At 37.8% G+C, this 72,089-nt stretch overlaps 1 protein-coding gene across 1 annotated transcript; it reads right to left on the minus strand.

Moving 5' to 3' along the window:
• Positions 1-14,688: 14,688 nt before the first annotated feature.
• LOC149151831 (uncharacterized) lies at positions 14,689-59,734 on the minus strand. Its single transcript, XM_089443288.1, has 3 exons — positions 58,952-59,734; positions 58,494-58,624; positions 14,689-15,123 (listed from the first exon to the last, which is right to left on the minus strand). The coding sequence occupies exons 1-3, from the start codon at positions 59,607-59,609 to the stop codon at positions 14,689-14,691; spliced, it is 1,224 nt and encodes a 407-aa protein (XP_089299414.1). The 5' UTR covers positions 59,610-59,734.
• Positions 59,735-72,089: the final 12,355 nt, after the last annotated feature.

Below are 72,089 nucleotides of genomic sequence, written 5' to 3' on the forward strand. Positions count from 1 at the left end.
CATTGACAAAGTCAATGATGTTGGCCCAGAGCATTTCCTTCATATCTCCTAGTGGTCGTTGCAATGTCAAGTCCTTTTCAAGGACTTTTATCCTTTCTCCAATTCTTTAACTTTTCTGAGCTTCTTCCTTCTGTTGTATTTGTGCAAGTTCGCAATCAATTTCAAAACTTAACACTTTTTCTCTAAGCTTTTTAATCTCAGTAGCTTGGATGGTCATTTCCTCCATGGCTTTTACCAATTTAGCGGTCTTTTCTGTGGATGTCCCTGTGCTTGTAGATGTACCTGTGACTAGCATCACTATATCTGGTGGAACTGTTGGTGCTAAGGAAGCAGCCAATGTGGAGGGCACCGCTGTAGAGACTGTAGGAATGATAGTCTGTGGAGTGGTGGCCAACTCACTCTGTCTAGACTAAGTCAAATTATCGATCTCTTTCTCTATTTCTTTTAGTTGATCATTTAGCTTAAGGACTAAGTCAATAAGCTCTTCCTCCTTCTGAGTACTTCAGCTGTTTTTGGATGATGCAGAGGAGGAATTTTAAGTTATTTTTTCAATGCAGCTATGTCATCATTTTTCTTTTTAATTAGCTTTTCTACAGCCTTTACATCCTTGGGATCATGTCCCAGCTCTATGATTAAGTCCTCTAAGGACTCTATCCAGGTATCCTTGGCCTGTGAAGATGCCTTCTCTAACTGGAATTGCATTGATATATTATTCAGTGAATTTCGGAGTTGATGTGCTGCAATGTCCTTGCTGGTCAATGTAGAATAGACCATTTCCCTGCTCTGTTTGTGTAATTCTATTTGGTCAATAGGATGTATATCATTCGCCAACACCTCAAAATCTGTCTTCAGGTAATCTGCTATAGACCTAGGCTGTTGTGTGGTAGGCTTCATGAAAGTCATTTGCATTTTACCTTCTTTTACATCAAAGGCTGATATTAGCCTTGTTTGATTTGTGGGAGCCATTTTAAGGTATTGTGCATAACTTTGGGCCTTGAATTTCATTTCTGGCCTTCATTTCTTTGTATTTCTCTCTAATGTCCTGGTTCTGTTCTGTTGGAGCCCTGAAGGAGGGTACTTCCATGCTCTGTTGTCTCTCTAGCATTTGAGCCTGTGAAGTGGAAGGTTCTTGTGTACCTCTAGAGGGAGTGGTCTGCCTGCTTTCTGCTCTTTCTGTACCTGTGGTTCCAGCTGTTTCCTTTGTGAACTCTTGTTCTAAAAAAGGATTCAACCTTTGCCTCTTGACAAAGTCTGTGCAACAGGTGTGCTAGAAGGACTGGCCTCCTCTCTATCTCTTTTTGGATTCTTTTCCTCATTTAGAGGAGTCTGTATAATAGGAGGATTACTCATGATGTGTTCTGGCTGAGCCAACTCTTCTGATATGTCTAGTTGTTCTGATTCTTCTTGCTCTTGAGGTCCTTCTTCTGCTAGTTGCTCACTGTGTTCTTGTGTTTCCCTTTGGGATTGGGATTCTCCTGGAACTTGTACAAAGGAATCTTCATCAAGTCTTCTTTCTAGATCAATCAACACATTATTGACAAAAATTTCTGTGCTATCCCTATCTACTAGAGTGTTCTCCACCCATTCCAATTGATTTGCATATTGTTCTATTTCAGTAATTTGGTGGTGGATGTAGGGAGACAATTTACTTTTTTGTCTTTTGTTACAGATGACATCAAAGGGGTCATATCTCCAGATGAATCTTTGTTTGATTTTGAGCCCTTGAAGGATTTCCTCTGTAACTCTTCTAGCTTCTCTATTGTTACACACAACGGGGCCTAGCTGGTCTTCTATTTAGAGTTGTGCCTTTTTCTTGGCCTTCACAAAATGTACCTCGTCAGAGTTGATTATTTGCCTGTAGTACTCCAAGGCAAATAAGCTCATTAGGAGGTATCTTGGCAATTTTAAGGTGCCAATTCGCAGCCATATATTCTAATTTCAGTGCGATTTTGGTACAAGTACCAATCTCCCACTTTGTACTGTTTGGACAGCTATAGGACCCTCCTGATATCTGAACTGTTTCTTGGAGGAGGACTTCCTATGAGCATGGTTGCTACTGCATGCACAAATAGAACTATAAAATCTGTATAGTTGTATGGAGATTCATATTTCTGGATTAAAGGGGTCCAGAAGACTACTGATCTAGGATTGCCTCTGGTGTCAAGCTTCTAAAAAGTGAAGGGAAAATTATCAGCTTGATAATATAGAAAGAGGTGATACAACAGTGATGAGTACTTGAATACTCTCCCATTTTCCAATCGCATGAACTGATCATGCATTTTATCTGAGATGAATTTGGCATAGTCAAACAAGATGGCAGGGGGCTGCCAATGAGTGAAAATGGACATGTAGGTAAGAAAAATTTCATCTACATACTCACTATTGGTATAGCCTAGAACACTGGATATCATTGATATGATGTCTTTGCCAAGCTGAGAAAAAAAGGATGACATGTAAGGAGGGGGATCCTTTGGTATGTTTTTTTCTTCTATAATGAAAATCTGGAATAATTGAGCAATTTTGGAAAGGGGTATTTTATGGAATATTTCAAGCAATTCTCCAATAGAAAGGGGAGTAAGATTTTGACTAGGTTGCAACTGCAGCATTTCATTTATGAATTTAGCAGTGATGGTGAAAATTATTGTTTGGTCGGGGGACATCACCGCTCCTATGGTGGGATTGTAATTCGTATGATAATAGTGAACAATTGCAAGGAAGATATGGATGCCAAGGAATTGGTACTTGGGTAGGTTTAATTCCCAAAGACCTATTTTGTCTGCATGGTTCAAGTACTAGTGTTTGTACCTATAGCATAATTTCAATAGGGATTCTTCAACAGAGATATCTTTGATTTGAAAGTCTTTGTCTGCCAATGGGAGATGGTCTAAATCCCTATGGGGAGTAGAAATTGGTAGGACATTCAATCCAACTAGTGCATCCATCCTTGGTTCTTGTGGATTCAAGGATGGGGGTGAAAGGTTTTCTGTCAAATTGGGGGAAAATTGGTTCAATTCGGAATGGTTTGGAGTTGCTGGGAACTTGTTTTACTGAATCACTTAACAACTTAAAGCAATTGAGTAAAGGTTTGGGAATTAAACAGGGTTTCTTAGTGATTTTGGATAAATACATGGTTTTGACTCTGAACGGATTGATGGGCGACTGTGCACGGTTTGCAGGAAGTGCACGTGACTGAAGGATGGTCTGGAAGTTCAGCAGCTTCAGCAAGTTGGTAGTTGGACGTGGGTTGACGGTTGCACATACTCTAGTGCTTGCATGGAGGTATGAGTGGTCTTTTTCATGGTAAAATTGAAAAAAATGAGTTTTTTTAGTTTTATTTGCAAAGTCAACTGTTTTGGCGGGTACACGGGGAAAGGTACGTTTGGAGTTAAGTGGGGGATGAGATGTTTTTTCTTCTAGCAGGAGGCAGTAAGCGGGTTTATATCGCACCATTTTTGGGCTGGAGTGGTTTCAGGGGGAGGCTACCTGATGCCACTCATCAGGTGCCACGTAGCAGTGGGTGAATAGTGAAACCACCCATATCGGGCAAGTAAAGGTTGACCTTCGTAGGTTGCCTAATATGATCGTCAACCGTCAGATCAAATAGGACCTGATCGTACGGTGATCGGGGCGGGGATTAATCATAAGGTTTAATGGAGGGGTCCGAAGGAGATTTAAGAGTGATGGGATTTGATTAATCGCGGATTATGGCAGATTAAGGGCATCAGCGGTTATTTCATTAGTGGAGGTCAATTATTAATTAACCACAGATCGGTTAATTAATTCATTTTATTCGGCGGAGGGTTTTGGTTCTTAATTAGTCACTGATCAACTAATTAACCCATTAATTATTCATAATATTAATAAACTTTATGTTTCAAACTTTGGGACAGGATATTAATATTAAGGGGTTTTAATAAATACATAGGGGAAAAGGGTTATTTTCTCAGGAGTTAATATAAATAAAGTTACTAGTTAATATGAATGAAGGCAGAGAATGTTTTAGCGCTATGTATAAAATGAATTCTTTGCAATTTGTTTTTGCTTTTCACATAAAAAACATAAAAACTTAGGCTAAGTGTATATTTGTCGGTTTTTGTAAAAAGGGGTTTTTACATGGGAGGTAATCACTTTTCTAAGGTTTTGTCCTTAGAGAAAGGGATTTATTAGGGGAATGTAAGTTTATTTGGGAATATGAGTTAATTTGAAGGGGGGGTGAATGCTTATGAGAGAACCTTTAGTACTTAGGACCTATAAGTTATTGGGCCGAGGGTCTAGTCCCTCCAGAGGTTAGAGAAATTCTCTGAGCCCCTTTAACTTAAGATTTTAGGTACTTTAAGACTTTCCTTGGAAATTAGTTAAGTCAAAATGTAATGAATGAGGGAGGTTAATCAGTTGACTTTGTGTACTTTGGTAAATGCTCAATTTTCATCCATACTTAGAAATTTGATGATGAAGGTGAATGATATGATCTTATCTAATCAATCATCACAATTCTGTAACCATTCAACTACTTACCCATCTACTCATCCTACCATTTTTACTTCTCTTTATTAGGGTGCACTTAAGCTGGCAAACCCTTTATCAAAACTTTTTCTTTTCTTTTACGAAATTAACCTATCTAAGTCTAACCTTATTACATCCAAGGGCTCATATTAAACTGTTGAGCTCCTTTTATTTACTCTACCTATCTACTTATCTGCCAAGATTAAACAGTTTGGTCAGATTTTATTCTCTATCTCTAAGCATAAAATTGAAAACATGAAATAGCCAAGTTTAAACATTTTGACCATCCATGGATTGTGGAAAAGGTAACAAGTTGCACACAATCTTTTATTCTGCATCAAAAGTAAATAGTAGTGGAATTTTGTATTGCACACTTTCATGGTGTTTTTGTTTTTGGGGCTCATATTCTCATCTTTTTTACCCTTTTATTCTTTTTGTCCTTTTATTTTTCTGTTAGGACATACCCTCTTTACATTTTTTTATTTTTATTTTTATTTTTTTAATATGGAAAACATTTGCAGAAAGCAAAGATATGTACATATTATAGATTTAATCTCAGCCATTCAAAAATTATGACTCCTATTGGTATAGGAACCTAACAGTGGCTCCGCTTGGGGATGCCATTTCTTGGTGAAATGCCAAGAACTTGTAGATGAATGGCCTTCTAAATTACTGTGATTTTACTCTGCAACTTTTCCCTTTTACTTTGTTGCTTTATTGTTATTTATGACAGTGAAACTTTTGAAGCTTAGGGCCTTCTCTTCGGGCTTCAACTCCAAAATTACCATCCAATCAAAACCAAACTTTTTGAAGAATAAAATATGTACAGGTGATTAGTGAAATCAATGACTAGGATCTATATAGTGCTTAAACACTCGACGATTAACTGGTCCTCCTTCTACTTCTGAACCATCCAATTCTTTGAGGAAAAAAGCATTATTACCCCTAAAAGCATAAATGATGTAAGGGCCTTTCCATAGGAAGTCGAACTTCCAATATTTACCTTTATCCTCCCTCCTTGAGTCCCATTTTAAAACTTTATCTCCTAGGTAGAAATCTTTTGCCTTCGTCCTTTTGTCAAAAGCTTTCCTGATTTTCTCCTGCACAACTTGGGATCTGATATGCACTTCTTCCCTAGTCAGCAGTAAGTGAATTGTCTGGTTGATCCTCCTTTGAATATCATTTGGCTCAACCTGTGCTTCTTGGAGCAATTTCATCACTGGTGTTCCCAAGGAAGATGGGAAAACAACCTCCATTCCATAGACTAGCTGATAAGGACTGGTACCAATGGATTTCTTTGTGGTCAGCCTATCTGCCCACAAGGCATTTACTAGCTTCTTGTTCCAGGTTTTCTTGTTATCTTCCAACAATGTTTTGATGATATTCACTAAGCTCTTATTGGAAGACTCTGCTAGTCCATTTCCTTGGGGATAGTAGGCTGTGGAGTGACCCAGGGTTATATGATATTTGTTGCAGAAATCAATCATCCTCTTTGATTTAAAAGCTGTTGCATTGTCTGTGATGATTTTGGTTGGACAACCGAAGCTGGACATAATGTGAGCCTCAAGGAAACCTATTATGACAGTATCAATAGCTTGTCTTAAGGGTATGGCTTCTATCCACTTTGTAAAATAATCTATGACAGTCAAGATCCATCTATGTTGGGTAAAGGAAGGGGGATGAATTTCACCAATGAAGTCAAGAACCCACTATTGAAATGGTGCTTTAGTAGATATTGGTTTCAAAGGTAATGGTAATAGTTTTCTTTTTCCTTCAAAAATTTGACATTTGTGACATGAGGTTACAAATTTCTTTACATCAGAAAATAGAGTGGGATAGTAAAAACCAACTCTTAAGATCTTATCAGCTGTGGTCTTCTAGTAAAGATGTCCCCCACAATCACCTACATGAAACTCCTGTAATATTTTGTCAGATTCTTCCTTTAACAAACAATTAAGAAGGATGCCTTCGTGATTTTTCCAAAATAAAGCATTGTCAATTATGAAAAACTTCAAAGATTTCATTTTTAAGAACCTACTTTTAGTCCTGGATAACTCTGGAGGAGCTTGAAGATTTTGTAGAACGTATATAATGTTAGCATACCATGGTGATTCAGTAAAGGCCTAGCTGATCTGTGGAGTTGCCATCTCCTCTTCGTTATCTAATTCTGCAATGAAATTTATGTCTAGGGCCTGACAATTCGATTCAGCCATGAGCTTGGCTAAACCTTGGCCTTTGATCAATTTTGTAGGTTTAATTTCTAAGTCATATTCTAATATGGTAGCTATCCACTTCCCTCTCTTTCCATCTGGTCCATCCTGTGTTAGGATGTCTTTAACTACAGCATTGGGAACATAAGCTACTATATGAGAATACAAGATATAAACTCTGAAATCTTTAAGACCTTTAACTAGAGAAAAAGCTTACTTTTCCATTATATTATACTTTAAAGGCGGATCTATCAGGGCTTTACTAAAGAAGGCTATTGGTTGTTCAAAACCCTAATCATTTTTCTGCAGTAGGACTGCAACAATGGTATGTTATGAGGCAAAAGAAAATATGATGAAATCCCTATCAAACATTGGACTGATGAGAATTGGTGTTTGCGTTAAGGCTAGCTTTATATCTTCAAAAGACCTTTTAGCCTCTAGAGTCCATTTAATAGTCGAATCTTTCTTTAACATGTTGTTTAATAATCTAATTAGTTCAGCTAAGTTAGAGATAAATCTTCTCAAAAAGTTTATTTTACCTAAAAATGCTTGTAGTTCTCTAATGTTCCTAGGATGTGGTATCTCTAAAATGGCTTCAATTCTTGTTGGGTCAATTTGGATACCATCTTTGGAGATAATGTGGCCTAGTAATTTTCCCTCTTCCAACCCAAATAAAGATTTTTTAGGGTTCAGAGAAATTCCATACTTCCTACACTTGGTGAAGACCTACCTGAGATGATCCAGGTGTTGCTGATCTAATTTAGAGAATGTCATGATGTCATCTAGGTATATTACCAGGAAGTCATGGATTTCCTTAGCAAAGGCTATGTCCATTGCTCTTTGAAAGGTGGCCCTGCATTTTTTAACCCAAAAGGCATTTTCACATACATGAAAGTGCCCCATGGATTAGTGAATGCAGTTTGTGCCTGATCATCTTGGTGGACTAAAATCTGGTTGTAACCAGAAAACCCATCTAGCAATGAGATTCTGGTTGAACCTACTACCCTTTGTAATATGTGATCCATTTTAGGAAGAGGGTAGTTATCCTTGAGTGAAACTCTATTTATATTCCTTAGGTCAACACACACTCTAATTTCTCCAGTTTTCTTTGTTGTAGGTACCAAATTAGAAACCCAATCTCAGAATCTAATTGGTGCAATGATCTTAGCTTCATACATTCTTTTGATCTCTTTTTCAATAGAAGGCAATAGAATGAGGTTAATCCTTATAAGATTTTGTCTAAAAGGTTTCTGGTTTTCTTTTAAGGGAATGGTGTGTTGTATTATGCTGGTATCGTAGGACTTAAGGTCCTTATAATTCCAAGCAAAAACATCTTGGAATTCCTTTAACAGTTCTATGTATTTCACTTTTTCATTGGGAGGAAACACTTTGAAAGTTTTATCATTTTGGGATCTTCTTTAGAGGCTATGTTACACTCCTCAATGTCTAATTTTAAGGGTTCTATTTTCAGCTTTTTAGGGGCATCGTTTGAATCAAACAAGTCCTCCAAAGGAGTTAATCCTTTGGGCAAAAAATTATCTTTAAGATTGATGACTTCAGATTCGTAGTTGATTGCTTCATCAATTTCAATTTGTTTTAGGTTTTGAATATCTGATTTTGTAAACTTTGTGGGATGGAATCTATCTATCCTTTCATCTTCCACTTTGTTAATTTTTACTTTATTAGTGTAATCAAAATCTAATGTTATTTCTATGTCTATGTTGATATATACAAATTCATTATCTAAAGCTAGAAAATTGTTAATTTTTTGATCATTATTGAACACTTGCGAGTTCTTTAAGTTGTCAGGAATAGCAGGTCTATGCCTAACCTCAACAGTGTACTGATGGTTAGGCTAAAATGGAAACTTGCAAGTACTAGCAAACATAGCTAAATTGTGAGCTTGCATATTGTGTTTTCTTGGAATAACAATAAGCTTGGTTTCTGATAAGGTATTTAGTATTTCTACAACTGTTCCTTTATAAAATCCTAACCTAGGATCCCTAGTCATATAAACAGCGTTAATTTGTTATATTACCAACTCAAAATCTCCCATAATAGAGACTCTTATGGCCCTTAACCTTTTGACCAATTTGAGACCTAACAGAAACACTTCGTACTCAGCCATGTTGTTCGTACTTTTAAAGTTTAATATGTAAGCATGACCCTCTGAATGATCATTTTATAAGTTGTAAATCCATACTCTTGCTCCTGCACCTAATTTGTTTACTGATCCATCGAATTTAAGATGCCATAGAATTTCATGTTCATAATTCTTACTGTCTGGGGGTACAAAATCTTCTTTGACTAAGGTATCTAGGTCATCTTTATTATCTGAAATCTCTTGAATTTGGATATTTTGATTGTCTTCTGCTACTATAATTTCTTTTGGTTCTGCAATAATGTTGTTTGAAGTGTCTTCTTGGTTCGATTCAGCATTGTAAAGAATGAAAGAATCAATATTAGAATGCATTGAATATATAGGAAAGTTTTGAGGTCTCTCCTGGGTACTCACTACATACTTCATCAGAGTCTCTCTATACAGTTTTTTAGGATGTCCAAAGACTGATATGGTAGCATACGACATGTCAAGTTGTAGAGATCCCTAGAGTTTGGCACCCCACGATCTAGACAGTAGCATACCATATTTAGGTGGTATATCAGCAACAACTATGTCCATAAGAATGGTCTTAGCAGGGTACTGCACTATGGAAACACATAGGTCTTTTATAAGTCCTAAGCACTTAAATTGGCTTGAATAAAATGAAAACAAGTCATTATAAGGTCTAGTGATATCCAAGTTTAGTTTCTCCATAATAGATTTAGGCATAAGATGTGTGAAGCCCCAGAGTCTAGCATAGCATTATGTAGGATTTTATCGTGAATATTAAGGCTAATGTAGAAGGATGGTATCCCCCCTTCCACTGGTTTTCCATTAACATCAGGACTGAAAATTAACTCAGGTTGATCATCAAATAAGTTAACAGAGTCTTCATTCTCAACGAAGTTTAAAGATTTACTTATTTGAGATCTGTAAGTTTCATGTTTAACCAGTTCTGTTAAAGGAACCAAGATTTTGAGTTTTGCCACCTCTGCTCCCAAATTAAAAGGCAAAGGGGATTTGTTTGTTTGAACATTTGAAATATTAGCAACAAGGTTTGGAGTAGTTTGTTCTTCTTTTTCAATGTTTGGAGTCTTTTTAATTGGATTTTCTAATATAATTTCTAGAGACTGTTCCAATGTTTCCTTGAGGGGAACAGAAGTGGAAGGTTGCTCATTAGAAGGTTGGTCATTGGTTACATCTTCAATGGTGGGACTGGGAGGGTTCTGATTTGATCTAGAAAGGATTTGTAGAGTTTTTGTAACTGGAGCAACTTTCACTTTCTTAGGTTGATTAGGTACTGCTTTCTTGTTTTGGTCTGGAACATCAGTGTTCTTTTTGCTCCTTAAATTGTACTATTTATGCACTTCGAAGATAGCAGAGTCATACCCTTGCTTGTAGTTGAAAGATTCTCCAGTTTGGGTCTGTAACTGCTGAAGCATGTATAATTCTTGGTCATCCTGAGTCAGAAAGACCGTTTCCTCATCATCTAACCCCATTAAGTTAATTTGGGTGTCTAGCTGAGGGTCTTCTTGATGGGAAGTTATAGCGTAGTTCTCTTGTAAAGGAGGTCTAATGTTTTGATCAAGCCCATTTTTACAAGTATTTTGGTTCTAATTTTTCTTGAAGTTTTGATTCCTTATTGCAGGTGCCTGTTGGTTATCCCAGTGAGGTTTCCTTTCAATGATTTCTATCATATCCATCAATTTTTCCATTCCTTTAGCTAAAGCATCCATCTTTTGATCAAAGGGTGAATTTTCATCTTTCAGGGGTGCTCTCCCTTCATTTCTAACCCTAGCTCTCTTGGATAGCAGATTAGCTTCTACACTAACTGCTACACTTTACATATCTTCTAGTGTAGGGGGATTCCTTTCTCTAAGTTGAAAAGCCATGTCAGTGTCAAGCCCGTTTGGAAACTTTATCAGGGCTAAGCCAGGTGGAGGCCTTAGGTCAAGTGGTATTGCATTATATACATTGTTAAATCTAGTACAATAGTCCTGAACGGTTTTGTTTGGTCCCCTCTTGAGGTTTTCATATTCAGAAAGAATTTGAAGAGGGTTCCTTTTCTTCTCCCACCTATTTAAAAATTGCTGGTAAGAAACTTCTAAACTATCTATACTATTATTAGGCAGAGATCTAAACCATGTTCTCACTTCTCCAACTAGAGTTTGGGCAAAAATTCTCATTTGGACATCTCCTATGTCAATTTCATGTAGTTAAAAATAATCAGTCATTTTTCTTGTGTGTTGCTATGCTGTGTAAGATACAGTGCCATCAAATAGGACAATTTTACTCTAATAGTCTGGTGGCAAGACACCTTGAGTAGCGGGCATCACAAGAGGGGCATATCTGAGTGTCATAGCTCTAAGTTGGACAGGATTGAGAACAAGAGTTGGGGTAACAAGGGGACTTGAGACAACAGGGGGATTTGAGGTAACAGGGGTAATGGTTATCTAATGAGTAGTGATAGGTTGATCGGAAGCGAAGGTATGAATGGAGATGAGGAATGAACTTTAGAAATGTGAGGAAATGAGGGTGAACTAAAAGAAGTTGAAGTTGTTTCAGAAAGTTCATGGATTCTATCAGTAGTGAGGGATGATTGAGGGGAATTTAGAAGGTACTGATAAATTGACAAGTTTTCCCTTTGGACTTCAAGTTCTGCTGTAAATTCTGGATCTAGAACTGTGTCCTCAAGTGCATTCTCAGACTTGCTTCTAAATAGGGAAAGGTCGAAATACTCATCAAAAGCGAGGTCTTCTATGAATAACCACTCACTAGGGCAGGAATTGGATTTAAATAAAGGTCTTAGGCTTACTGAACTTTCTTGTCTTCTGATTATTCTCGAAATAAGGTTGGGATTGTCAAATACAAAGTGAGGATTTGGATCAGGGTTGGCCCTCGTATAGTGAGTTCTCCTTGAAGCCAGATTTCAAGATTTTTCTAATTATTTTCTTTTCTATGAATTTTTTGAAATAATTTCAAATAAACCATTTAAGAGGCTTGAAAATAAAAATTTGAATTTCTCAAAGGTTTACTAAGACTGGGGGTTTGATTCCCCGGTATGGTTGCCACCATGTTATCACTCAGAAGTCTTCCCTAGAAGTTATAAAAAAAGGAGTAATCCGAGGTAACCACAAACCTAATCTTTTAGACTCAGGTTCTAGCCAACCTAAGTCCAGAGAGGTCTCTCTCTTTATAATTTAACTTTGTTTTGAGTAGGATTTCCGGCTAGTTATTAGTGCTCATGATCTTTTGGTTTTGATTGGGTGGTGGACTTAAGAAAACAGATGGGCAAAACAAGTATTCAGGCAATTGGGCTATGGAGTCAATCAAAGAATGGCTTAACTGGATCAAATCAATTACTAAAGGAGGAGTTCACAGGGCAGGCTAGCATAGCAAAAAGAAAATCTGCAGGTTCAAATGGATGAGGTAGTCCTAACCAGGGTAAAAGGGAAATCAAGAATCCTTAAATGGGTTCAAGATGAAGAACAGAAGGAGATCAGTAAAGGGCAACTAAGAATCCTTTACTATGGACCTAAGGGGGGAAACTACGGAAGTAAGGGAACAATTAATAATTCCCAGACCAAGATAGTTTAGTAGAAAACAATGAGAAAGTAAATAGTCAAGATAGAGAGCATTAAAGCTAATTCTGAAATATCATTCCTTTTTTACTATTTAGATTTCATAGAGAAAACATGTGAATATTTATAACATGACTAGAAAACAATAATTAAACATGAAGAGATAATACTTATTTGGTTCCAACTGTGCACAAGAATCTAGTGAAATGTCTTTAGCTTTATTTCATGACCCAAAAAAACCAGTCCAGTCTTGATTACAATAGCTCCTTAGCTCGATATAAAATGTCTACATAAATGTATTTTAATCCACCCTAATTACTTCAAAATGTGAAGTATTTATACAAAAAATGTTACAAAATATCTCATAACAATATGAGAATTATTCTAGGAAACCAAAAATATCTTCAAGCATGAAGATAGAGATAGATGGAGAACTCCCTTCTTGCTGTCCCTTTTATTGTGATTGTGTTGGCTGTTGTAATTCAAATTTGGCTCTTTCAGTTTATTTATATCTGTGTGCTAGAATCACTCTATGTCTTCAATCTATTGATACTCTTTACCTGCTACACTTTGACTCTGTTTCATCTGTTTTACCTGGTTGCCATATAGATTTACTGCAGTAACTTTATAGTAAATCTATTAATTTCATCCACCATTCACCTTTAGGTAATTTCATCTTTAGCATTTTTCTATATATCTCATCAGCCTCGATGTACTTGGAAAAATTTGGCTTGTTGACGAACAGGTGCTTTATCTCATGTTCTAGAAAAAATAGATTTTCCAAATTATCATATAATACCTTTCCCGTGGGCAGAGCTTTTACCCTTGAAGTACTAGCTTGGCTACTAGCCAACTTGTTTAGTCTTTCAACATAATCATCTTGGGTCATAATCTTGTCGTGGATTACCATAGGACTGGGTAGTCCTTTCTCCCTTAAAATACCAAACTTTGTCATAAATCTATCAATATCAGCTTGGATGTTTTGGCATCTTTTCTCAAGATTGAGCATGAGGTTCCTTTTGGTTAGAATCTTGTTGATTTCTATGATGGTTCTTGTCCTATATTCTATGCCCAATTCATCCAGTTGATACCTATTTTTGCTGTTCAAGAGTTCTATCAATTGGTTGGCCTCTTTAGGCTTGTCTCCCAGTTCTTCTCTTGTCTTATGAATCGCTTCGTTGGCCACTTTTACTAGTTTAGTTTGTTCAAAAATTACTTGAATAGATGGCCAAACATCATTGACAGAGTCAATGATGTTGGCCCAAAGCATTTCCTTCATATCTCCTAGTTGTCGTTGCAATGTCAAGTCCTTTTCAAGGACTTTTATCCTTTCTCCCATTCTTTGATTTTTCTGAGCTTCTTCCTTCTGTTGTATTTGTGCAAGTTTGCAATCAGTTTCCAAACATGACACTTTTTCTCTAAGCTTTTTAAGCTCAGTAGCCTAGATGGTCATTTCCTCCATGGCTTTTACCAATTCAGCTACCTTTTTTGTCAATGTCCATGCGCTTGTAGATGTACCTGTGACTGACATAGTTGTAGCTGGTGGAATCGTTGGTGCTAAGGAAGCAGCCAATGTGGACGGCACTGCTATAGAGACTATAGGAATGACAGTCTGTGGAGTGGTGGCCAACTCACTCTGTCTAGACTGAATCAAATTATCCATCTCTTTCTTTATTTCTTTTAGTTGATCATTCAGCTTAAGGACTAAGTCCATAAGCTCTTCCTCCTTCTGAGTTTCTAATACTTCAGTTGTTTGTGGATGATGCGGAGGAGGAATTTTAAGCTATTTTTTCAATGCAACTATTTCATCATTTTTCTTTTTAATTAGCTTTTCTGCAGCCTTTACATCCTTGGGATCATGTCCCAACTCTATGATTAAGTCCTCTAAGGACTTTATCCAGGTATCCTTGGCCTATGAAGAGGCCTTCTCTAACTAGAATTGCACTGATATATTATTCAGCGAATTTTGGAGCTGATGTGCTGCAATGGCCTTGCTGGTGAATGTAGAATAGACCATTTCCCCAGTCTGTTTGTGTAATTCTATCTAATTGATAGGATGTATATCCTTCGCCAACACCTCAAAATCTATCTTCAGGTAATCTGCTATAGACCTGGGCTGCTGTGTGGTAGGCTTCGTCAAAGTCATCTGCATTTTACCTTCTTTTACATCAAAGGTTGACATTAGCCTTGTTTGATTTGTGGGAGCCATTTTAACGTATTGTGCATAACTTTGGGCCTTCAATCTTTCATTTCTGGCCTTTATTTCTTTGTATGTCTCTCTAATGTCCTAGTTCTATCCTGTTGGAGCCCTGAAGGAGGATACTTCCACGCTCTGTTGTCTCTCTGGCATTTGAGCTTGTGAAGTGGAAGGTTCTTGTGCACCTCTAGAGGGAGTGGTCTGCCTACTTTCTGCTCTTTCTATACCTGTGGTTCCAAATGTTTCCTTTGTGAACTCTTGTTCTAGAAAAGGATTCAACCTTTGCCTCTTGACATAAGTCTGTGCAACAGGTGTGCTAGAAGGACTGGCCTCCTCTCTATCTCTTTTGGGATTCTTCTCCTCATTTAGTGGAGTCTGTATAATAGGAGGATTACTCATGATGTGTTCTGGCTGAGCCAGCTCTTCTGATATGTCTGGTTGTTCTGATTCTTCTTGGTCTTGAGGTCCTGCTTCTGCTAGTTGCTCATTGTGTTCCTGTGTTTCCCTTTGGCATTGGGATTCTCCTGGCACCTGTACAAAGGAATCTTCATCAAGTCTTCTTTATAGATCAATCAACACATTATTGACAAAAATTTCTATGCTATCCCAGTCTACTAGAGCGTTCTCCACCCATTCCAGTTGATTTGCATATTTTTCTATTTCAGGAATTCGGTGGTGGATGTAGGGAGACAATTTGTTTTTGTCTTCTGTTATAGATGAGATCAAAGGGGTCATATCTCCAGATGAAGCTTTGTTTGAGTTTGAGCCCTTGAAGGATTTCCTCTGCAACTCTTCTAGCTTTTGTACAGTTACACACAAAGGGGCCTAGCTAGTATTTTATTCGGAGTTGTGCCTTTTTCTTGGCCTTCACAAAATGTACCTCGTCAAAGTTGATTATTTGCCTGTAGTACTCCAGGGCAAATAATCTGATTGGGAGGTATCTTGGCAATTTGTAAGGTGCCAATTCGCAGCCATATATTTTGATTTCAGTGTGATTTTGGTACAAGTACCAATCTCCCAATTTGTATTGTTTCAACAGTTGTAGGACCCTCCTGATATCTGCACTGATTGTTGGAGGAGGACTTCCTATCCACATGGTTGCTACTGGATGCACAAATAGATCTATCAAATTTGTATAGGTGTATGGAGATTCATATTTGTGGATTGAAGGGGTCCAAAAGACTACTGATCTAGGATTGCCTTTGGTGTCAAGCTTCTGAATAGTGAAGGGAAAATTCTCAGCGTGATAATATAGAAAGAGATGATACAACATTGATGAGTAGTTGAATACTCTCACATTTTCCAATCGCATGAACTGTTCATGCATTCTATCTGAGATGAATTTGGCATAGTCAAGCATGATGGCAGGTGTCTACCTAGGAGTGAAAATGGACATGTAGGCGAGAATAATTTCATCTACATACTCACTAGTAGTATAGCCTAGAACACTGGATATCATTGATATGATGTCTTTTCCAAGCTAAGAAAAAAAGGATGACATGTGAGGAGGGGGATCCTTTGGTATGTGTTTTTCTTCTACAATGTAAGTCTAGAGTAATTGAACAATTTTGGAAAGGGGGATTTTAGGGAATCTGTCAAGCAAGTCTCCAATAGAAAGGGGAGTAAGATTTTGACCAAGTTGCAACTGTAGCATTTCATTTATGGATTCAACGATGATGGTGAAAAGTATTGTCTGATCGAGGGACATCACCACTCTTAAGGTGGGATTATAATTCGCATGATAATAATGAATAATTTCGGGGAAGATATGGACGTTGGGGGATTGGTACTTGGGCAGGTTTGATTCCCAAAGACCTATTTTGTCTGCACGTTTCAAGTAGTGGTCTCTGTACCTGTAGCATAATTGCAATGAGGATTCTTCAACAAAGATATCTTTGATTTGAAAGTCTTTGCTTGCCAACGGGAGATGGTCTAAATCCCTGTGGGGAGTAGAAATTGGTAGGACATTCAATGCAACTGGCGCAGCCATCCTTGGTTCTTGTGGCTTCAAGGACAGGGGCGAAAGGTTTTTTGTCAAATTGGGGGCAAATTGGTTCAATTCGGAATGGTTTGGAGTTGTTGGGCACTTTTTTTATTGAATCACTTAACAACTTAAAGAAATTGAGTAAAGGTTTGGGAATTAAATAAGGTTTCTCAATGATTTTGGGTAAAATACCTGGTTTTGACTCTGAACGGATTGATGGGTGACTTTGAACGGTTTGCATGAAGAACATGTGACTGAAGGATGTTCTGGAAGTTCAGCAGCTTCAGTAGGTTGGCAGTTGGACATGGGTTGATAGTTGCACATCCTCTGGTGCTTGCATGGAGGTCTGAGAGGTCTTTTTCATGATAAAACTAAAAACAATGAGTTTTTTTAGTTTTACTTGCAAGGTAAATTATTTTGGTGGGTACACGGGGAAAGGTACTCTGGAGTTAAGTGGGAGATGAGACATTTTGTCATCTAGCAAGAGGTGGTAAGTGGGTTTAGATCGCACTTCTTTTGGACTGGAGTGGTTTCATGGGGAGGCCGCCCGATGCCACTCATCAGGCGCCACATAGCAGCGGGTTGAATAGTGAAAACAACCATATCGGGCGGGTAAAGGTTGACCTTCGGAGGCCACCTGATATGATCGTCAACCATCAGATCAAATAGGACCTGATCGTATGGTGATTGGGGCGGCGATTAGTCATGAGGTTTAATGGAGGGGTCCAGCTGAGACTTAAGAGTGATGGGATTTAATTAATCATAGATTATGGCAGATTAAGGGCGTGAGGGGTGATTTCATTGGCGGAGGTCAATTATTAATTAACCGTAGATCGGTTAATTAATTCATTTTATTTAGCGGAGGGTTTTGGTTCTTAATTAGTTGTAGATCAACTAATTAACCCATTAATTATTCATAATATTAATAAAGTTTATGTTTCAAACTTTGGGATGAGATATTAATATTAAGGGGTTTTAATAAATACATAGGGGAAAAGGGTTACTTTCTTGCGAGTTAATATAAATAAAGTTACCAGTTAATATGAACGAAGGCAGAGAATGTTTTAGTGCTAAGTATAAAATGAATTCTTTGCAATTTGTTTTTGCTTTTCAGGTAGAAAACATAAAAACTTAGGCTAAGTGTATATTTGTGGGTTTTTGTAAAAATTGGTTTTTACATGGGAGGTGATCACTTTTTTAAGGTTTTATCCTTAGAGAAAGGGGTTTATTAGGGGAAAGTAAGTTTATTTGGGAATATGAGTGAATATGAAGGGGGCTGAATGCTTATGAGGGAACCTTTAGTACTTAGGACCTATAAGTTATTGGGCCGAGGGTCCGGTCCCTCCAGAAGTTAGAGAAATGTTCTAAGCCCCTTTAACTTAAGAGTTTAGGTACTTTAAGACTTTCCTTGGAAATCAGTCAAGTCAAAAATGTAATGAATGAGGAAGGTTAATCAGTTGACTTTGTGTACTTTGGTAAATGCTCAATTTTCATCCATACCTAGAAATTTGATGATGAAGGTGAATGATATAATTTTATCTAATCAATCATCACAATTCTACAACCATTCAACTACTTACCCATCTACTCATCCTACCATTTTTACTTCTCTTTATTAGAGTGCATTTAAGCTGGCAAACCCTTTATCAAAAGTTTTTCTTTTCTTTTACAAAAGTAACCTATCTAAGTCTAACCTTATTACATCCAAGGGCTCAGATTAAAGAGTTGAGCTCCTTTTATTTACTCTACCTATATACTTATCTACCAAGATTAAACAGTTTGGTCATATTTTATTCTCTATCTCTAAGCATAAAATTGAAAACATGAAATAGCCAAGTTTAGACATGTTGACGATCCATGGATTGTGGCAAAGGTAATAAGCTGCACACAATCTTTTATTCTGCATCAAAACTAAATAGTAGTGGCATTCTGTCTTGCACACTTTCACAGTCTTTTTGTTTTTGGGGTTCAATTCTCCTCTTTTTGACCTTTTTATTGTTTTTTTCCTTTGATTTTTCTTTTAGGACATACCCTCTTTACATTTTTTAAATTTTTTTTTATTTTTTTTTAAGGTATGTATATATTACAGATTTAATCTTAGCCATTAAAAAATTATGACTCCTATTGGTATAGGAACCTAACACACTTAACATGTCACCATTCAGTCTCCCCCTCCTCCAACGGCAGAGAAAGCTCCAAGCAAGGAATAGGAAATTGTTCCTCTTGATAAGGGTTTAATCATGGACATATACAATTTGACTTACGATGAGCTTCAGAAGAAGATTGTACAAGCAAGGAAGAAAAAATTTCTGGACGATCTCACATCCCCTGCATTCATCAGAGAAAGGGTGATTGTGACAGACACTAGAAGGAATCCAAATTCCATTGCCGCAGCTAACTTGGCCTTCGTAGGAGCAACAAATTTAAACACATAGTATCTGATGGATGAGAACAAATAGATGGAAAAGAAATTACAAGCTGCGAGGCAAGAAGTTGAACAGATCCAAGCAATGATCCATAACACAACTCCTACACAAGTATATTTGGAAGAACTTAAGGCGGCCATACATCATGAAGTATCGACATTGAGACAAACCAGGCAGAGTCTTTATGAGGAGCTTATCACCATGCATAAAGTAGTTTTTTGCTTGCACGGCATGAAACAAATGTGTAAGGATAATGTTAAATCCCACAAGGCTGTACATACAACCATTGTTATCGTGCATGAGTGGTCAATGAAATACATAGGGGAATTATTTGAATTGGCAAATAAAACTAGGAAATAGGCAGAGTTGGAGACAGTACAAGTTTGGATGATCATTTAGAGTAAAAAACAACTCTCCTCATTCATTGTTGTTGGGATAAGGTCCCTAGGGTCAATTTTTGACACTTTTGTAATAGTTTTATAAAATAATGTAAAGTCTCCACGAAAAGAGGAAATGCAGTGCGAAGTTGTTAAAGGGTCATTAGTCCCTTGTATGGGTAGGTGATAGATCAGTTTTAAGACTCACCCATGGGTCGTGGGCCATGGTATTGTAATGAAAAGGCTATATATAGTTGAGTCATAGTGATTCTAAGAAAAGAACTATGGATAGAACATATTTGTAAGGGCAAGGTGTTAAGGAAGGAAGAGTTTGTTTCCTGTCCTTAGGAAAAAGGGGAAGGCTCCCGCAGTTGAGTGCATAGAGACCTTGGTAAGTCTGCAATTGAGTGCATGGGCCCCTACAGATGAGTGCGCAGGGCAGAAAGAGCTTGTAACTGAATGCTAAATCTAATAAAGATTGTTTTGATCAAATCCATTGCGTCTATGCCTTGTTCCTATTTCTGTTTAAGTTTATGCATCTTTGCTCAATGATATGATTTATATGACTTAATGCTTTATTTCTATGCAAAAAGGATAGATCTATAATGTTTATGCATAATAAGTATAATTAACCTCCTTCACGGAGATAGGAAATACGTAAGATAGATCTGTTGTAGTTTACTGTTCGAAAAGGGTAGATCTGCGCGAAGGCAGATCTACGTCATAAAGGCTTTAGAATATACAGTTCATTGCATGAAAGTAGTAAATCACCATATTTTTTGCATGATAAGTACAGTTAAGTACCTTCGCGAAGGTATGAAGGTCATTTAGATAGAGTTGTAGTAGTTGATAGCTAGAGGGAATAGATCGGCATGCAGGTAGATCTAAGCTATAAGAACTATAGGAATACCATCACACATGCCTCTAGATGCAGAAACCTCATTCTAGAATCCCCCAACACTTCTTCAAGTGAGACTGTAGCCTGTGCTATGCATCTTGTTGCCAAAAGGGCCAGCAGTTAGGGTTTTATTGGTTGGTGTTAATAACTATGAACTTGGGTCAGGCCCCCTTAAGCCAAAAAATGGTTCTGTCGACAGGACTGAGATCAATCTGAAGAATGTGTGATGTTGAATAAGTGGTTCCCTGCCATGAAGGAAATTGAGAAGTGTCTTAATTGCAAGCAACACACATTAGCAGCTCAAGAAAACAAAAATCCATGGTTATCCAAGGAGCAGTGGTTGAGTAGATACCTATACTCAGACGAAACCAAAAACTTTTTATGTTTCTTCCCTAGCGAATTGCACGAGTGGTTGTCTAGATTGGTGGACAGTCAGGGTACGTGGAGACTTGATGGCCCTATTGTGTGGACTCTAGATTTGGTGAGGCACTTGGAAGCTTCAGAAAACAACATCGCACAAGTCCTTGATCACTGGATTGATCAAAAACTCGGAGCATTTGTGACTGAGTTCACAATTGATACAACTGTCAGTTACAGTGAAGTAGAGTGCAGGCTCTTCAAGGGACCATGAAGTAAGTACTTACGATCTATGAAAACTTGGATTAAGATGTTTTTATATGAAAAACAAGTTATGCCATTACCTTTATGTTTGGGACTATGTGAAGTGGAAAACCTTTCAGAAGGGACACAAAATCAGGCTCTAAGTATAGTCAGTCGATCGGATCCCCATTGAGCGACGATGAAGGGACAATCCTAAGTACACCCCAGAGTACCATATAGTTGATTAGGCAGGGTATCCTACCAATACCTCATCCATCCACTCCACCTCCACTGGATACACCTACACATTCACCTCCACCTCCACCTCCACCATTCAACATGGCGAACTCAATGAAGATGCCGATTTTTAGAGGTGTAGGGAGTGAAGACCTTGAAAAATTCTGTTTCATTGCAGGTATTGTGTGGACAACACAACAGATTACAGATGATAACATTAAGAAAGTGTAGCTGGTCATGACCTTACAAGATAGAACATTGACATGGTAAATCAAGTGCCTAATGCGACGTTGGCAGAAACCCAGTAGGCGCTAAATAAAGAGTTTAGAAAGCATAATTCAAAGGTGCAGTTCGTAACTGAGTTCAAATAAATTCAAAAAAATGTAACTGATTCGTCCTAGGATTTCAATCAGAGGTTGAAATTCTTGATCAGGCGGGTCAATATGGTGATTATTGATTCCTAGCATCGGGGCTAGTATATCGTGTCACTCTTACCACACTTAAGATTTCCGCTATCACAACAAAAGATAACAACCCAAGCAGAGGTTGTAGAAATCATGATGAGGTTGGAAGCCTCACCAATATAGGATATAAACATTGGAGTACAGCAGATTCACTCGCAGCTAGAAATCCTGCACTTGGAGTTGTAGAGCCTAAAGAAGGGAAAGGAAGCCTAGCCTGAGGTGTGCGTGAAAGTTTGGTGCTTGAAATGCAAGGGCCATGGTCATGATAAGGACCATTTTCCGGTTTATCAAAATTATCTTATCAGGGGGGGGGGGGGGACTATCCCCTTAAAGCCAAAAAATACTATTGGGCCGAGCATAGGAGCAACACAATGGTGTGATATATGTCAAGTTACAGGATAGCACACAACAAACAATTTCCATTTGCTCCAGAATTTTGTACAGACCCCTCAACAATTATTTTGTGATTTCTACAAGTATGTAGGCCATGATGAGAGGCATTATCAAAGTTATGAATTCATGATGGATAGGACCCCTACCTACTGAATGCAGGCAGAAAATCAGCCTCAAGAGTAGGGCGCGGGTGCAACATGTGGAGGATTGCAAGCTCATGGAAGAGGAAGAGGAGGAGGGGATGGCAGAGGATGCAGACAAGTTATTTTCTATAATTGTGGTGAAGCTGGACATTTCACGTGCAACTGTCAGAACTCTACGCATCCATCATGTCAATATTGCAAATAGGTCGACCATGTGATAGAATATTTCCCTATCCTCATAGAAAATATGCAAGAAAATAAGATGCATACCCAAAACCTTACATAGAACATCCAGGTGATGAGGGCAGAGCCTTGCAAAGAAGATCATAGCATAAATATAGTGACAAGAAATGGTATGGCCATAGGAGAAGGCAAGGGAAAGTAGCTTGAGGCTGAAGTTTGGGTGCGTAAGGCCACCGAGAAAGGAGTAGAATTTGACCTTAATAAAGCTAAAGAGACCTTCATGGAAGTAAAGAAGAGCTTCGCTAAGGCCTCCACCTCAGGAAGTCAGGAGAAACTGCCAGAAACTAGTATGGCACATGAGGTAGATCCTTCATTGTTAGCCACTTTTCTAAAGACCTGTTTGATGTTGTTGCATGATAAGAGGGTAGTAGAAGGACACTACAAGGTAATAGACAACTGTGTTGGTAATATTAAGCTTCCTTCATAACAACGCACTATAAGGAAGCTAGGTAAGCATAAGAAGTAGACATTGCGCAAGATGAGGCTGACCGCGCAGATAAGAGAGTATGAAATGGACCAGGTAATCTTGGATCTGGGGTTAGATGCAAATGTGTTGCCTAAACAAATGTGGGAAAGGATGGGGAGACCTGCGCTGCAATGGTATCCTATACAACTACGCATGGCCAATCAGCAGAAGATTATTCTGATGGGGCGATTATATGGTGTGATGGTAGATATTGAAGGAGCAAGTGCTATGGCGGATTTTGAAGTAATAGAGATAGTAGATGACAACAATTTGTATCCTGCACTACTAGGAATTGATTGGATTTTGACATGGACATGGTAATCAACTTGAAGAAGTAGAAGATGACTTTTGAAAGGAAGGCGCTCAAAGTTATAGTGCCACCAGACCCTTGCCGAGGGAGCATGCTATATAGAACTTGTTTGTGATTTTTTGGAGGATGATGATGATATAGATGAGATATGCAAGATAATGGCATGAGATGAAGATTGAATCAATCCTACGGCCAATGGCAAAATTGCATGTGACAGGGATAGTTCCTGTACCTTAAACTTGGATGAAGAGCTCGAGCACTAGCAGAATCGATTGCATGAAGTATCTACACTCTGATGCAATATGATGACCAAATCACTACAGTGTGTCTCAACCAAGGTAAGAAATCTTCCACATTATGATGGTTTGACTAATGTTGATCTGTTTTTGGATGAATTTGAAAGGGAAGTTCCTAAAGAACATCGCTTCCAAGCGCTTAAATTGGCACTGTGCGCTACACCTTCCCATTGGTGGGGTACACACAAAGAGAACTTTGTTGGCTGGAAGGAATATAGAAGGATGATGAAATTAAGGTTTGGATATGCTAATACTAGGATGACTGAGAAGTATAGTGGGAAGGATGATCCTCGTGAGCATTTGACGTGGTGGACTAGAGCTTGGGGAGCAAAGCCACAACCAGAATGGGTGCATAAATTCTATCATACCATAGATACAATCCCAATTAATTAGTATTTGGAAACATAGCTTCACCATGGGACATCTTAAGAGAAAATTTTTTACTGACGTTCAACTTTGAGGATGGGTTTGAATGCATTGATGAAGTGCTCCAGGAGATAAAAGTCGCTATCTTCAAGACACCTAAGGAACCGACATAATGGACTCAGCTAGATTGGATTACACAGCTGCACCATGTGCTAGAATGGTATAATGTGATTGCTAAGGAGGAAGAAGAAGATCCATGGAATATTAACATTCCAGAATTAGAGGGAGAGTGTGAAGTTGAAGGACCTCAGATAGAGAACCCTGATGTAACAGAGCCATTGAAAACTCGACAAGTAAATATTGGATCTGGCACAGAACCTAAGTTCGCGAAGATAGGAGACTATTGGGACAAAGATACAGTTGATAAGGTGGCCAAACTTCTGCATGAATACCGGGATCTATTCCCTACAAAGTTCTCAGATCTTAAAGGTATCATAGGAGATTTGAGCGTAATGAAAATTACCTTGATACCTGACGTGAATCCCATAAAGCAGAGACCTTATCAACTCAATCCAAAGTATAAATAAAAGGTGTGCAAAGAGCTTGATATGATGTTGGACTCTAGAATCATTGAGCCAGTAGAAGAATCTGATTGAGCCCAGTGGTTGTCCAGGAAAAGAAATGGCAAGGCAAAATTCGGATATGCGTAGATCTAAGAAAGTTGAATGTTGCAAGTGTGCATGATCTGTTTCCAACATCATTTACAGATGAAGTGTTAGAGAATGTTGGAGGACAGGAGGCTTATTCATTCACTGATGGTTTCTCAGGATACTATTAGATTACTATCGCACCATAGGATCGCAGCAAAACAACCTTCGTGACAGAATGGGGTTTCTTTTAGTATACAGTAATACCATTTGGGCTAAAGAATGCACCCGCAATCTTCTCTAGGGTAGTAATCGTGGCGTTTAAGGAGTTTATTCATAAATTCTTGGAGGTTTATTTTGATGACTGGATTGTGTTCGGATTGGTGAAGCACCATGTTGCAAGTCTATGCCTCATGTTGGATACATGTTGCAGGTACTAGATCACGCTGAACTTGAAGAAATGTATATTTTGTGTGCCTTTTGGAATTTTTCTCGGCCATGTAGTATGAAAGCATGGATTAATGGTGGGCCCTATGAAGATAGCCATGATTGTGAATTTAGAAGCCCCCAGGAATGTAAAGAAGTTGCGGCGACATTTGGGAACACTAGTTATTATAGAAAATTTATCAAGGCTTATGCATAGATAAGTGCACTGATGGAAAAGTTATTGAAGAAAGACGCAACATTTTTTTTGGATGAAGCATGTTATCACAGTATGGATGTACTGAAGGAAAAGATGGTGATTGCACCGATTTTGGTGTTCCCAGATTGGAGGAAAGAATTTCATGTTCATGTGGATGCCTAGTGCATTGTGCTAGGTGCGGTATTGACCGAGGCAGGAGAGAGAGAAATTGATCATCTGATAGCCTTCGCAAGTAGGAAACTGCTAAAGGATGAAAAGAAATACTCCACTATAGAGCACGAAGGGTTGGCGATGGTCTATGCGCTACAGAAGTTTGAGCATTATTTTCTGGGCACACACTTCAAAATGTACATAGGTCATTCTGCGCTGAAATACCTAGTCAATAAGCTTGTGTTGGGGGGGAAATCTGCAAATGGTTATTATTGTTTCAGGAGTATAAATTTCAGGTGATTGTGAAACCTAGAAGGTTGAATGTAGGACTAGACCACCTATCCAGGATCGAAACAGGTGAAGAACCAACTAGTTTGGAGGAAGGATTCTCATATGCGCAGATCTTTGTTGTGCGCATTGCAGATGATCATTTTGCAGACATAATTCAGTTTATGACTACTGGAACAACTTCTGAAGGGTATTCTACTCAGCATAAGAAGGAACTAGTGGTCCGCACTGTTGATTTTTCTGTTATAGCGGGACATTTGTATAAGATGGGGATAGATGAAATCTTGCATCGATATGTTCCAAAGTTTGAGCACGCTAGTATCCTCGCGGAGGCCCATGGAGGAGTGGCAGGAGGACACTATGCATGTAGTGAAACCACGAAGAATATTCTATGCGTAGGGTTATGGTGGCCAACAATGCATAAAGATTCTAAGGAATTTTATGAAGCAGGTGATGCTTGTCAAAGGATGGGAAAGCCTTTGCACAGAGATGAATTTCCCCTAAACCCTCAGGTTTCGCTACAAGTATTTGAAAAATAGGCAATTGACTTTGTAGGTTCGATACAACCACTAGGAAAGAAGATAGGCGCATCTTACATTATTACTGCGACAAAGTACTTAACCAAATGGGAAGAAGCATAATCGGTGAAGGATTGTACTACTCCTACCACTGCAAAGTTCCTATTTGAATATGTATTAACACGGTTTGGGTGCCCTAAAGTATTGATGAGTGATAGGGGTACACATTTCTTGAATGAAACAATTAGTGCCATGCTCGAATAATTCCAGGTGTACCATCAAAAGAGTATGCCCTATCATCCCCAAGCCAATGGTACAGTGGAAGCATTCAATAAGATTCTGGAGAATGTATTGACAAAGGTTTGTAATGCGAAGAGAAACAATTGGGATGTATGCATCCCAATGGTTCTATGGGCATATAGGATGACATGCAAGAAGTTGACAGGTCAAACCCCGTTTAGGTTGGTCTATGGGATCGAGGTGGTGATGCCTATGGAATATATTTTGCCAAGATTGCACATTGTAGATTTGACAGAGATGATGGATTGCAAGACCTTGGAGGAACAACTCGCGCAGTTGATGGAGTTGGAAGAAGATAAATTTCTTGTAGGATTTCACTAACAAGTCTAAAAGGAACATGAGAAGGCCTGACATGATAGGCATATTAAGCTATGCACTTTCAAGGTGAATGTTTTGGTTCTTCTCTATACAAGTAATTTGACAAAGTTCCCAAGAAAATTTCAAAGGCACTAGTTGGGACCCTATGTAATCAAGGAAATCACAGATGGTGGTGCAGTTCAGCTCACAAATATGAATGGTGAATTGTTCCCAGGAAGGGTGAATGGAAGTCGCCTGAAGTTGTATACAGGGGATCCTACCCCTACGCAATGACTATATGGTAGCAAGATGGTCTGAGTGCTCTAGGAATTTGAATTGTAAATACTGATTCACCCCCCCTCTCAGTATTATTTCCAGCAATTGGTATCAGAGCAGGTCCTTCCGAAGAAGCTTGATCGCTTGAAGGGAGATTTTTCAAGATGAATAAGCACGAAGGCATGGGATGTATCAGACCACCAATATTCAATGGGAACAACTTAGTACATTTGAAAATAAGAAACAAAGCCTATCTTCAGTTGTTTGGAGCCGATGTTTGGGAAATTACGGAAGGAGGATACCAATTTCCAGAAGCAATATCTATAGATATAGTAGGTAAGAAGTTATAAGATACCAATGCCAAAGCAGTCAATACTTTATTGGGAATTCTATTAGAATCAGAAATCAAAGTCATGCAGCTCAAGATAGCCAAAGAGATATGGGACACAATCATTCAGAGCTATGAAGGATACTCCCAGGTAAAACATGTTAAGCTCCAAACTCTCAGAATTCAGTATGAAACTCTTAAGATGCATAGTGATGAAATTATTTCTAGTTACTTTTACGTGTAGATGAGATTGGTAATTGTATGAAGAATCTGGGTGAAGAGATAAACGAGGCTACTTTAGTAGAGAAAATTTTGAGATATTTGTCTTCTAAATTTGAGTCAAAAGTATCTGCCATAGAAGAAAAGGAAGATCTTAAATCTATTATTGTTTCTCAACTTCATGGAATTCTAACTGCCTTTAAAATGAGGAAAGGAGTTCCATCAGATATGAGAGAGGCCACTTTCAAAGCTTCAACAAAGGGAAAAGAAAAGGAATAGCGCAATGAATCATGATATATTTCAAAAGAAGAAGATGAGGTAAAACTTGTCAAGAAGCTTCAATGGGGTTCAAAAAGATCCAGAGGTAAGCTACCATTGAAATTCTTTGCTTGTGGTAGATTTGACCATTATGATGCAAAATGTCTTCATAAAGATAATCATGAAAAAGGAAAGGAATCTACAAAAGGCAATAGAAAACAGGTTGTTAATAGAAGAAGTTACTATACTCATGAAGATAGTGATGGATTATCTAATAGTGATGAAGATGAAACTGAACAAGATTATAAACTACTCATGGCTTATGACAATGATGATTTTTTGGATTCCTTAGAAGAGGAAGACTTTCTTGAAGAAATCACTAAACTCAAAATCTGTTTGGAAGAAAAGAATATGATCATAGACACATTGACACATCAACTCACTGAAAGAGAAAAGAACAATGAAAAACTAGAATGTGAAGTTGTGGGTCTAAGAAAAGAACTTGAGAAGACAAAATCTCTTAATCTTAGATTTGCTAAAGGATCGGAAACTTTAAATGAAATCATCAAGGTTCAACGTTCTCCTCTTATAAAGATTGCCCTTCAACATACTGAAGAATCATCCCAATCACAAAAGTCATTAGCCTCCACCAGAAGCTATCTTGATGCAACGAAGACCAATGAACAATATGTCAATCATCAGTAAAAGCCTAAAAGTACTCATCAGGTAAATCATGCTCAATTTACTCCAAGGATGAACATCAATAGAAGCATCAACCAAAAGGTAAACAATACCAAAAGATTCTATGATCACAGAAACTTCTTTAATGGAAAATGATTTTCATGCCATAACTTTGGGCATAAGGTTGCTCAATGTGTTGCTTACAAAACTATCATGACTAGAGAAGCACAAAATCAAAGGAGTGTAACAGGAATCAAGAAAAGTTCTTATAATAATTTTTATCCTCTTGAAGATGAAATTGAATGTTCATTTTGTAATAACTTTGGTCATGAATAATTTGAATGCAAGAAAAAATTTCAGCCAACACTTCAAAAGGAGCAAACATCATAAAATTCCAAGGTATGGAGAAAGAAGGAATTTCAACCAGAAATATGTTGAATAACTCTATTTGTAGAAGGACAAGAAAATCAGTGGTACATTGAAAGTATATGCTCTAAACACATGACAAGTGATAAAGAGAAACTTCATTCATATAATGCTTTAGAAAAAGAAAAGAATATCTCATTTGGAAATGACACACCGGCTGTCATTAAAGGTAAAGGTTTTGTTTATTTGAAAGAAAAGGTTAAAGCTGGAAATGTCATGTATGTTGATGGTTTAAAACATAACTTGTTGAGTGTCAATCAAATTTGTGATCAAGGAAATGAAGTTGTGTTTTGATCAAATGGATGTGTGGTTCATGAACTTGATACAAGAAAGACCGTAATCAAAGGTACAAGAAATCCAAGCAATCTATACATTCTAAAAGCTGGACAAAAACAATGTTATCTAAGAAAGACATATGAAACTGGTTATGGCATAAAAGATTGGGGCATCTAAGCTTCTCTCAAATAAGAAAAGCATGGAGACTCAAGGTGGTTCGTGATATTCTAGATATCAGCGTCCCAGAAAATACCATTTTCAAACCATGTCAAGTTGGTAAGCAAACTAGAGTTCATTTCAATGAAAAAGAAGGACCAACAAGTAAGCCTCTTGAACTCATCCATACTGATTTGTGTGGAAAACCAAGGAAAAAGTCACCTCGTGGAGAAGAATAATTTATTTTATTAATTGATGATTTTTCTAGAATGTGTTGGATAGGTCTACTAAAGCATAAATATGAATCATTTGAAAAGTATAAAGCCTTCAAAGCTCTAGTTAAAAATGAATCAAATCGAAAAATCAAATGTCTCAGATTTGATCGAGGGGGAGAATTCATATCAGATGAATTTTTTTATTTTTTGAACAACATGGAATAGAAAGGTAGTTCTCTATTGCCAAAACTCCTAAAAAAGATGGCGTAGTGGAAAGAATGAACAGAATAGTTCAACAAATGGCTCGAGCTATGCTTGATGAATCTAGAACTCTTGCCACCTTCTAGGGTGAAGCTACATTTACTTCCATGACTATTCTCAACAAAGCTAATGCTCATGTAAATAGTGATCAAACCCCATATGAACTTTGGTATGGAAAGCCTCCTACTCTAAAACAGTTTAGAGTTTTTGGAAGAAAATTTTCCATAAAAAGATTGATGAAAAACTTGGTAAGTTTGAACCTAGAGTAGACGAAGGAATTCTTCTTTGTTATTCATCTACAAGTAAAGGATACAAATGTTATAACAAGAGACTTTGGAAAATTGCTGAATGCATTGATGTAGTAATTGATGAAGCATGTAGAAATCCGGAAAAAATAAAGTCTACAAAGGATGATGACAAGGAGGAAGACAGTGAATACGTTCTCGTATCAAATTAAAATGATATAGAGGATTAAACCAATGAAGCATCAGAAGAAGATACAACTGACAGGGAAAAGACTCCATCCAGGTATGTTCAAAATAATCACCCAGAATCTCTAATTATAGGAAAAAAAAGGGTTTGGAGTACAGACAAGAAGAACTCTTGCAGGAACTTCCAGCTATCTAGCATTACTATCCTTCACAGAACCACATAATGTTAATGAAGCTAGCAAAGATGAATGTTGGGTTAAGGAAATGAATGAAGAACTTGACCAAATTGAAAAGAATGGTACTTTGGAACTAGTTCCTAGACCTCTTGATAAAAATGTTATAGGAACAAAATGGATATTGAAGAATAAATTGAATGAAAATGGAGAGGTTGTTAGGAACAAAGCAAGACTTGTTTGTAAATGGTATGCTCAACAAGAAGGTATAGACTTTGAAGAAACATTTGCACCTATTGCCAGACATGAAGCCATAAGAATGTTTCTTGCTCTTTCAAGTTTTCATAAATTCAAAGTCTATCAAATGGATGTAAAATCTACATTTCTTAATGGAGAGTTAGAACAAGAAGTTTATATTGAACAACCAAAAGGATTCATTCTAGGAAATGATGCAAAGCTTTTATGTAAGCTCAAAAAGAATCTTTATGGACTGAAACAAACTCCAGGGGCTTGGTATAATCACCTTGACAAATATCTACAACAACAAGGGTTCACAAAAGGATCTGCAGACAACAACTTATACACCAAGATTGAGAATGGTAAACTACTAATTATTGTTGCTTATGTTGATGATATCATCTTTGGAAGCAATGAATAATCTATGAGTCAGAACTTTTCTTCAGTTATGCATCAAGAATTTGAAATGTACTTACTTGGTGAACTTACTTATTTTCTTGGTCTACAAGTACAACAAACAAAAGATGGTATTTTTCTTTCAAAAACTAAATATCTTAAGCAGCTTTTGAAGAAGTACGAAAGGGAAGATTATAAACCAGTATGTAGTCCAATGGTAACAGGATGTAGTCTCAGTTCTAATGATGAATCACGTACATTGAATCAACTAGCATACAGATCTATGATTGGAAGTCTACTCTATCTAACAGGTACTAGACCTGATATCATGCATGTAGTAGGAATTGTTGGAAGATTCCAAGCAAATCCAAAGGAATCACATCTTCAGGCTGTAAAAAGAATATTCAAATATCTTCAAGGAACTCAAGACTTTGGTCTATGGTATCCTAAAGATACAGATCTTACTCTTCATGCATATACAGATGCATGTTGGGCAGGAAATTTTGATGATCGAAAAAGCACTAGTGGAGGTGCATTCTATATGGGACCACGATTAGTATCTTGGTTCAGCAAGATACAAAGTTCAATTGCCTTATCTACAGCTAAAGTGAAATATGTGGTTTCTGCATCTTGCTGCACGCAACTACTCTGGATGATGCAAACATTGTAATGCATTCAAAGCACATGTTCTCCACCCATCTCCATTCTATGTGATAATACAAGTTCCATCAATATTTTGAAAAATCCAGTCATGCACTACAAGAACAAGCACATACCCATTAAGTACCATTTTCTATGAGAAGAAGTGCTTGACCAAAAGGTTAAATTGGAGTATGTTCCCTCCAAAGAATAGGTTGTTGATATATTTACCAAACCGCTTCCCAGAGAAAAATTTGAATATCTTAGAAAAAAGTTGGAAGTCTGCATCATCCTGCTGTTAAATCCAGTTTTTAGAGGAAGGTTCATATACGCGGGTTTCATGAAGGATAGTCGTGTATATATGTGAGTTTTTGTGGCTGTAGGAGCGTATTTTCTTTTTTGATAGAAAGATAGTGGGTCAGACTATGACTTGGGTGTTCAGTCTAATATTGATGGTTACAGTTTGCTAATATGATTTGTTAATTTATTTTGATCTAACTGATGAAGATGTCTTGATGAGTGATTTTTTGACAATTCACATGTACACAAGTTTAGGGGGAGCATTAGCCTTCACAAACATTCTGCATTGTTGGCATTATGGTTGCTGATTTTAGCTAGAGTTTCAGATGTTTATATGCATTGTTGCTTAGGTCATGTAAAGATCTAGGGTATAATATGTCTCGTTCTGTCGTAGTCTATTTTTTGAATGAGTCCTATTGGACATATGATGTAATTTGTATCGCCACTATGCATGGGAAGGATGATGTAATAATTTCTATATTTCAATCATGTATAAACAATTGGTATACCCACACTTGGTTGGGTGGATTAGTCAAATTTGGTGTATCCCCACTTGGTTGAGTGATTGTTGTATGTATGATTCATTTGTGATAGGAAAGTTATACTCACATGGTTGAGTTATAGATTCATGTTATTCTTTTGAAAATATATCTCTGCAGGCTTTGCATGTACTCAGGGGGAGCACAGAAAACGTAGTGTATCTCAAAGGTTGAGCATATCTTGGTCCGCCCTTTACCCTTGATGTCAAAGGGGGAGGCTATTTTGGTGTTGCTTGATATCTCAAAAAGGTTCTACAACTTGAAGTAATTGACATCAATATGGTTGCCATCAAGTACAAAGGGGGAGATTGTTGGCAATATGATACAAGTGTTGTACTTGATGGAAACTCACCCACAAGTCAATTCAAAGGTAACAGGGCATTGGTACAGAAGAACATTACAAAGGTCTACTGATTAGAATCAATAAGTTGAAGGAAAAGGATGTTTTAAGATAGTTTAAGTTGTATACGTAGGTTCACCTTATCAAAGGAGCGTATACACGCAGGTTCACAGAAAAAGAATAACATATACATATGCATGCACTTTCACAAGAGGAAACACATGTATGGGTTGGAAAATCAAAGAAATTCAATATTAAATAATACCAAGGGTCAATACCATGGTATTAGGCCACAATATTGAGTGGAGTAACGACTAGTTGATCCCATCCAAGAATACTACAGGTTCTAAATTTTGTTTTGGTTCGAGGTATTGAGAAAGGCCAAAAACTATATAAGGATGAGAAGATTAAGGGGCCATATGTGCAAGTGAAAGGGTTTCCTAGGAATGCTTCTATCTGAAGTATATTTTATGTTGTAGGGGCTATGATTATGATATGGTCTGAAATATTGTGTGCACCTTGAATTCAATGTTGGATCAAGATCATGAGACCTGAAATGACTTATCACTGAATGGTTTGATATTGGTTGGGCTAGATCTGATTGCTTACACATGTTTTATTCTTTAAAGGTCATGATCTAGGTATGTATGCTATCTGGAATAACAACGAATTTGTAAGTTAGTATTTACAGATATATACTTTGGTTCGCCTTGGTGAAGGCACATATACGCTAGTTCGATGCTTCCAAGTAGCGTATACAAAAGCAAATCCTGTTATTCAGAAATGACTAATCTATCTAATCAGTGTTTCTGAATTACTATTGTTTGTCAATGATGTCTTCTTAGATATGAAAGTAGAACTAAATTCATAAGGAGATTGAGTCTGATTGATTGAATGATTAAGTGATAAGGGTGATATTTACTACTGACTATCTAGATCTCTATAATTTGACAGTAGATGTTCAGAATTTTACTGGTTGGTAAATATTTGATTCAGAATTTTTTATTATTCAGTATTTCTGGAGGTATACGTGGTTTGGCTAAAGGAAGTAGTGTATACACGTAGATTGGGATCATTAAAGTAGCGTATGAATTTTGAAGTATGATTTTTGATGTTGCAGCTGGTTTTGTATGATGATGCAGGTCTCTGGGTTCAACACAGTGTTTTGGTTACAGTGATCTGACTGTTCAGATTGACTGATTGTTGGTTGATGCAGTTATTATTATAGAGTTTGAGCTTTAGAGTTTCTGATGGGTCTAGTGTGAAAATTTGATGAAACAAGGCCTTGATATTGTGTTGTTGTGTACCAACAACATCCAGTCTGAAAATTTATGAAACGTGGTCCCTGGAGGAAGAGAGAAGGTCGTAGCCTTCTATAGGCTGATGCCTACATACTAGTAAACATATCGACTAGTACAAGAGCTAGGGGGTTGTAGCTCCCTTTCAGTAGAAGCTAGAGAATGAGAGAAGGTTGTAGCCTTCTGTAGGTGGGTGCCTACATACTGGCATAAGTTTGCACCAGTACAAGATTGTAAACAAATTTTATCTATATTAAAAAGAAGACAGAGACGATAGCAACAGGTAGTTTTTCTCCTGCATTGGGTCCACCTTAAATCTTGGTGTTCATGTGTGTTGCTTATGTGTGATGGTTTATTATGTTATTATTGCACATAGTTGCTATAGAATAAAACACTGACGCACTGATTAAAGATCAACACATGATGAATTAACTAAATCATAAGTTCTCTGGGTATACTCTGGTTTCTTTAATCACAATTGTGTGCACACACAAGTTCACTTCACTAAAGTAGTGTATATAAATCTGATTGGGAAATGAAACATTATTGAATTGTAAATACTAATTCAACCCCCCCCCCCCCCACCCTCCGTATTATTTCCAACATAGAAATATTTAGAGTATAAACGCAAATAAAATCAATTTATTTACAACAAATCAATCAAAATAATGAGTGCAGCGATATAATATACCTTTATTATTAAGAGCATAATGTTCAGTACTTTCCTCTTTGAAGAGAAAAATTCAATAAAGTACATCTACAATAGTTCTCAAAGACTTCTTTTACAATGTTTCTACCTGTATGTATATATTACTTTCTATACTTTTAGAACATTCCAAAGGAGGAATTTCTAGAAGTTTAATCCTTCTAGTAAGCTCTCTTATAGTAGTTATGTTCACACTACTACTAGCCTTATTTACTAATGATAGCTTTTCTTACATAAAAATATATTAATCTATGTATTATAGGTTGGGAGGTTAGGACCCTAACATATCCTCCCCCTTAGACAATAGGATTTTCCTCAAGTGTGACATCCTTTGACATAGAGTTTCTTTCTGCTTATTGTATATGTCAAGTGTGTTTGATGTTTTGACTAAGTCTTATTTAATATTGGTTTATTAGTATTATGCCATTAATAAATATTTTATGTAAATTTGTTTTGTTAAGTTGTTAATAAAAATCTAGAAAATATTTTTGAAGCTACAATTGGTTGAAGAGAAACTATGGGTTGCAAGTTAATGATAACACTTAATTACCCTTGATGGAATAAGACCCATACATGAAATCAATTTTTTTTCTATGAGTATTAGAAATAGTTTAGATATTTTCATATTTAAAACAGTGAACTTATGATGCATATTTACATATGCATAAAAGTAGTATTTTTTTTTACAATTGAAATATTTCCTAAAACTACTATCTCAATTGAATTATACAATTGAAGGCATAAATTATGATATAAACGCAGAGATAATTGTAACTAAAAACATGTTTAAAGAAAACAAAGACTAGTGTGGTAAAATTAAGTTGTACTACAAATAAAATATTGCATGCATAATAGTACCACTCTTTTTATGAGTATGTTGTGGTTATATAGGGTTATAACCACAACATAAGTGGAAAATTAGCGATATGGTAGAGGTGAGTTTAGTATGACAGTAAATCATGAAAATCGTAATAGTAGCTTTAGGCCGGAATATAAAGCTTAACAAACAAGATGGAATTTTTAGAGAATGACAAGAAAATACGTGTTATATAATCGAGAGCATGTGAATAAAGGAAACAACCAAATTCTATGGCTTAAATTAAATAGAGAGAAAAACCCATCACTGGGTTTAAACCCTTACAACTGTTATTTTAGAAATTCTATTACATATATGGATATATGTAAATATATATATATATATATATATATATATATATATATATATATATATATATAGATATATATATAGATATATAAGAAACACATGAAGAACTTATTGAAACCATTCAAATAATAAGCCAATTACAATTTTAATCAATTGGAATTAATAGTCAATGTTCCAAAATACAATATAAATGATAAAAAGGAGTTGATAAATTATAAGCTCAAAAAGGCCCATATTTTATTACATTGTAACAATATCTAGACGTAAGGATTTTTAAAAAATAGTGAACAAGGAAAAAAGTGCCTATAATAGTACATTTCCCCTTGGGGAAAATAGTCAATATTAGCCTCCATGTCTCATAATATGAATGAGAGAACCAGTTCTTATGGAAGAGTGACAAAGGGTGTGAGTCTACCGAATTGTATAAGAAGGAGGTCAAACATGTTAAGAAGTTGAGAGGTTCAGGTTCCATCCTCAAGCTTATATAAGAAGCATTCGAAAGATAAACATTGAGTTTTAGCATACCTAGAAAATATCAAAGAGAATAAAATTGTAATATGGGGCTTCATGAAAGAACTTTAAATTTTATCAAAAGAAAATAAAGAGCCTCAGAAGGATATTATGTCTCAGAAAACATTTTCACCAGAAACTCCAAATGTGTTACCCGATAATAACACTAGAATTTAATCAATACAAATTAAAAATAGGCATAAATAGTAAAAAATTTAAGTAGGGTTATTATCCTATAGGGTAATAAGATTTGTACAAATTTAAATCCTTCTAGGGCTTGGCCTACCCATGAGAAAATATAATCAAATACTAAAGTTAAAACTACATTCCAAGTTAAACATAACCAAGTTGTTTTGTTTAGGGTTTTTACCAATAAAGCCTAATATGTAATGGAGAAAGAAATAATAAAAATGAAAATGTATTATATATTTCTATGAGAATATCAACTCACCAGTTGAAGAGTGGACCTGTCTCATAAGTTGACCGTAGCTGAGAGCCATATTAGTCAAGGAATAGTCCAAAGTTACAATATGATTCCACAAATGAAGCTATGAAAAAGATGAAACAAAGGGCCAGGTTTAAGAAGTTATAATATGATTCCACCTCAAAAATGGGCCTCCTAAGGTATATTATAAAATAATAGTGGAAATAATAAAATAATATTAGATTACATCATCAAATTTTAGGAGGAAAAAAGAAAAAACTACTTTTTCAACTCGTATTTTCAATTGATCTCCCTATGAATTTACTCAAATTTCAAGCAGAAGCACTCATTGGATGCAGAATTTAAATCCTCATCCAAGCAGTATCCATGTTGCATACTTTTGGTGGACTCTTCTACATGAAAAATCAGGAATACATGAAAAATGTGATTGGAATTGTTCATGTATAACTCATTTTTCGTGTAACAGGGTCCATCAAAAGTATGCAACATGGGTACTCTTTGGATGAGGAATTAAAGTATGCATCCAAATAGTGCTCTTGCTCAAAATCTAAGTAAAACCGTAAGGACATAAGTTGAAAATATGAGTCAAAAAAGTTATTTTTTTTATCTTTTTACTTGTTTACTCCGAAAATGTTGAATCATCCCCAACGATTGACATCATCATATTGAATCCTATTGGTTCTTATAAATTTTATTTTTCCTGTAAATTTTTGTTTTGAGGCCCATTTTAGACCTCAAAATTTCTCTAATTTTTCAAGGACTAATTCTAGTCGCAACCAAGCGGAATATTGTTCATCCAATTCTAGTCGACTAGTTTGAACAATGCAACCAGATCCAAATACTTTATTTAACCAACAAGTATTAAAATTTGGATGGAAATTAGAGTGGCTAAGAAGTTGTAATTTGTAACCATAGGGGCAATGTGTTGGATTATGGCATAAAGACCTTATAATTTTGGAGTGAGCTTCTAACAATGGTCAACTTTGATGGAAATTTTCTTATATGTTTGTAAATGAAGAAACACCTGATCCTCTTTTTCCAATTGGAATTTGAGGTGATGTCGATCATTTTGTTTCTTCATCATGTTCTATGCCATGGCTAAATTGTCATTGAGAGTTCATAGAATGTTGAACCAAATTGTCCACCTCTTGTACCTTCGAGACACCAGGAAGGTAAGATAAGATTGAAGGTGTATTTTTACCATCAAATAATTCAAAGGGATTTAAGCATGTGACACCAAGATAAGTTCCATTGTACCACCATTTAGCTAGTGGTAACCACCAAAACCATTGAGACTAACATTTGGATGTGAAACACAGAAAATAAGATTCCAAGCACTTGATGATAGCTTTTTTCTTACCATAATTTTGGGGACGGTAAGTAGTGCTAAGTTGAAATTGGATTCCTTGGAGTGGAATAACTCTTACCAAAAGTTACTAGTAAAGAAAGGATCATTGTTAGTGACAATTAATTGTGTCATCCTATGTAGTTTAAGATATTTTCCATGAAAACTTGGGCCATTGTGGTATCTTTAAAAGGATGTTGTAGGGCATAGGAATGAGAATATATGGAAATTCTATCAATCACCATGACCATGATGATGTAATTATTACTATATTTGGGAAGGATGATAATAAACTCCATAGATATATTAGTCCATGTAGTAGGTGGAATAGGTAGAGATGTTGTAGTTTTCCTTGAGGGTTCACTATTTCTCCCTTGTTGCACTGACAAATATCACATTCAATGACAAGAGTGAAAATATCATTTTCATGCCCTCCCATATAAATGAATGTTTTATTTATTCATATGTTTTATGAAAGCCCGAATGTATTGCTATTGATGAAGCATGGGGTTACAAAAGTAATATGCATTTAAGACTAGACTAAGGAAGAAAAAATAGATGGAATTCATAACAGAGCTCCTCATTTTTCCAACTCAGCCTCGTGTTGTTCCTTAGATTGACCTTGTTAAGGATCAATGTCAGGGAACCAAATCAAGGTTGATGAGACCTCCCCACTTTAGGTCCTAGGTTGGATGCTTGGACCAGAGGGGGTAACCCTCAATATATACAAATGATAATTTCCCCAAAATACTTTGGAACGATATTTCTAAATTGTTAGATTACTAAATTAATAATGGTATATAAGAATAAAAGTTGAGGAATTAATAACATAGTGGAGACAACAAATACTCAAATTAAAACATACAGATCAAAAAATATCCAATAGTCATCATCATTCCCATAACATAGATATCTCAAAGTAAAAATGTGATAGGATAAGAAAACTGATATTCCCAAGCAACTAGCATTGGTATTCACCATTCATAAAAGAAGAAAAATATATTAAACATAAATTATCATAATATTATTATTCCCACATACATTTAATAGTACAAAGCATACTAAATTTATACCAAACAATTCATTGTATGCTTGAAAACAATGAATCAACTAGGTAAATTTAATGACTTACAAATAATTATAAGCTTTACAAGATTTAAATTTTAACCAATATATATACCATGAATAATTAGAAATAATATCTAGCAAACTAATCTGGAAGTTCTAGGAAGATACATAAGTCAAACCTTAACTCTAATGTTAAAACATTTACAAGAAATATTGTATATTTCTATGTAACAATTTAATCATTGGTTAGAATTGTCAAGGAAACATTAATACACAATCATAGTATGTGAAAAATTATTTCATTTACTAAATTGTGATCTTACAAAGTTATATATTGCACAAAAATAAAGAAAAGATTTTGAATTCAAATAAGATTTTTTTTTACATTTACAACAAGAAGAGATGAACCGAATCTACATTGTGGGAGACAAATCTACTAGTTGATCTTTGATCTACTGCCTAAAAGTCTGTCCTACCAAACTCTCTTAAGTGTAGCATCTTTCCCATACATAAAATCTCCTCTGGTTTGATGTCTTTAAGATGTTTTTATTCTATTCCAAATTTGGTTTACCATTTCCATTTTTATAACTTTTCCCTTAATACCAACTTTAAGGTTAATAGTGATTTAGATTAATTGCTTCCTGTTGAATCCGTGGTCATTTAGTAAATAAATTATTTCTTTGTTGTAACTTATTCCAACCAAGTTAAGAAATTTCCACCTAGAATATTTAAACCATATCCCATTAAACTTCCTACATCACATAAAAATGAGAATTAGTTCCTATTGTAGCTGCTACAACCACCCCCAAAATTTTTCCCATGCTTAGATTTTAGAGCCTCCCTTATGTCCATAGTTGTTCATCATCCATTGTCGTCAAGTATTCATGCTATCTTAAAGACTTGTATTCCTTGTAGTTCTTATGATGTCTTGTTTCGAACCCAACTAGAACCTTTTCAAACATAAGCCAACTCTTGCCTAGACTTTGTAGCTTTGTTGGTCTTACCTTCAGAAATTGCATATCTTGGAATGTAGGCCATCCTTAAGGATTTGAATTGTGAAATCCAGAGAGGAAACTCATCCTTCAGCTAAAAAATTGTGCAATCCTCTAGGGCATCTGGGCCTTGATCTCAGAAATAACGCAAATCTATCCTTCCCCTCATAAACTGCAAAATTCACTGAGGTAAGGAATTGCCCAACCCCTTGAGCCTAGGAATTACGCAATCTCATTTTCCAGTGTGAAAAAGAAGTTTCCTAAAAAATAAGAGTTAGATATCCCTAGAAAATATGGAGTGGATAATTAATTTCCCAAAGAGTGGAACAAGTTGATATTTTTGGACTTTCCGCCAACTGTCATTTTTTTCCTTGATTTTAGTCATGTGCATCATAAACACTAACTAGACTAGATATATATAATGGATGCCCCTAGAGCTCTTTTTCACATTTGATATTGGTTATCTAGCCTTCCTAAGGAGATCAAGGAGCCTTCGGTGGAGTTTGTGGCACTTTTCCGGGTTAGTTTTTCTTTTATTGTCTTTTGTCACTTTTTCTATCGCTTTTTGTCATTTTACTTCTGTGAGTGTTGTTTTTCTTGTTTATTTTCATGGTTGCTAGCATTTTAACTTATATTAGCTTGTAAAAGTGTTGGTTCAGTCCACCATTCACCTTTTACAATTGTTGCATTAGCTTTCTTTTTTTTCCCATTAGTGGTCCTCGTTTCAACGACTCCTCGTGCATGTTTTTTTTTCCTTTTTCATGTTGATCCTCTACACTTGGTTTTCACTAAGCTATCTTTCCTTAGTCATATCCAAACTCCAACTTGCACTATCACTCAGATCTACGACTTTCCCATTCTCTTTTCGGGCATATTTTCCCTTCACTTGGCTAGTAGTTACCTTGCTCAACTAGGCATTGCACAAGTCCATGGCTCAATCCTCATGCTTGGCCTCTAAGACTATGTAATTCATAGACCCTGGCTTTTCCAACTACACATTGAGCAATTCCAAGGCTTAAGCCTCATCCTTGGCCATTGAGATTGTGGAATGCATAGTCTCTCCCTCAGTCTTCCCAGGCTAAGACTATGCATTGCGCAGTCTCAATCCTTAAGATTCTCCCAAGACTGTTGAGAATATGAAATGTGCAATTCTTGAAGCTAATCCCTTCCCCCAGATCAGGAATTGTGCAATTCCCCCCCTCAATCTTGTGGTTGCTACCTTGATCTTGATTTGTTAGTAATTTTACTGAAGCTAATTCGTGTTTTCCATGAGTGCATTTTCCTCCTACATATATTGCAAATGTTGAGAACTTCTCTTGATCATTAAATGTTATTGTTGCCCCCAAGAGATCTTCCTCAAAGGACACTATAGAAAGAAACATCGGGGAGGAAGTTGAGAGTAATCCAGTGAAATTTCATTTTTTCTCATATACTCAATTTTTTATAGAGAAAGAGTCAGACATCACATGGCACAAAGTGAATGAGGCATTCTCAAGAAGAAGCTTCAAAGTAGATCTTGAAGACCAACATGTGTATATGAATGTCCAAAGGTCAGGGTTACACAAGATTGCATGCAGGTACCCATATTTCCCATGTACAGACATTATGAGCTAGATAATTTCTCATATGGGTTCCAAGACTATGACTCTTAGTAGTTCCAGTGGATAAAGTCTTTGCTATTTTTTGGCACCAAATTACCATCTCATGTATAATTTGCAGGATCTAGAATTGCTCATGGATTCTTACTTCTATGTAGCCACCAACTACTTGAGCACAAAGGAGGTTTTCAAAGGCTAGGTGAAAGAGCTAGAAAAGTTCTATCAGACACCCACCAACACCTAAAAGAAAAAATATTTTAGGAAGGCTTATCAGTACTTGATAGTTCTATGTTGTAGGATCTATGGTCAGTATAGTTCTAAAACCTTCCCCAATGGTAGGGTATTCTTGCTAAATCAAAATGTGAATAAAGGAAAACTATTTGATTGGTCAAACTTGTTGGCTCAATACATGAAGATCCATGTAGCTAATGTCCAGAATCCTCCCAAGCGAAACCAAGCTAGATTCTACATGTATGTCTACCTATTGGATGCAATATGTGCTCACAATTCATTCCCTAGAATGAATTGGACGTGGTCAACAAGAGAGACTATCATGCACATTTACTGCAAGCTACTTTTAGAGTGCAGACACAAACGAGTAATAGAAAAGCTGACTGACCAATTCCTCATTCCATTGTACAAATGAATATTTGAGGAAGAACCAACTTCCATGTCATGTGCGACAATGGAAGCAGTGTTAGAAATAGCAGATTGGTTTTCCTCACCAGATGGAACTTTCCTCAGAGTGTTTGGTAGATAGAAGTCTCCACATCTTCTACCAAGGTATGCCATCTATAAGTTGGTAATACAAGAAGTTTCTTACCATCTTTCCACAGGGTTATCAACAGTTTTTCACAAGAAGAAGAAAGCACCTTGGCTTGCTCTTCCTTTGCAAATCGGATTGTACGAAATCAAGAATTTGAAATTTGCAGACACTGAAGGCAAGGAGATAAATAAATTCGCATTTGGTCATTTGGACTTCAATCCGTATCATCCTAGGAATTTTTGTAAATACCATTGTGCAAGGATTCATATTCAATGGCTAAGTGGGGCATTTTATAGGCTCGAGGATGAGGAGATGAAGAATTTTTATGATTCCCCCAAGTCCCGCCAACCAGTTAGATTCGTAGGATAATCACAGGTTACTCCACAAAAGGAAGTCACTCCAGGGGCAGTAATAGTAGGAAAGAACAAGCCAGTGCACAAAAAGTGTAAGAGGAAAGTTGCACATAGTTCATTCGAAAAGCAGAGCTGCAAGATGAAAGTAGATCCAAACATCCTGAAATCAACCATAGTAATAGAAAAGAGGAGGAAATAGAGGAAGCAGGAGGAAGAGATGAAGCAAAAGGAAGAACAAGAGAAGAGGAGATTGGAAGAAGAAAGGCAGAGACAAGAAGAAGAAGAAAGGTAGAAAATAGAAGAAGAAGAAGGAGCACGGAAACAAGTTGACGAACAAGAGAAGGATCAACTATTAGAAGAGGAAAACGAATAGTTGTAGGACAAAGAGCTCACTAAAGAAATTTAGGAGTTGATTGTGATTCAAGACATGGAGGTAGAACCAGATCTGTTGAACCAAGATGTTGATATGATATTGAGCACTCTGTTATCACTCAAAAGTCTTCCCTAGAAGTTATAAAAGAAGGAATAATCCGAGGTAACCACAAACCTAATATTTTAGACTCTGATTCTAGCCAACCTAATTCCAGAGAGGGCTCTCTCTTTATAATTTAACTTTGTTTTGAGTAGGATTTCAGGCTAGTTCTTAGTGCTCATGATGTTTTTGTTTTGATTGGGTGGTGGAATTAAGAAAACAGATGGGTAGAACAAGTATTGAGGCCATTGGGCTATGGAGTCAATCAAAGAGTAGCTTAACTGGATCAGATCAATTACTAAAGGAGGAGTTCACATGGTAGGCTAGCATAACAAAAATCAAATCTACAGGTTCAAATGGATGAGGTAGTCCTAAATAGGGTAAAAGGGCAATGAAGAATCCTTAAACTGGGATCAAGATGAAGAACAAAAGGAGATCAGTAGCAAAGGGCAGCTAAGAATCCTTTACTATGGACCTAAGGGGGGAAACTATGGAAGTAGAAAACAATGAGAAAGTAAACAGTCAAGATAGAGAGCATTAAAACTAATTTTGAAATATCATTCCTTGTTTACTATTCAGATTTCATAGAGAAAACATGTGAATATTTATAACGTGACGAGAAAACAATAATTAAACATGAAGAGATAATACTTATTTGGTTCCAACTATGCACATGAATCCAATGAAATGTCTTTAGCTTTATTTCATGACCCAGCAAAACCAGTCCAGTCTTGATTACAATAGCTCCTTAGCTCGATATAAAATGTCTACAAAAATGTATTTTAATCCTACCTAATTACTTCAAAATGTAAAGTATTTATATAAAAAATGTTACAAAATATCTCATAACAATATGAGAATTATTCTAGGAAACCAAAAATATCTTCAAGCATGAAGATAGAGACAGATGGAGAATTGCCTTCTTGCTGTCCCTTTTATTATGATTGTGCTGGCTGTTGTAATTTAAATTTGGCTCTTTCAGTTGCTTTATAGCTATGTGTTGGAATCACTTTATGCCTTTAATCTACTGATACTCTTTATTTGCTACACTTTGACTCTGTTTCATCTGTTTTACCTGGCTGCCATATAGATTTACTGCAGTAACTTTATAGTAAATCTGTTAATTTCATCCACCATTCACCTTTGGGTAATTTTGACTTAGCATTTTTCTATATATCTCATCAGCCTCTGTGTACTTGGCAAAATTTGGCTTGTCGACGAATAGGTACTTTATCTCATGGTCTAGAAAAAATAGATTTTCCAAATTATCATATAATACCTTTCCCATGGCAAAGCTTTTACCCCTGAAGGACTAGCTTCGCTGTTGGCCAACTTGTTTAGTATTTCAATGTAATCATCTTTGGTCATAAGCTTGTCATGGATTACCATAGGAATGGGGAGTCCTTTTTCCCTTAAAATACCGAACTTTGTCATAAATCTATCAATATCAGCTTGGATGTTTTGGCATCTTTTCTCAAGATTGAGCATGAGGTTCCTTTTGGTTAGAAACTTCTTGATTTCTATGATGGTTCTTGTCCTATCTTCTATGCCCATTTCATCCAGCTGATACCTATTTTTGCTGTTCAAGAGTTCTATCAATTGGTTGGCCTCTTCAGGCTTGTCTCCTAGTGCTTCTCTTGTCTTATGAATTGCTTCGTTGGACACTTTTACCAGTTCAGTTTGCTCAAAAATTACTTGAATAGATGGCCAAAAATCATTGACAGAGTTAATGATGTTGGCCTAGAGAATTTCCTTCATATCTCCTAGTGGCCATTCCAATGTCAAGTCCTTTTCAAGGAATTTTATCATTTCTCCCATTCTTTGACTTTTCTGGGTTTCTTCCTTTTGTTGCATTTGTGCAAGTTTGGAAAAAGTTTCCAAATTTGACACTTTTTCTCTAAGATTTTTAAGCTCAGTAGCCTAGATGGTCATTTCCTCCATGGCTTTTACCAATTCAGCTGTCTTTTCTATGGATTTCCCTGCACTTGTAAATGTACCTATGACTAGCATAGTTGTAGCTGGTGGAACTATTGGTGCTAAGCAAGCAACCAATGTGGAGGGCACTGCTGTAGAAACTGTAGGAATGACAATTTGTGGAGTGGTGGCCAACTCACTCTGTCTAGACTAAATCAAATTATCCAGCTCTTTCTCTATTTCTTTTAGTTGACCATTCAGCTTAAGGACTAAGTCCATAAGCTCTTCCTCCTTCCAAGTTTCTAATACTTCAGCTGTTTTTGGATGATGCAGAGGAGGAATTTTAAGCTGTTTTTCAATGCAGCTATGGCATCATTTTTCTTTTTAATTAGCTTTTTTGCAGCCTTTACATCCTTGGGATCATGTCCCAGCTCTATGATTAAGTCCTCTAAGTACTTTATCCTGGTATCCTTGGCCTGTGAAGAGGCCTTATTTAACTGGAAATGCGCTAATATATTATTCAGTGAATTTTGGAGTTGATGTGCTACAATGGCCTTGCTGGTTAATGTAGAATAGACCATTTCTCCAGTCTATTTGTGTAATTCTATTTGGTCGATAGGATGTATACCCTTTGCTAACACCTCAAAATTTGTCTTCAGGTAATCTGCTATAGACCTGGGCTATTGTGTGGTGGGCTTCATGAAAGTCATTTGCATTTTACCTTCTTTTACATCAAAGGCTAACATTAGCCTTGTTTGATTTGTGGGAGCCATTTTAAGATATTGTTCATAACTTTGGGCCTTCAATCTTTCATTTTTGGCCTTTATTTCTTTGTATTTCTCTCTAATGTCCTGGTTCTGTCCTATTGGAGCCCTGAAGGAGGATACTTCCACGCTCTGTTGTCTCTCTAGAATTTGAGCCTGTGAAGTGGAAGGTTCTTATGTACCTCCAGAGGGAGTGGTCTACCTGCTTTCTGCTCTTTCTGTACTTGTGGTTCCAGCTATTTCCTCTGTGAACTCTTGTTCTGAAAAAGGATTCAACCTTTGCCTCTTGACACAAGTCTATGCAATAGGTCTGCTAGAAGGACTGGCCTCCTCTCTATCTCTTTTCGGATTCTTCTCCTCATTTAGAGGAGTCTGTATAGTAGGAGGATTACTCATGATGTGTTCTGGCTGAGCCAGCTCTTTTGATATGTCTGGTTGTTCTAATTCTTCTTGCTCTTGAGGTCCTTCTTCTACTAGTTGCTCACTGTGTTCCTGTGTTTCCCTTTGGGATTGGGATTCTCCTAGCACCTGTACAAAGGAATCTTCATCAAGTCTTATTTCTAAATCAATCAAAATATTATTGACAACAATTTTTGTGTTATCCCTAGTGTTCTCCACCCATTCCAATTGATTTGCGTATTGTTCTATTTTAGGAATTCAATGGTGGATGTAGGGAGACAATTTGTTTTTCTGTCTTCTGTTATAGATGACATCAAAGGGGTCATATCTCCAGATGAAGCTTTGTTTAAGTTTGAGCCCTTGAAGGATTTCATCTGCAACTCTTCCAGCTTTTCTACTGTTACACACAAAGGGGCCTAGCTGGTCTTTTATTCGGAGTTGTGACTTTTTCTTAGCCTTCACAAAATTTACCTCGTCAGAGTTGATTATTTGCCTATAGTACTCCAAGGAAAATAATCTCATTGGGAGGTATCTTGAAAATTTGTAAGGTGCCAATTCATAGCCATATATTCTGTTTTCAATGTGATTTTGGTATAAGTACCAATCTCCCACTTTGTACTGTTTAAACAGCTGTAGGAACCTCCTGATATCTGCATTGATTCCTAGAGGAGGACTTCCTATTAGCATGGTTGCTACTAGATGCACAAGAAGATGTATAAAATCTGTATTGGTGTATGGAGAGTCATATTTGTGGATTAAAGGGGTCCAAAAGACTACTGATCTAGGATTGCCTCTGGTGTCAATCTTCTGAATAGTGAAGGGAAAATTGTTAGCTTGATAATATAGAAAGAGATGATACAACACTGATGAGTACCTGAATACTCTCTCATTTTCCAATTGCATGAACTGATCATGCATTTTATCTGAGATGAATTTGGCATAGTCAAACATGATGGCAGGGGCTGCCCAGGAGTAAAAGTGGACATGTAGGCAAGAATAATTTCATCTACATACTCACTAGTAGTATAGCCTAGAACACTAGATATCATTGATATGATGTCTTTGCCAACCTGAGAAGAAAAGGATGACATATAAGGAGGGGGATCCTTTGGTATGTGTTTTTCTTCTACAATGAAAGTCTGGAATAATTGAGCAATTTTGGAAAGGGGAATTTTAGGGAATCTGTCAAGCAAGTCTCTAGTAGAAATGAGAGTAAGATTTTGACCAGGTTGTAACTGTAGCATTTCATTTATGGATTCAACAATGATGGTGAAAAGTATTGTCTGGTCGGGGGACATCACCACTCTTAAGGTGGGATTGTAATTCGCATGACAATAGTGAATAATTTCGGGGAAGATATGGATGTTGGGAGATTGGTACTTGGGCAGGTTTGATTCCCAAATACCTATTTTGTCTGCATGTTTCAAGTAGTGGTCTCTGTACCTGTAGCATAATTGCAATGGGGATTCTTCAACAGAGATATCTTTGATTTGAAAGTCTTTGTCTGCCAACGGGAGATGGTCTAAATCCCTGTGGGGAGTAGAAATTGGTAGGACATTCAATGCAACTGGCACAGCCATCCTTGGTTCTTGTGGATTCAAGGACAGGGGTGAAAGGTTTTCTGTCAAATTGGGGGAAAATTGGTTCAATTTGGAATGGTTTGGAGTTGTTGGGCACTTGTTTTACTGAATTACTTAACAACTTAAAGCAATTGAGTAAAGGTTTGGGAATTAAATAGGGTTTCTCAATGATTTTGGGTAAATACCTGGTTTTGACTCTGAACGGATTGATGGGTGACTCTGAATGGTTTGCAGGAAGAACACGTGACTGAAGGATGGTCTATAAGTTCTACAGCTTCAACAGGTTTGTAGTTGGACATGGGTTGACATTTGCACGTACTCTGGTTCTTTCATGGAGGTTTGAGCGGTCTTTTTCACAATAAAATTGAAAACAATGAGTTTTCTTAGTTTTATTTGCAAAGTTAACTGTTTTGGTGGGTACATGGGGAAAGGTAATTTAGAGTTAAGTGGGGGATGGGACGTTTTGTCGTCTAGCGGGAGGCAGTAAGCGAGTTTAGATTGCATCGCTTTTGGGCTAGAGTGTTTTCGAGGGGAGGCCACCTGATGCGACTCATTGGGCGCCATGTAGCAGTAGGGTGAATAGTGAAACCACCCATATTAGGTGGGTGAAGGTCAACCTTCGAAGGCCGCCCGATATGATCGTCAACCGTCGGATCAAATAGGGCCTGAACGTATGGTGATTGGGGCGAGGATTCGTCACAAGGTTTAATGGAGGGGTCCGATAGAGATTTAAGAGTGATGGGATTTAACTGATCACAGATTATGGCGGATTAAGGGCATCGGGGGTGATTTCATTGGCGGAGGTCAATTATTAATTAACCATAGATTAGTTAATTAATTCATTTTATTCGGCAGAGGGTTTTGGTTCTTAATTAGTCGTTGATCGACTATTTAACCCATTAATTATTCATAATATTAATAAAGTTTATGTTTCAAACTTTGGGATGGGATATTAATATTAAGGGGTTTTAATAAATACATAGGGGAAAAGGTTTATTTTCTCAAGAGTTAATATCAATAAAGTTACCAGTTAATATGAACGAAGGCGGATAGTGTTTTAGCGCTAAGTATAAAATGAATTCTTTGCAATTTTTTTTTTCTTTCCATGTAGAAAACATAAAAACTTAGGCTAAGTGTATATTTGTGGGTTTTTGTAAAAAGGTGTTTTTACATGGGAGGTGATCACTTTTCTAAGGTTTTATCCTTAGAGAAAGGGGTTTATTAGGGGAAAGTAAGTTTATTTGGGAATATGAGTGAATTTTAAGGGGGGTGAATGCTTATGAGGGAACCTTTAGTAATTAGGACCTATAAGTTATTGGGCCAAGGGTCTGGTCCCTCCAGAAGTCAGAGAAATGCTTTCAGCCCCTTTAACTTAAGATTTTAGGTACTTTAAGACTTTCCTTGGAAATTAGTTAAGTTAAAAATGTAATAAATGAGGGAGGTTAATCAGTTTACTTTTTGTACTTTGGTAAATGCTCAATTTTCATCCATACTTATAAATTTGATGATGAAGGTGAATGATATGATCTTATCTAATCAATAATCACAATTCTGCAACCATTCAACTACTTACCCATCTACTCATCCTACCATTTTTACTTCTCTTTATTAGGGTGCACTGAAGTTGGCAAACCCTTTATCAAAACTGTTTCTTTTCTTTTACAAAATTAACCAATCTATGTCTAACCTTATTACATCCAAGGGCTCAGATTAAATAGTTGAGCTCCTTTTATTTACTCTACCTATCTACTTATTTGCCAAGATTAAACAGTTTGGTCAGATTTTATTCTCTATCTTTAAGCATAAAATTGAAAACATGAAATAACCAAGTTTAAACATTTTGACCATCCATGTATTGTGGCAAAGGTAACAAGCTGCACACAATCTTTTATTCTGCATCAAAAGTAAATAGTAGTGGCATTTTGTCTTGCACACTTTCATGGTATTTTTGTTTTTGGGGTTCATATTCTCATCTTTTTGACCTTTTAATTGTTTTTGTCCTTTGATTTTTCTTTTAGGACATACCCTTTTTACATTTTTTTATTTTTTTTAATATGGAAAACATTTGTAGAAAGCAAAGGTATGTACATATTATAGATTTAATCTCAGCCATTCAAAAATTATGACTCCTATTGGTATAGGAACCTAACACACTCAACATGTCACCATTTAGTCTCCCCCTCCTCCAACAGCAAAGAAAGCTCCAAGCAAGGAATAGGAAATTGTTCCTCTTGATGAGGGTTTAGTCATGGACATGTACAATTTGACTTACGATGAGCTTCAGAAGAAGATTGTACAAGCAAGGAAGAAAAAATTTATGGACGATCTCGCATCCCCTGTATTCATTAGAGAAAGGGTGATTGTGATAGACACTAGAAGGCATCCAAATTCCATTGTCGCAGCTAACTTGGCCTTCGTAGGAGAAACAATGTTAAACACAGAGTATCTGATGGATGAGAACAAATAGATGGAAAAGAAATTAGAAGTTGCAAGGCAAGAAGTTGAATAGGTCTGAGCAACGATCCATAACGCAACTCCTACACAAGTATATTTGGAAGAACTTAAGGCAGCCATACATCATGAAGTATCGACATTGGGACAAACCATGTAGAGCCTTTACGAGGAGCTTATCACCGTCCATAAAGTAGTTTTTCGCTTGCATGGCATGAAACAAAAGTATAAGGATAATGTTAAATCCCACAAGGTTGTACATGAAACCATTGTTATCGTGCATGAGTGGTCAATGAAATGCATACGGGAATTATTTGAATTGGCAAAGAAAACTAGGCAATAGGCAGAGTTGGATACAATACAATTTTGGATGATCATTCAAAGTAAAAAACAACTCTCCTCATTCATCGTTGTTGGGATAAGGTCCCTAGGGTCAATTTTTGATAGTTTTGTAATAGTTTTACAAAATAATGTAAAGTCTTTGTGAAAAGAGGAAGTGGAGTGCGAAGTTGTCAAAGGGTCATTAGTCCCTTGTATGGGTAGGTGATAGATTGGTTTTAAGACTCACCCATGGGCCGTGGGCCATGGTATTGTAATGAAAAGGCTATATATAGTTGAGTCATAGTGATTCTAAGAAAAGAAATGTGGATAAAACATATTTGTAAGGGCAAGGTGTTAAGGAAGGAAGAATAGATTTTTTTCCTGTCCTTAGGCGAAAGGGGAAGGCTCTTGCAGCTGAGTACGCAAAGACCTTGGTAAGTCCGCAATTGAGTGTGTGGGCCCTTACAGCTGAGTGCGCAAGGTAGAAATAGCTTGTAACTGAATGCTAAATCTAATAAAGATTTTTTTGATCGAATCCATTGCGTTTGTGCCTTGTTCCTATTTTTGTTTAAGTTTATGCATCTTCGCTCAATGATTTGATTTATATGACTTAGTGCTTTATTTCTGTGCAGAAAAGATAGATCTATAATGTTTATGCATAATAAGTATAATTAAACTCCTTCACGGAGATAGGGAATACGTAAGATAAGTCTGTTGTAGTTTACTGTTCAAAAAGGGTAGATCTGTGTGAAGGCAGATCTAGGTCATAAAGGCTTCAGAATATACAGTTCATTGTGTGAAAGTAGTAAATCAACATCTTTTTTGCATGATAAGTACAGTTAAGTACCTTTTTCGAAGGTATGAAGGTCATTTATATAGAGTTGCAGTAGTTGATAGCCACAGGGAATAGATCAGTGCGCAGGTAGATCTAATCTATAAGAACTGTAGGAACACCATCACACATGCCTCTAGATGTAGAAACCTCATTCTAGAATCCCCTAACACTTCTTCAGGTGAGACTGTAGCCTACGCTACGCAACTTGTTGCCAAAAGGGCCAGCAGTTAAGGTTTTATTGGTTGGCGTTAATAACTCTGAACCTGGGTCAGGTCCCATTAAGCCAACGAATGGTTCTGTTGCCAGGACCAAGATCAATTTGAAGATTGTGTGATGTTGAATAAGTGGTTCCCTACCATGAAGGAAATTAAGAAGTGACTCGATTGCAAGGAACACACATTTGCGGCTTAAGAAAACAAAAATCCATGGTTATCCAAGGAGCAGTGGTTGAGTCGATACCTATACTCAGGCGAAACAAAAAACTTTTTATGTTTCTTCCCTAGTGAATTGCATGAGTAGTTGTCTAGATTGGTGGATAGTCAGGGTACGTGGAGACTTAACAACCCTATTGTGTGGACTCTAGAGTCGGTGAGGTGCTTGGAAGCTTCAGAAAATAACATCGTGTAGGTCATTGATCACTGGATTGATCAGACACTCGGAGCATTTGTGACTGAGTTCATAATCGATACAACTATCAGTTACAGTGAAGTAGAGTGCAGTCTCTTCAAGGGACCATGAGGTAAGTACTTACGATCTAAAAAAACTTGGATTAAGATGTTGTTATGTTAAAAATAGGTTATGCCATTACCTTTATGTTTGGGACTATGTGAAGTGGAAAACCTTTCAGAAGGTACGGAGAATCGGGCTCTAATTATAGTCGGTCGATCAAATCCCCATCGAACGACGATGAAAGGACAATCCTAAGTACACCCCAGAGTACCATATAGTTGATTAGGCAAGGTATCCTACAAATACCTCATCCATCCACTCCACCTCCATCGCATACACCTACACCTCCACCTCTACCTCCACCTCCACCATTCAACCTGGTGAACTCAATGAAGATGCCAATTTTTAGAGGGGTAGGGAGTGAAGACCTCGAACAATTCTGGTTCGTTGTAGGCCTTGTGTGGACAACACAACATATTACAGATGATAACATTAAGAAAGTGCAGCTGGCCATGACCTTACAAGATAGAACATTGACATGGTAAATCAAGTACTACACTGATAACCCCAATGCGATGTTGGAAAAAACCTAGTAGGCACTGAATAAAGAGTTTAGAAAGCATAATTCAAAGGTGCAATTAGTAACTGAGTTCAAATAAATTCACCAAAATGTAACTGATTTATCCTAGGATTTCAATCAGAGGTTGAAATTCTTGATCAAGCAGGTCAATATGGTGATTACTGATTCCCGACATCGGGATTGGTATATCGCATCGCTCTTACCACACTTAAGATTTCCGCTATCACAGCAAAAGATAGCAACCCAAGCAGAGGTTGTAGAAATCACGATGATGTTGGAAGCCTCACCAATACAGGATATAAACATTGGAGTATAGCAGATTCACTCACAGCTGGAAATCCTACACTTGGAGTTGTAGAGCATAAAGAAGGGAAAGGAAGCCTAGCCTGAGGTGTGCGTGAAAGTTTGGTGCTTGAAATGCAAGGGCCATGGTCATGATAAGGACCATTGTCCAGTTTATCAAATTATCTTATGGGGGGGCCTATCGACCTGAAGCCAGAAAATACCACTGGGCCAAGCATAGGAGCAACACCATGGTGTGATATATGTCAAGTTACGAGATAACACACGACAAACAATTGCCATTTGCTAGATGCCTCAACAATTATTTTGTGATTTCTACAAATATGTAGGCCATGATGAGCACCATTGTCAAAGTTATGAATTCATGATGGATAGGACCCCTACCTACTGAATGCAGGCAAAAAATCAGCATCAAGAGTAGGGCGCAGGTGTAGGATGTGGAGGATTCCAAGGTCATGGAAGAGGAAGAGGAGGAGGGCCTAGAAGAGGATGCAGACAAGTTATTTGCTATAATTGTGGCGAAGCTGGACATTTCACATGCAACTGTCAGAACCCTACGCATACATCGTGTCAATATTGCAAACAGTTCGACCATGTGATAAAAAATTTCCCGATGCTTATAGAAAATATGCAAGAAAATAAGATGCATACCCAAAAGCTTACACAGAACATCCAGATGATGAGGGCAGAGCCTCATGAAGAAGATCATAGTGTAAATATAGTGACAAGAAGTGGTATGGCCACAGGAGAAGACAAGGGAAAGCAGCCTGAGGCTGAAGGTTGGGTGCGTAAGGCTGCCAAGAAAGAAGTAGAATTTGACCTTAATAAAGCTAAAGAGACCTTCATGGAAGCAAAGAAGAGCTTTGCTAAGGCCTCCACCTCAGGAAGTCAGGAGAAACTGCCAGAAACTAGTATGACACAAGAGGTAGATCCTTCATTGTTAGCCACTTTTCTAAAGACCTGTATGAAGTTTTTGCATGATAAGAAGGCAGTAGAAGGACTCCAAGAGCTAATAGACAACTATGCAGGTAATATTAAGCTTCCTTCAGAACAACGCACTGTAAGGAAGCTAGGTAAGCATAAGAAGCAGACGGTGTGCAAGATGAGGCTAACCGTGTAGATAGGAGAGTATGAAATGGACCAGGTAATCTTGGATTTGGGGTCAGATGCAAATGTGCTATGTAAATAAATGTGGGAAAGGATGGGGAGACCTGTGCTGCAATGGTATCCTATATAGCTACGCATTGCCAATCAGCAGAAGATTATTCTGATGGGGCAATTATATGGTGTGATAGTAGATATTGAAGGAGGAAGTGCTATGGCAGATTTTGAAGTAATAGAGATAGTAGATGAAAGCAATTTGTATCTTGCGCTACTAGGAATTGATTGGGATTTTGACATGGACATGGTAATCAACTTGAAGAAGCAGAAGATGACTTTTGAAAGGAAGGCGCTCAAAGTTATAGTGCTGCTAGACCCTTGCTGAGGGAGCATGCTATACAAAACTTGTTCGTGATTTTGTGGAGGATGATGATGATCTAGATCAAATATACAAGATCACAGCATGAGATGAAGATTGAATCAATCCTACAGACAATGGCAAAATTGCATGTGACAGGGATAGTTCCTATACCTTAGACTCAGATGAAGAGCTCGAGTACTGGCAGAATCGGTTGCATGAAGCATCTACACTCCAATGTAATATGATGACCAAATCACTGCAGTGTGTCTCAACCAAGGTAAGAAAGCTTCCACATTATCATAGTTTGACTGATGTTGATCTGTTTTTGGATGAATTTGAAGGGGAAGTTCCAGAAGAACATTGCCTCCAAGCACTTAAATTGGCACTGTGCACTACACCTTCCCATTGGTGGGGTACACACAAAGAGAACTTTGTTGGCTGGAAGGAATATAGAAGGATGATGAAATTAAGGTTTGGATATGCTAATACCAAGATGACTGAGAAGTATAGTGGGAAGGATGATCCTTGCGAGAATTTGGCGAGGTGGACTAAAGCTTGGGGAACAAAGCCACAACCAGAATGGGTGCACATCTTCTATCATACCTTAGATACAATCCCAATGAACTGGTATTTGGAAACATAGCTTCACCATGGGACATCTTAAGAGAAAGTTTTTTGCTGAAGTTCAACTTTGAGGATGGGTTTGAATGTATTGATGAAGCACTCCAGGAGATAAAAGTCGCTATCTTCAGGACGCCTAAGGAACCGACATAGTGGACTCAGCCAAAATGGATTACATGGCTGCACCATGCGCTGGAATGGTATAATGTGAATGCTGAGGAGGAAGAAGAAGATCCATGGAATATTAACATTCCAGAATTAGAGGGAGAGCGTGAAGTTGAAGGACCTCAAATAGAGAACCCTGATGTAATAGAGCCGCTGAAAACCCGACAAGTAAATATTGGAAATGGCATAGAGTCTATGTGCGTGAAGATAGGAGACTATTGGGACAAATATATAGTTGATAACTTCTGCACGAATACCAAGATCTATTCCCTACAAAGTTCTCAGATCTGAAAGGTATCATAGGAGATTTGAGCATAATGAAAATTACCTTGAAACCTGACATGAATCCCATAAAGTAGAGACCTTATCAACTCAATCCAAAGTATAAATAAAAGGTGTGCAAAGAGCTTGATAAGATGTTGGAGTCTGGAATCATTGAGCCAGTAGAAGAATCTGATTGGGTGAGCCCAATGGTTGTCCAGGAAAAGAAATAGCAAGGCGAAATTTGGATATGCGTAGATCTAAGAAATTTTAAAGTTGCAAGTGTGCATGATCCATTTCCAACACCATTTACAGATGAAATGTTAGAGAATGTTAGAGGACTGGAGGCTTATTTATTCACTAATGCATTCTTAGGATACCATTAGATTAATATCGTGCCATAGGATCGCAGTAAAACAACCTTCGCGACAGAATGGGGTTGCTTTCAGTATACAGTGATGCCATTCGGGCTAAAGAATGCGCCCGCAATCTTCTCTAGGGTAGTAATCGTGGTGTTTAAGGAGTTTATTCATAAATTCTTGGAGGTTTATTTTGATGACTGGACTGTGTTCGGATTAGTGAAGCGCCATGTTGCAAGCCTATGCCTCATGTTGGATACGTGTTGCAGGTACTAGATCACGCTGAACTTGAAGAAATGTATATTTCATGTACCTTTTGGAATTTTTCTCGGCCATGTAGTATGAAAGTAGGGATTAATGGTGGACCCTATGAAGATAGCCATGATTGTGAATTTAGAAGCCCCCAGGAATGTAAAGAAGTTGCACGACATCTGGGCAGACTGATTATTATAGAAAATTTATCAAGGCTTATGCTTAGATAAGCGCGTCGATGGAAAAGTTATTGAAGAAAGACACGACATTTTCTTGGGATGAAGCATGTTAGCACAGTTTGGATGTACTGAAGGAAAAGATGGTGATTGCACCGATCTTGGTGTTCCTAGATTAGAGGAAAGAATTTCATGTTCATGTGGATGCCTCATGCATTGTGCTAGGTGCGGTATTGACCCAGGCAGGAGAGGGAGAAATTGATCATCTGATAGCCTTCACAAGTAAGAAACTACCAAAGGATGAAAATAAATACTCCACTATAGAGCGTGAAGGGTAGGCGATGGTATACGCCCTACAAAAGTTTCAGCATTATTTTTTGGGCACACACTTCAAAATGTACATAGATCATTTTGCACTGAAATATATGGTCAATAAGCTTGTGTTGGGGGGGAAATCTACAGATGGTTATTATTGTTTCAAGAGTATAATTTTCAGGTGATTGTGAAACCTAGAATGCTGAATGTAGGACCAGACCACCTATCCAGGATCAAAACAGGTGAAGAGCCAACTAGTTTGGAGGAAGGATTTTCGGATGCGTAGCTCTTTGTTGTGCATGTTGCAGATGATCATTTTGCAGACATAATTCAGTTTCTGACTACTGGAACAACTCCGGAAGGGTATTCTACTCAGCAAAAGAAGGAACTGGTGGTCTGAGCTGTTGATTTTTCTGTTATAGTGGGACATTTGTATAAGATGGGGATAGATGAAATATTGCATCGATATGTTCCAGAGTTTGAGCATGCTAGTATCCTCGCCGAGGCCCATGGAGGAGTGGCAGGAGGACACTATGCATGTAGAGAAACCACGAAGAATATTCTGCGTGCAGGGTTATGGTGGCTGACAGTGCATAAAGATTCTAAGGAATTTTGTGAAGCATGTGAGGCTTGTCAAAGGATGGGAAAGCCTTCGCATAGAGATGAATTTCCCCTAAACCCTCAGGTTTCACTACAATTATTTGAAAATAGGCAATTGACTTTGTAGGTCCGATACAACCACTAGGAAAGAAGACAAGTGCGCGTTACATTATTACCATGACAAAGTACTTAACCAGATGGGAAGAAGCGCAACCGGTGAAGGATTGTACTGCTCTTACCGCTACAAAGTTCCTATTTGAATATGTATTAACATGGTTTGGTTGCCCTAAAGTATTGATGAGTGATAGGGGTATGCATTTCCTGAATGAAATAATCAGTGCCATGCTCAAATAATTCCAGGTGTACCATCAAAACAGTATGCCCTATCACCCTTGTTGGACACCTAATCCTCAATGGGTTAGTGTGGAAGCCGAATAGACAAAAGGAGTCCAAGAGACCTTGGGATGTGAAACCCAATAGTCACAACATGTACTATAAATGTAAATCATTTGTTAATAAAAACTGTACTCTCATGTTTTGTCTTTCATATTTCTCTTGCTGCCCATGTGTGTTTAGCATGGTATCAGAGCGAGCGATTGTTGGTCCTGCTCCAATTTAAGCCACTAATTTTTGTGGTAATTTTCTATGAGTTTGTTTCTAAACCTCGGCGTTATCTGGACTCTCTAAAATCTGTAACTGTTAGAATGCAGGACCTAAATTGGGCTCTTTGCTCCACTAAATATTGCTATTAATCATTCACCTGCCACTGCACCTTATTATAGCCTACCCCAGGCAGTGTCATATACATTTTTGATATTGTTTGTGCCCTCTGTCAAGCCTGCGCCCTCTGTCAAGAGACCTGCTACAAACGCTGCCTATCTGCGTGTCTTCTGTGCATAATTTTCTGCACCCTGGGCTCTCTGCCATAATAATTTTCTACGCCCTCTTCTCTGACCGACCTTTTTCACATTGCGCTGCTCTGCTATAATATCTTCCTTGCATAATACCTTCTGGACGTTGCCAGAGGCGTTGGAGGAATTGTCAGTCGTAATCGTTGGAGGCAGACAGAAGAATCCTAATCCCTGTCTTGCTGTGAGTGTCAAAAAAAAAAAAAATCTGAACCCATCTCTGTATTGGAGCCCTGCTACTCTTAAATAAACAAGATTTCTCTGGTTATTTTTTTGGCTTCTATTACTTTGCCTTCAGAGACCAATCGAAGTGTTTCCCATATCCCTCAAGAATGCATGCCTAAGTGTGTTGTTGAGAGTGCCGCTATTGAGTGTGTTGTTGTCTTGATAATCGTGCTTTACATGCAGCATCTATGGGATGCGTTGACAGGAGATGAGTTGCATTGTTTTGTGCACAAGCACATTGTTCGAGCATGTGCTTTTTCTGAGAGCGCAAGCCTTTTACTCACTGGAGGACATGAGAAAATACTCCGTATTCACCTCGTTCTGATGAATATGTTCCAATGCCTGCTCTGCAATCTGAGAGTGGCTGTTATCAATATCTTCAATCAGTTCATTAATAGCCTCAATTACTCCATGCTTCAATTTCCAGCTCCTTGAGTTTTTGTCAGATTTGCTTTTCCCTTCAGACTCGCCTCCCGAAGAACGAGTGAGAGGAGCAGCTGCTGGGCTAGGTATAGATTCTAAAAGATTATGTAATGAGGGAGCTCGCAAAGCACTTCTAGATGCAGCAGCAAGAGCAGCTGCAGATAATGCCGAAGAGTTATCATGCTGGGTATCATCCTCATCATCACTGCCAGCAGAGACACTTAAACCTCCAACACCCGTTGTTGCCAAAGACACATCCTCCTCGCGAATTATATGTAATATATGTCTCACAATGTTCCCAACAGATAGCTCAACTAGATTGGCAGCTATAAGTTGCACGCCCACTGACTTTACAGCTTCAATAAGTGAAGCTGCCTGATTTGAGTGTGGTACTCTTTGTTGAGAGATAACAGACCGTAGAAGAACTGCAGTTTCTCTAGCAGTGGCATGTGAACCCTCAACCTGTCGTCGCTTGAGCTTGACAACAAAATCATTAACTGCCGCCTGTAGGTCAGGCATTTTTGTCGTTGTATCTCAATAAGTGCTTTGAAGATATGAACGGGAATCCTTCTCCCGATCAATTCGTCATGGAATGGATACGCATACATCCAGAGTCTTTATTTCTTAGTCATTCTCATTGCATCACTTTCACGATTGATTCCAGGAATAAATATTATTGTTAGTATATTTAACCTTTTGTCAGAAGTGTTTCTGCTCAACATCTAGGATTTGAGTGTGGAGACTTCCGTGAACAATTTTCGGAGCAACATTGCTACAGTAGGCATGTAGATATTGCTTGAGCGATGGAGATGGAGCAAGAACAGTCTAGTTTCTTGAACACTGGTTGCCTGAGCAGTCTAGTTTCTTGAACGCTACCCCATTGAGGTTTGAATGCTGTATATGTTAACGCAGTTCTTATATTTACGATGTCTTGTGTATTACATTGAACATAGCATGTATTGATTGCTTCCCCATCCATTGAATGCTGAAACGCGTTAACACTGGAGTGTGTTCCATTTGCCATTAACCCTCCACGCTACTCGCTGTTGGGTAGACCTTACTGCCTGTTGGAATACCCCTGCCATCTACTGTCCAAGAATACTGTTGTCCAAGAACACTGTTGTTCTGGTGCATTAACTCGATGATTGTGCTTGGTGCATTTTTAATATTGGATTCATAATTTCTGCATTGACTTCTTCTTATGAAGTGTGGAGTTCTCCTTATGATGTGCATGGAGGAAAGGATGACTGGTATTATTAATATGATTTATGCTCACTAGGTCTAAAGTTGATATCAAATTAAAATTTTGAAGTTCTTCCACAAGTATTTGTCCAGCATATTATATATTTACATGAGCCAACAACAAGGAATGCACCACCTCTGCTGGACGTAGCTGTGATACCCTTCTGCGTGGAGTTTATTCTGACATTGTGGGGACCACGAAACACTGTACTGTTGACTAATATAAGCCAGAGGACCAGCACTGTACAGTTTGCTAAGTATTTGGACATGTAAGGAGGTCTATCATTGTTGTTTCAGCGTGCTAGAGACTCATTCCAATGCCTATGACCTGAGCAAGTGTTGGAGCAACATTCTGGGTCTGAAAGTCCTTGCTGGAATTTACTCTCATTGCTTATCTTCATTGCCAGAAAGTGGCAAGATCAGATAATTGTGTTATAATTGTTGAAGTTTTGATAGCCATCATTTTTGATTTGAAAGTGAAGGAGTATTTGAAGGATCCAAGCAAGTTTGCAGTTGTTGCTGCCCCAGTTGTGGTATTAAAACTCATTATAGTCTCTGTCTACATATATATGCATTGATTCCTTGATTCATTTGCTGCACATTTATAAAGGATATTTTTGTGCACTGTGAGTGGGTATTACTTTTCTGCACTGAGTAGTAGTTGTGATCAGTTTTTAAGGTGTAAATATGACATTGAAGAAAAAAAATGTCTAGAATCAGTGAAGTATTAGAGTTCCTCAATACTCTCATATTGTCTACTAATCATGATACATTAAAAGTCAGCAAAGTTTCTTTCACAAACATTCAGGTCTGTCTACAAAATGCACAAGAGAAAATTGATTTTTTGCAGCTCGAATCTCAACTACAGCAAGAAGAATTAAAACGGAGGAGTCATTCTGAACCTGTTTCTGTTCAGAACAATGAAGCAGACTCCCATAAATAGCAAGACAATATTGTTGAATTTCATTCAGAGCCAGTGCCCAATAAAGCAGCAGTTGTACATGCAAATGCAGAAACTCAATCTGCACTTCCCAAGCCTATCATCAGACCTTGGGAACAACTTGTCCTTTCATATTCCAGACTACGCCAAGCCCATTCAGTTTCAGAGTGATGGATTCATTCATGACAGCTCACCTGCTCCTCATGACAGTTCACCTCCAACTGTCCTAGACTTTGCCCCTCTTCCACAGCAACAACAACAACAACAACAACAACAATAGATTGTAAAATGCCAACACTGTGACTGAGTTGGCCATTTGTAAGATCATTGTTTTGATCTTCATCCATGTAAGCACTATCATAAAACCACACATTCTTCACACAGATGCTTCAGAAATAAACGTCCTGCAAGAAAAAATATTCATCTTGGATGGATCGCTTCTTGGCAATGGGCATCAACAGCCAAGAAGATATTTCAGTCACATGTCAGAACCTGTTCCAGAGTTTTGAACAAACTTGCAGTTGAGTTTTCTCCATCATATCACCTTATATCTGACAGGGGGGAAATGATGGTCATCTACAAGCTTCAAAGCCACATCAAGCGAGTCTGAGCCACAACCTGCCACACCAGTTTCAGAGATGTAGCCAGAAACAAAGATGCCCCTGAGTATGCCTCTAGTTGGTAATCTGGGACACTTCCTCTAGCAGAAGACTTTAGCTTCTTGCCAGTTTCAGAAGAATTCCAGGAACAAAATTGAGAACACTTCCTCTAGCAGAAGACTCTAGCTTCTTGCCAGTTTTGGAAGAGTTCCAGGAATTGCATTAAGCATTCCAAAGTTGTTGGTCATCCTTAAACCATCACAGGTTGAGACTTCCCTTTTCAGGTTGAAGTTCTCCCTTTTATGCGAGGTGAGACCTCCCTTTCATGGTTGAAGGTTTCCCTGTTCAAAACAATAGGAGCACTTCCTCTAGCAGAAGACTTCAACTTCTTGCTAGTTTTGGAAGAGTTTCGGGAACAACACTAAGTGTTCCAGTGTTGTGGTCATCCTTAAACCACAACCATTTATACCAACATTTCATAAAGCGAATTCAGCCTAGTGCTGCCATGCATTTTTTGCACATTTTGTATTACATCTCTCTTCTTGGACTCATACATAACCCTTTGGATTAAGGAGGAGAATGTTGGACACCTAATCCTCAATGGGTTAGTGTGGAAGCCGAATAGACAAAAGGAGTCCAAGAGACCTTGGGATGTGAAACCCAATGGTCACAACATGTACTATAAATGTAAATCATTTGTTAATAAAAATTGTACTCTCATGTTTTGTCTTTCATATTTCTCTTACTGCCCATGTGTGTTTAACAACCCTCAAGCCAATGGTACAATGGAATCATTCAATAAGATTCAGGAGAATTCCTTGACAAAGGTTGGAAATGTGAAGAGAAACAATTGGGATATATGCATCCCAGCATTTCTATGGGCATATAGGATGACATGCAAGAAGTTGACAGTTCAAACCCCGTTAGGTTGGTCTATGGGATTGAGGCAGTGATGCCTATGGAATATATTTTGCCAAGATTGCGCATTGGAGATTTGAAAAAGATGACGAACTGCGAGACCTTGGAGGAACGACTCGCGCAGTTGATGGAGTTGGAAGAAGATCGATTTCTTGCAGGATTTCACCAGAAAGTCTAAAAGGAATGTGAGAAGGCCTGGCATGATAGGAATATTAAGCTATGCACTTTTAAGGTGAATGATTTGGTTCTTCTCTATGTTAGTAATTTCACAAAGTTCCCAGGAAAATTTCAAAGGCACTAGTTGGGACCCTATTTAGTCAAGGAAATCATAAATGGTGGTGTAGTTCAGCTCACAAAGATGAATGGTGAATTGTTCCTAGGAAGGGTGAATGGAAGTTGCTTGAAGTTGTATACAGGGGATCCTGCCCCTACGCAATGACTATATGGTAGCAAGACAGTCTTAGTGCTCTAGGCAATTGCAAGGGAGAGTGGGACTATAAACTACACTGTCGAAAGAAGAGGAAAATGAAGTAAGGACATTGCGCGATGGATCCAAGAGGTATGAAAAAAGAAGCTGCAATAGAAGAAGTTGCACTAAAATAATTTGCGATAGATGAAGCTATAATGGGCGAGCTATGCCACAAGGAGCAGTGCCATGCAGCTGGGTCCAAAAGTAGTCATTGAAGTCATTGTTCATAATTGGATAGAAAAAATCTCGTTAGGAGGAGCGGGTAGGTGACATTTATGGTGAAAACCTTTGGATATCTGCTACCAAAGATGCATTGATGATCAGAAAATGGAGGGAATGGTAGGATTTGAATTCAAAATTGCCTATAAATCTGGCATGTTGGCCTGCCAAACAACACTTTGCTTTCTGAAAGATTGGTATAATCCCTCTTGTTTTCTCTCTATGAACCGACAAACCTAGGAGGATTTCATCACAAGCTCGACATTCACAAAATTTCTTGAGTATAGCTAGAAGCTTATCCTTGAATAAATGTCTGCGCTAGCAAGTTCTGAAGTCATTGCCTCTCAAGTAGAGACCCTTGAAGTTATGTCAATGGAGACTATGCCATCTGTGCCTACAATGCCAAGGTCACCTAGGGCAAAGAAATCGGCTATGAAGGAGAAACAAAAGAAACCACAACCTATCTCGATGAGGAAATCACCAAGCAAAAACCCAAAGGTTTGACAAAAAGAAAGGAAGGACAAGGAAAAGTAGTCGGAGGAACCAGTGGATTTGGAAGCAGAAGAACTCCACAATGGAATTGAGGAACTGGATTGTGATGAGGGTGAATCTATCACGAGACTCCTAGCATATATCCATCCCCTGAAAGGGAAAGAAAAGATAACCAAGGACCCATATTCGGGAAAATTCATGGTCTCTATGCCACTGTGACCGCAAGTAGTATTTGAAGGTGCGCTCTTAGTGCATATCTCGGTGTTAAAATTGGAGATTTAGGATCCCACCAACCATGAGAAATTCCCTCCCTTGGCCACCAATAAATATATGAACAAGATTTATTATGAAGAAATTGGGGTCACAAGATTGGAACCGATGAAATGGGTAAAAGGCATCGAGTAGGCCAGACTGCTATATATGTTGTGCATACCACACTTTTACAGATCAATTATCAATATTGCTTCTGTGCACCAGTTGTTCATGCTGGTGCATGATGGGTGTTTGTGGTTAGGTGAACCCACCCCCATAACCGATATGTTGATCCATCGAATTATGAAGTTTCCCTATAAATGGGTGGACCCCGCTAAGGTGTTTTGAGGCAAGAGTAAGGAGAAGGAGCTTGCAAATAGAATGAAAACTGAGTTTGGGATAGTCAAGAAGTCACGTGGGTACTCCATCCGCTCAATTATAGACCAAGCAGTGCAGATTTCCACTCAAATTTAGTCGAGAAGATCATGAGAAAATGTCAAGTGGAAGAGGTTTCGACACTAGTCATTTCATTGGCTACAAAGTGTGCGAAGGTGGTGCAGTATAACTAGGCACAATACCTTTGCAAGGAGTTCTTAGTAAACTGTTATGAAACACAAGAGGAAAGCAAGGCATTTCAATATGCCTGGCTCCTATTGCTGATTGTACTAGTCGCATGGCGACTACCGAAGGATAGTCAGTTACCTCTATAGGAAGAAGATTTACCATAGGCAGCGAAGTTTGCTTCACTATGGGTGACGAAGGATTCAGAGAGGATCATGGAGTCCAGATACTTTTGGATATTTGTCGAAATGGACCTTTTGCACAGTGATAAGTTAGTGGCCAAGGTTGTCTCCAACCTTGTTTGAGCAGTTGAGGGCCTTCACGGAATTTAAGGCTGACTTTCACAATGTGTCCATCCGAGAAAGGCAGGACCCTAAGAAGCTTTGGCATAAGTTTCCATACTTAGTTACGGAGGTTGATGTGTAGGAAATCATAGGACTATGACCAGCAGAGTGGTGAGAGCCCAGAGATCTTAGCGCGGGAACTAGTAAAGGAGGAGAGAGCTCCTCCAAACAGAGAACAACTAAGAAAAGGTAGAAAGAAGTAGAACAAGCAACAACATGCAAGAAGGCCACTCAAAAGAAGAAAGACAATGTTGCTAAGGTAGCTATTGAAAAAGAGCGTGCTGAGAAAGAGCACGCTGACAAAGCAAACACAGTGGAAGTTGAAGCATCATCTTCCCAATGCACTGAAGAATAGGAACAATCCGAGTAGGAAGGAGGCAGAGGAGATGCATAGAGTGAGATGCATAGAGCACTCCTTTCAAGCTGAAGAAGCGGACCAAGGAGACAACCTCAGGATGTAGGAAAAAGAAAAAATCAGATAAATAGGAACACATGGATCCCATGGTCCTCACTAAGGGGGACTTGGATGAGATCAGGGATAAGGTCTGTGATACCATGATGGAAATGTGACAATAGTTCAAGAAATAGTACATGTAGATAGTAGGGAGTGTCCAGAAGGATCTGTGTGAGTTGCAGATTCAGATGAGAAGAATTTAGGCAAGTGTTGGACAAGCCAGTAGGGTTAAAGTGAGCCTATAGCAAGCGAGCGTCAGCGCCATGGAACCAGAACAAACTTTTCATCTCAGATTCATTTCCTTGTGAGAAGGAACATTGCACACAGAGTTAGAGGAAGAAAATTCCTAGCTTGAAAAGGACAAAGGACTGGGGATGAATTTAGCCGCGCTGCTACTTTAGACCCTCCACACACTTCATCAATGGGTCTCGGATTAGCTTCAGCTTAGAGAACAACACATGCTATCGGTGATCAATGAAGTTAAAATAAAAAATGAACAGACCTTCATTGAGAAGGTTTAGGATCTTAAGGAAGAATAAGAGCTCACAATGCGAAACGAGAGCCTAGAAGCCACAATTACACAAGCGTGTAACTCAATACCAGAGCTACACATTCTAGAATATGCAATCACATCAACGAAGGTTTGAAAATTGGTTGCTGCCGTGCGATAGTCCAAGGAAGAGGTAGGTTGAGTTACTTTCGGTTTTCAAATGAAGATCTCAGAACTGAAATTGAAACTGTAGTCGACTACTCCGCCAGAGGTTAGGGAGTAGTGCTACGTAGCCATCACGGAACATATGGCTACCTTGGATAGTGCAGTAACAAGCTACAATTTTGTCTTTGAACATGAAATGGAGTTATGGACCAATTTGCAGGAGGAATCTAACTTGTAGAGATTGGGTACAGAAGTCAGAGAGGCACAACAGAAAATCGATGAGATCAGGTCGACAGCGCGCATGTTGGCACCAATCCAATGCTTCACACACTTGTAGGAAATGAAGGTGCTACATGCATATGTTGAGGAGCTGTAGCACAAAGAACAAGTTTTGAAGGCTCGACTTCAACCATGGATGGAGGAAGTAAGCCAGGTTACTCTGGCTATCTAAGAGAAGATGAATACATTCCAGCGGACACAAAGGAACATGCGCCTCGTGATGGAGGGGCCAACTATAGAGAAACTGGTCGAAGAAGTGAAGTATGTCATATTACAAAGAATAATGGAACTTGAAGTAATGAAGGAGTTCAGAAAGCTCTGACACAAAGTGGAGAAGCCACCAGAGTGACTCGAGCGCGAGTCACCATATTTGTGTTGGAGGCATGTTGGGATAAGGTCCCTAGGGTCAATTGTTTTATAGTTTTGTAAAAGAATGTAAAGTCTTTGTGAAAAGAGGAAGTGGAGCACGAAGCTAAGTAAGAGTCAAAGGGGAATTAGTCCCTTGTATGAGTAGGTGATAGGTTGGTTTTAAGACTCACCCATGGGCCGCAAGCCATGCTATTGTAATGAAAAGGTGATATATAGTTGAGTCATAATGAGTTTAAGAAAAGAACTGTGAATAGAAAATATTTGTAAGGGAAATTTGCTAAGGTAGGAAGAGTTTGTTTCTTGTCCTTAGGTGAAAGGGGAAGGTTCATACAGCTGAGTGTGCAGAGTCCTTGGTAAGTCTGCAGTTGAGTGCGTGGGCCCCTGTAACTGAGTGCACATGGTGGAAAGTGTCTGTAACTGAATGCGAAATATAATAAAGATTATTTTAACCGAATCTATTGCATCTGTGCCTTGTTCCTATTTTTGTTTAAGTTTATGCATCTTTGCTCAATGATCTAGTTTATATGACTTAGTTCTTTATTTTTGCACGGAAAGGATAGATCTGTAATGTTTATGCATAATAAGTATAATTAACCTCCTTCGCAGAGATAGGAAAGACATAAGATAGATTTGTTGTAGTTTATTGTTCGAAAAGGGTAGATCTGCATGAAGGCAGATCTAGGTCATAAAGGCTTCAGAATACACAGTTCATTGCATGAAAGTAGTAAATTGGTGTCTTTTCTGCATGATAAGTATAGTTAAGTACCTTCAAAAAGGTTTGGAGTTCGTTTAAATAGAGCTACATTAGTTGACAACCAGAGGGAATAGATCTACACGTAGGAAGATATAAGCTATAAGAACTATAGGAAGACCATGACATGAGCCTCTTAATGCAAAAACCTGGTTCTAACATCCCCCAATACTTCTTCGGGTGAGCCTACAGCCTACACTATGTAGGTTGTTTCCGAAAGGGCCAACAATTAGGGTTTTCTGGTTGGCACGAATAACTCTGAACCTGGGTTAGGCCCCCTTAAGCCAACAATTGCCAATATTTAGGCCTCATATGCATGATTGTACAATAGCATGGATTTCTCGTTGAAATCACATAGGATCCCATCAGTTGGCTCACTCATTGAAGCCAAACACGAGAATTGGGTTATTCGGGAGGTTGAAGAATACTTGTATCAGTTCAAATAGATCACTACTAAGGAATATCTTGAAGTGAATAGGCAGAATATGCAGAATTAAATTTTTGGCCATGTCCAAATCAATAACATGATTTTCCTACTTAAGAAGGAACCTTATATTGGTTCCAAATCAATGTACCTGAATGAAATGGAGGCTAGAGTCTTCTTCCAGCCTGATCCCATCGCATAGTTTGGGGAAGTCATTATGTAGTACAAACCTTAGCACCATCATGTCACCAAGAAACTACAAGTTGCAGTTTTTAAGCTAGAGTTTCCCCAAACTCAAGCTTAACTTGTTTTGTCTTATTAGGCTCTCTAGTTGGATCTACCCCATTTTTTCCTATATGGGTACGAGTATATTGTAATATTATTTTGTAATTAATTTGTAAGTGAAATTCCAAGTGTCAATTGTGGAATGTGAAGAGTCATTTTCTTATGAAGTCAAAGAGTTATGAGGGAAGTCCAAGAGTCACAAAAGGGAGACGAATAGTCACCCCTGTTTTTATAAAAGTTTCCTCATAACTCATGTAAATGGATTTTGGGGAGCTAAGCTTTTGGCTAGACGTTGGCTTAGGATCAGGACATTAGGAATTTCGTTGACAGCCTTGGCTTCTTCGTAGCATAGAGGGAATATATTTATTTGGAGTAGTAGGTGTATACTTCATGTTCGAATATTGGGACAAGTGGTTCATCAATGCTATATTTATGCTTGGAACTTTCAATTTAATAAAAGCTCAGAGTTAGTACACTTTCATACATATGTTGTGAATATAGTAGGACTATTCTTGTTTTGTTTGAAATGTATGTTATTTCATTTATGCTGATGCCTATGAACTATTTCATTCACATTAATATGAATATTTTTGAATGTGTGTTGTTGTATATTTCCATTATGTTTAACTTGTGAACTATTTTGCAGGCTAACTTGTGATGCCCTTTTATACTTGTGTGTTCTTTTCAACCTATGTAATTTTATAGTCTTCTAAGGGGCTCACTCACTTTCCATTCGTCATGTTGGAACCTTTCGTACAACGCACTTGAAACTTCACAGAGTTACACACTTATTTCACCAAAGTCACGAATACACCATTCTATGCATTATTGTAGCCAAATCACATCATTAAAACCCAATGCTTCAACAACTGGGTCATATTCCATTTGGGTCTCCTAGTCCAAACGATGTGAAGTTTAACTGGGACTTCATACTAGAAAGACACCGTGAATGTTAACAGGTCCACCACTATCAACAATTCCTTATAAATTATGTAATGATTTAAAAATGAAATGAAGTAAATTATTTTCTTACCTCGTTGCATCACTAGTTCCTTCAAATCATTTTCAACTAAAATTATTCCAAGGAAAATATATGTTTTATGTGCCTCTAATTACATGAAATTGGGTTACTTTTTTTCTTTTATATTCAAGATTAAATATTTGTAAAAAAATTTCCTCAATTAACCCATCCATGTCAAAACACTAAAATATTGGAACAAGTTTCATGTTTAACTTCGATAAAATTTGTTTTTCAATTTTCAATCAAAATAAATAACAAAGAAAATGTAAGTTAGAAGGATATGAATGGATGGTTGAATTTTGATATTGGGTGGAGAGATATGTGAAATTAAAATGTGATGTGTGAACTCGATGTATCAAAGGGTTGATAAATAACAAGATTAATGATGGTAAAACATATCGGGTAGAAAAACGTTTGGAACATGATCTTTTGATTTTCACCCAATGGTATTTCACACATGTGCATGTAAAGTGGGTTTTGTTTTGAAATAAATATTCAATTTCCATTTCCTTTCCACTTTTATGGGCATTATTATTTATTGATATTTTCAGATGCATTATTGTTATATGATAATTAATAATATTTGATAGTGTTAATCATTTGGAATAATATGATCATTGCTTGAATTAATGTTAAAGGCACACACACATATATACATTAATACTTTATTGATAATATTATTATATAATGAAATAATTATGTAATATTATGCATATTAATATACATATCTATTGATATAAACTTTAATTAATATGGTCTATAAGGTCTTTTATAACATTAATATTTGTCATTATTATTTAAATTCTTTAAATTTATCCAATTGTTAATCTTTAAATTAGATCATGTTATTCAAATGTGTTCAATATTTACATTATTGTTATTGTTGGCTTGAGGGGACCTGACCCAGGTTCAATGTTATTTATCCAAACAAATCCCTACACTACTGGCCCTTTCGGCATTAGCCCATGGAGCGCAGACCGGAGTCTCACCCGAAGCAATATGGGGGGATGCTGGAACCAAGTTTCCATACCCTTGAGATGGTCGTGATGTCGTTTGATCTCTTCTACCCCTCCCTTCATGCAGGTGATCTCACTCTAGGTCTTGTGAGACAAACCCTCTGTTCCAGCTTTCAATACCTTCGCACAGCTCTAAACTGTAGCTCAGGTACTTTCGCGCTACTATAGTAGCATGTCGTGCAACTTCCTCAATTATCCTAAGTGATTTGCTTATCTTGTCAAATACTTAAAGATATCACCGCATAAGAAAATATTCATGATTGCATTCAATTATTCAATGTAATTGCATTCATTCACGCATCATATAAGCATAATAAAGGAAATTCATACACAACATATTCAAACCTGTCAACATAAAAAATACATAGAAATTGCAGAATAACTCCTTTTATTAATATCTTCCAAGTTTTACAGACTCTGTTCATCCTTCGCACAAAGCTGCAGGGGTCCGCGCACTTAGCTACAGACTTCTACCCTAGGCCTCTACGCACTCAGCTGCAGAGCCTCTACCTATGCTACAACCCAAGACTTAGACTTCTTGCTCTAGAGCTATGACTCTCTTCCTCATGCTATGCTATTAACTACTTAGAGCTTTGCTCTTTTTATACAATCCCATGGTCTGCAGACCATGGGTAGATCTCGTACAACCAACTTTACCTTACAAAACTAACGGCGGACTACCCTTTGTGACATATAATACCTTCGCGCTCTGCAACCAAAAAATGTAGAGTCTTTACAATAATATTATAAAAACTTGACTAAAACATGGGCTTTTAGCCCCAAAACTACCCTTGGGGGATCCCGCTCCCAACAGGCCCCCAACAAAAACATCGTGACTCACTCTTGAGTCACTTGGCAGGCGCGGAGATCGTTGCGTGAAGCTCATCCAGCTCGACCCTGATGACTATAACTTTGGCTGTACACTGAGCTACTACCTGCTTTGCATCTTCAACTGTCTTCTTAGTTATTGCCCCTATGTTATCAGCCTAAAGCTATTGTTGCATCGCTTCCAGAGTCACAAGCTTGCCTTCAATATTTCCTATCACTGCATAAGCTTCCTCCAGCTAGGGCTTTAGTTTCACCTTCAACCTTGCTTCCTTGTGCAGCACTGCATCCACTTGTTCCTTCAGCTGCTTGGCTTCCTACAGCTTGGCTAACCTCTATGTCAGCACAATGGTTCGTGATGTGCCCTTAACTTTGTCATAGCATTGTTGAAGTTCGCGCGCTTCTGTCTTGAGCCCCTGGATGTTTGGGTCCTCCTGCAAGCTGGTCAGGAACTTAAATGACTGTTCAAATAACTATGTACAGTTTGCTACTCCACTCTCCACTACTGCAACTACTTCTGTGACAGCATCCACCCATTGTTCCTTGACCTCTAGCGGTGTTGAAGGTTGAGCCCTCAACTAGAGCTTTGTAATATGCAAGTTCAGCTCCAACTGTAATTGCGCCATCTTCGTCCAAGTGTCGCGCACCCCTATGGACAATTTACAGATGCGGACCTTGACTGGATCCTCCTCCAGAATGGCCAATTCTGGGACCATTTTGCAGGCCTCCTATATGACCTATATGATCTTCTTACTCTAGCTAGTCACCTCGGCCTTGGTGGCGATGGCAGCATTCCTTTGTAAGGTCATCTGGTCATTGTTTAGTCTCTGCTTGCTGATCACTTGGAGGGTGCGGTGCTCGTGAGCCCTCATCTCTGTAATTAC

Source organism: Pinus tabuliformis, chromosome 9 (genome assembly GCF_031772625.1).
Source record: "Pinus tabuliformis cultivar Carrire ecotype Pingquan chromosome 9, CPIR1, whole genome shotgun sequence".
Classification (NCBI taxonomy): Eukaryota; Viridiplantae; Streptophyta; class Pinopsida; order Pinales; family Pinaceae; genus Pinus; species Pinus tabuliformis.

Bases quoted from the DNA above. Each gene is read 5' to 3' on its own strand.
- LOC149151831 (XM_089443288.1), bottom strand. From the start codon at position 59,609: ATGCCTGACCTACAGGCGGCAGTTAATGATTTTGTTGTCAAGCTCAAG. The intron at 58,625-58,951 runs GTGAGTAAAAGG...TGACACTCACAG, and splicing joins GTATTTTCTCATGTCCTCCA to CAAGACAGGGATTAGGATTC. The intron at 15,124-58,493 runs GTCGGTCAGAGA...TCCTTTGTACAG, and splicing joins AGCAGCGCAATGTGAAAAAG to GTGCCAGGAGAATCCCAATG.